General features: G+C 37.6%; 1 protein-coding gene across 1 annotated transcript; it reads right to left on the reverse strand.

Annotated features, from left to right (window-relative positions):
• Positions 1–24986: 24986 nt before the first annotated feature.
• Positions 24987–26730, reverse strand: LOC131650666 (peroxidase 57-like). The gene is made up of 2 exons (XM_058920368.1): positions 26198–26730; positions 24987–25935 (listed from the first exon to the last, which is right to left on the reverse strand). The coding sequence occupies exons 1-2, from the start codon at positions 26660–26662 to the stop codon at positions 25153–25155; spliced, it is 1248 nt and encodes a 415-aa protein (XP_058776351.1). The 5' UTR covers positions 26663–26730; the 3' UTR covers positions 24987–25152.
• Positions 26731–67470: the final 40740 nt, after the last annotated feature.

Raw genomic sequence — 67470 nt, forward strand, 5'->3', positions numbered from 1 at the left:
AAAATTCAAAGAGAGCTTGGAATTTTGAATGAAAAAGACATATAAATTGTCCACTCCATGTTATAATCAAAGGTGCACACATGTCTTTTATTCTTATATGTGTTTATTATGGTTAAAATGCATAAAAATATGTTTGAACTATGTTGTATTATATATCTTTTAATTTTTTATATGCTCCAATTGATTGCACTATAATGCAAATCGATTGCATGCTGAAGCAGTAGGTTCTGTCTTTTGTTTTTGGGAAATGTTGACTTGAAGCAATCGATTGCACCCTTATGCAAATCGATTGCTCACTATAACTTGTTTACTTTTTTGGCTTTGTGCAATTGATTTCTCCTTGTGCGTGGCGGAATATTTTTTTTTAACTTTTTAATGGTTGGTCCAATCATCTCTCACCCCAGGTTTAGTATTGTGCCATAGTTAGGTTTTCAAACCTTCGATTGGGGCTTTTACGATCGAGGCGAAATTAGGACATAACAAGGGCACCATCGTACTCAGGGGATCGAACCCAGTCGATCTGTGGCTTTACCTTTTATTTTTATGGCATATTTTGTTGTTTTCATGTTACAAGAGCTATGGCGACGCTTTGACATCCGTAGGTAAAAATACAGGCTAAAACGAAGGCTGGGGAAGGAGACGATGAGGTGTCAATCCGCCACTAGTCTGTTTGAATAACGCGCCTCTTTTTCTTTTTGTTATTCTTTTATTCCATATATTTTGTTTCATGTTGATCGTATATCAACCTTCGTTGGTTGATGGATTGGTTTGTGTGACACGCTGGTGACCTTTGGGGTGGGGGTTCGATCCCTCACGCCCACATTCTTTTTATTGAAATAACCTGCTTCTCAATCCCATGCGCGTTGTCCTCAAGTGGACTACCATGAACCGTCATTTAGCAATCGTAAGATCAAGCCAACTTCAGAGCCAATGCATAATGATCTGCTGGTCTACCATGGTCCTTCAGGACCTTACCACATTGAATCGCCAGCTAAGTTTTCTATATTATTTTTAGTTCTTTTTATCTATTTGTTTCAATTATTTGTTCTAAAACCCTTTTAAACAAATTTCTTTTACATAAAATTAATTTCTCTTTTTTACTAAAAAAGGCATAATAAATAATGAAAACATTTTTATTTGTTTTAATTGTATTTTAATTGTTTTTTTATTATTTAAATTGTTTAGATTATTTATTTAATTAAATTATAATTAACTTTTTATTCATTGATACTAGGTTTAGGATTTAATCAAAACCCCTTTTTTATTGATTTAATTAATTAGGTAGAATACTAATAATTAATTAAATTGATTTTATTTATTATATTAAACTTAGTCAATGTGTACCCTATGAGGGTTTACGATGATCATTCCCTGCACTGAAAATATTTTTTGTGCATTCCTTTTTCAGGGTAACTTTCAGATACATCCCGATTACGCGCCACGCCTTTTACGAAGCTAAGTCCTGATTTTATTTTCCTTTAAATATTATTTGCATTATAAAATTGTTATTAGGGTTAAAAACCTCGGAAATCAATGGACTCTTTTGCACTCACGCATCTTGCCTATTTTTGCCCATTTTTCAGGATTAACCTCGAGGCTACCTCTGACTACGAACCATATCCGATCAAACAAAAAGCTAAGTCCTATTTCTTATTTTATTTTTAATTTTCTTTTGCCATTTTTTATCAAATTAGGGTTAACCGTATCTGCCAATGAATTGATAATGCACTCACTTCTTCTGCTTGCTTTCTATTTTTCCCACCTTTTCAGGGTTTACCAACCGCCAAAGCTCAAATAGTCGGTAACCCTAAACTCTAATCTCTCTTATTTTTCTGCCTTAATTATTACTTATGTCAAACCCGCTGGTTTCATTGTCCCTTCCCCCTATTCTTATGTATCTGTTCCTGGTCTGTATTGCTTGGCCTTAAAGGCACTTAAAATTGTTTTTTTGTTTTATGCCATGGTTAGTAATTTAGGGAGTGCAACCTTGAACTGAATTAGAGCCATTTAATTACAAGATAATATATTCTGAATTGAATCACGTGATTGTTGCACCCACGCACACTTTTTTGGTAACCTCTCCTTGTTGCATGTTGCCTTGTTGCCTTGTGTTTTTGCAGACTAGCCATGTCCCTCGAATACGAGGATACCTCAGCCATGTTGTTTCGATTAATGCAAAGGTCATAAGTCCCTAATGATGCTGCCTTCGATACACTAATTATGATCTCGTCCATCGGAAGTTGCCTACGAAAGGCTGAGGTATCCTCTGGTTGCCTAAACGAAAGGCTATTCTGATCCTTCCCTTAGACTACCTGCCTCTCTATGGCATGGGACAGTCTTATGGCGAACGATATTGCGACGACCCTTCAACCTCCAAATGAAAGGCTTCCTGCCCTCTAATGGCATGGATAGACCCTTTCGCCCTGAAAGGCTAAAAGAACCTTTTTACAAATATCAAGGTAATTTGCCCTTAATTGCATGCTCTGGTTTAAATTCCTTTTTCTACCATTTTCTTAAGAACTTCAATATGGCTACGCTCATTTACGAGCTAAAGTTCGTATTCACTTCTTCTACATTTCTTTCAAAACGAGCAAAGCAATTAAGAGCCCATGGAAAACCATGGATGCAAAGGGTGCCTTACACCTTCCCTTTGCATAAATTACCCCCCGAACCCGTTTTCTTTTAAAAAGGTTTTTTTCTGTTCTTTTAGCCTTTCTGATATTTGGATAAAATAAAAGTCGGTGGCAACTCTTGCTTACCGCAACATTTTAAATAAAGTCTGTTCACCGTATGACACATGGCTTCTAAAACAAAGAGAAAGGCTTCAGCCGCTGAAAAAGCAAAGGGAAAAGCTTCCTCTTCCTTCATTGACACTCCTTCATTCCTCAAAGACCTCACCAATGAGCAATTGGAGATATTTCAAAAATACTACCAACGTAAGCATGTTCAAACTCCCAAATTTGGTGTTCACTCTACTTTTTCTGTAGAATGTTTCACTTTTTAGAATACATTAGTATCCTTAGGTTTGGAATATGTCATTTCTTTCTCTGGACCATACTATCCATAGTTGGTTAGGATGTCTTACAGTATTATGTGTGTAGAAGATGGAAGATTTGTTTCCTATGTTTGTGACAAAAGGATGGTTTGACTGCAAAAATTCTTGGATATTTTTAATATCCCCTATATCGGTAGTATATTTTATGATCCTGATGATGAAGAGTGGAATGGTTATAATATGCGAGATTTTTACTATAGCATTGGTAGGATGATCGAAGAGGAATTCCATGAGAAACGATTAAAGGCGCTCGGCAAGGTAGAATCGGCAATAGGATCATGGTCTGTTGGAATTTTCTTTATTGATGATAGGTTGCTTCACTATTTCTTGGTATATGTTATGTTTCCAAGGAATGGTAATCATTGAACCATTACGGACCTTGAAATGCAAAGCTTGTATGCAATTAAGAATGGTATCCATGTAAATTGGGCTCGTCTGATTATGATTCACATGATGTCTTACAAAACTAAGTCCAAATCCTTACCTTATGCTTGGTTTATAACGCGTATTTTGGAACACTTTAAGATTCACATATAAAGGGGGAGTTATACAACTTAGGAGGAGAAATTTTCCGGAAATTACAAAGCATCTAAGAGGAGTATTTGTCATCGTATAAAAGGGGGAGAATGTGAAGTCAAGCTTCTCTATGATGAACATTGTTTTGAAGAAGACAAATATCTTAGTGACAAGAAGGCAAAGATGAACATCAAAGATAAAGCTATCATGACTCAAGACTTTGGGTTCAAGCTTTTATATTCCAAGAAGGTATAATGACAATACTCATCTTTACTAAAAGCCTTAGATGCTCAAACAATCAAACACTCATTGCATAACCTTCTCTAAGTCATGACATTAAGTCTTATGCATTTTTTTTCAAGTTTCTTACTGTGCAAATCGATTTACAACTTGGTGCAGTCGATTTGCCTCTGTAGCTTGCCTAACTTCTAGCAGCAGAAAATCCTATTTTGAACTATGCAAATCGATTTACACATCATGCAAATCGATTGCATACTGAAGCCTGCATATCTTCTAGTTGTAAAAATTCCAGTTTTTAACTATACAAATCGATTTACACTTTATGCAAATCGATTACATACTGGGAGTTTTTGAAAAATTATGAACGTTGCCTCTGTGCAATCGATTTGCACCTGCACGTTTTTGAAAAATCAATAGCTTTTTTAACAACTCTTCATGCACTACTTCATTGAACTATTTCACTTTATCTTGGCATTTGTTCATGATATTTCTTCAGATCTTTACCATGTTTTAAAAGGGTGTTATGCTACTATAAATACATTAAATTTCAACTCACAAATTACCTTTTTCAATCAAACTTTTTCATTTTCATAAATTCACATTTCAAACACTTAACATTCATTCAAGGAATTCTCTGCATAATTTTCATATCATTGATAAAAGAAAATTCTTGACCATTCTATACTTTTGTAAGTGTCAATCATTGTTATTGGAAGAGAAGATCAAGTATATTGATACATCACTCAAAGTGATAATTGTTCCACAAACTTATATATTCAAAATCTCCATTTATATCAACATCTTATTTTTCCAGGATTGTTTGAAATAAGATTGTGTGAGTGTATTGCTTATTTTCAGGATTGTTGAGAAAAAGTATAGTGCTTGTTTTTCCAGGATTGTTTGGAACAAGTGTGTGCAAGGAAAGAGAGGATTGTTGTAACACCCCAATTCTACCCAGGCATATAGGTACAAATATCAGAGTATTTAAAATTTCATACAACGCAATTAGGATGTTACACTAAGTAACCAAACAAACACCTAGAAAATAAACGGACATCAACGATGCCAAAAGCATACACACCTGCCAATAAAATGATACATAACACACGGAAGATGTGAACATATATATATACATATAGCTCTCACTCTCAAAGAGGAGTTTTCCAAAATAAAGTGTTTACAATACACATCAACACATTATCACATATACATGTTCAAAGAGTCATATATAAATAAATAACAATAGACTCCCGACTCCCCGGTGTTACGTATCAGAGCAACTGACAAGACCGACTGGAGAACTACCTCTTCCAAAAGACTCCCAAAGCGGCTAATCTGCAGGATGCCACTCAAGCATCAAATCAGCAGAAGGGTGAGAATATAATTCATAATGAAAGCATGACAATTATAGTAATGCCAACAAGTATCATCAATAATCATACAACAAAGTAATCCACTCATTCAACCACAATCAATATATAAGTAATGTGACACATGAATGCTAACATAAATTATACAGACAGACAATGATGAATGAGACTCGACTATGCATATGCATGTGGTACCAAATCCGGAGTAAAACTCCCCTTGTCATTATGACAAATACACCTTTGCCGAGCATTATGCTGGGACTTCTTTCCCTCAGGAAAATACACCTTTGTCGAGCATCAAGCTACGACTAAACGTCATCGAGCATTTAGCCCCCACTGATGACCTCTTGCCACTAGGGCAAATACACCTTTTTACCGAGCATTAAGCCCCCACTGGTAATAATTGCCAATTCAGGCCACCTGCTAATAGCATTCCGCCATTAACGTAATGAAATGTTATGCTGTGCAAATATATGACTCTATTACACGACAACAACAACATCAATAATATAACACGGTCACATACCCACGTTACACCGTTTATATTCTATCCAAAAGGATACATCACCAATTAATAACATCGTTATCAATCACATCACACCATAATTACCACACAGGCATTAATAAGCACACAGCACACATTCACCGTTCAAACATACTGGCCACATCGGCATAGATGAACGTATAACACACTTATACACATCAAATTAATATTGGCCATCGGCCCACAACTTCATCAATACATCATCAACAAGTTGTAATAACAACAATTCAACAATGATAATACATCATTCTCATAACAACATTTACTTGCCATAAGGCCACACATCATGTTAATAACAAACAACCAAACATCGTCTCACATCAAGAACAAACATTCATTAATACATAACACATATGAACATGATCTCATGTTATCGACAACTAATCACATACCTCGTACCAATACGATAACATTCACACAACACATCATTATCAATTACAACCAAGCACTATGATTATTTACCAATCATATCGCGCATATAAACAATTATGTGTTTTCATCAACAACACCTCATAACCAATTAATAACAAGCTAACCAAGCCTATACTATCATATAGAACATCCAACTAGCTTCCTAACACTTCGAACAGCGTACGAAACGGAGCTACGGATCAAAAGTTACAAGGTTTCAAAGTTTGGATAATTGAACATACTACACAACTCATCACTTGATCCTAATAAAAATAATAGGATAACACATCCTATGAATCATTTAATTAGATAATAATATAGGTTATTGCGTTAGCTTTCCAACGCTTCGAACGGCGACAAAATCGGAGTTACGGTTCAAGAGTTACGAAGTTTCAAAGTTTTGGAAAAACAGAAAAAGCTGTCATCCGCTTCAGCTCCGCTCAGCGGACCTTCGCAGAGAATTTTCTGCAACAGGACCTCCGCTCAGCGGACCCACCTCCGCTCAGCGGACCTGCGTAAACCCAGAAAAAACCAGAACGCACCAGAACGGTTCCAGGCCCCTTATACCCACCAAAACCACTCCTAAACATCATTACAACACCAATACAACACATACAAACCATAGAAACAACCTATTATCACACTTTTCATGGTTAATTCATGAATCTATCTCAAAACCTAACTTTTTATACAAACTCAATCAAGCCATAGAAAAGGAAAACAAACATGATCAATCACCACAACATAACAAGGATATCATTTAATCATCATACAATCATTCTCAAACAAACTTAGATCAAACAAAGATCACACAAGAAAATTGTGGAAATTGGAACAAGAAGAACAAGAACAAGAACAAGACTATAAGAATCATACATCCAAGATAAATTAGATTCACCCCCTTACCTTGCTATAGCAACGATCGGAACTCGAATCGGTCGAGAATCCACCAATCTCCACTTTTTCCTCTTTTCTCTTCTTCTTCCTCTCTTCTCTTTCTTTCTCTTCTTTTTCTTTCCATTCTCTTTCCTTTCTCACAATATTTCTTTCTTATAAAGAAAATATCTATCCCGCGGAAATGACCAAAATGCCCCTACGCTCAAATATCGTTCAAACGCCCCAAAACGCGGAATATTACCTTAATAATATTTCCGGTACCAAAAATATGAAAACCTTCAATTAAATATTAGTCCGCCATCCCGAACTAATACCGACTGAAACAACTCCAAAAACGGTACAATTCCAATAAATGTCACAAACGTCCAAATCAACTATATACTTATTTTCCGGGCGTTACAACTCTCCCCCACTTAGAAGATTTCCGTCCTCGGAAATATCCCAAACACAAACAAACTTGGATACGCTCTTGCCTCCAACTAACCAACTATCAAGCCACGAAAGCAACGACACAATCAGCGCCAAACAACGAATCACTCTCGCTAAAAGAAAAACAACCAAAACACAACAACGACAACGAGATGCAATGCCCATACAATGCGCTCATCGACTAACACCAAAACACAAGAAATAATCAAGACACAGACAACAACCCGGTCGCACAACATCCAAATAACCATGCCAAGACATAGCAGCCAAACATGTAACCAAAGCATCTGGTGGTCTTATCATTCCTACCACATCCACTGTCCACAATTTGAACTCTAACAATTCATACCCATACGAACCGCGTCATTTCACGCTTCCGATGCGCACTCTGATTTCCCACAACAAACAGATTTACCAATTCCATAACCATCTTCCAGCTCCTTCTAGTATTCACCAGAAACTCATTGTTCTCTCTTAACATACTCAACCTCTTAATCTGTTGTGTCAGCTTGCACACCAGACAAAAGTCTTTGTATTATCCAATTCAAAGGTAAAAAGCTAATCCAAACACATCCTTGTTTCACAACACAAGCCCTCATAGATCCTTAAGTGACCAAACCGTCCTCTCAGCCTGACCATCCGTTTGAGGATGATACGCCGAACTCAAACGCAACTTCGTACCCAAATTACCTTGCCACTAAAAATGACGTTCTCAAATCTTGATACATCTTAGTAGCATCAGGATGAATACTCAAATCACCACGACGCACCTCATCCAAAGTCCTCTTTTCAAATCCGAACATTAGGAATACAAACTTGATCATGACATCCCATGACATTGCTCTTATCAATCCGAAGATCACCATCTTTACCTTTGACTAATAAATGTCATCTTATCAACCCATTCAAATCCGATTTCCGACCTTTTCTAATCTCATCAAGAATACCATAAGTAAGCTTTCACATATGAAGCTCAACACTTGAAGAAGTCGCTTTACACACCCAACTCAAATCTCACAACTGTTTCAACAATCACAATACTCGAATCATCGACATAGACGTATGCAATGGTTTCTCATATTCAACTCGTCCTGATCAAATGAATACTTCAAACTCTTGTAGTCACTTACACACACAAATCTCGATCCGAATAATTAGTGCCTTCAAATGTCCCAAACAGAAATAACAACTGCCAACTCTAAATCTGGTGACAGATAAATCCTTTCAAAAATCTTAACTTGCATAAAAGCATAAACCTCCACTCAACCAAAAACTCACACAAGGAAACTTAGCAAACAACTTCTTCTTCCCAACACGGACAAAACAGTTCTCAAATACTTAGCATGATCATCTTCACACTGATGATACCTACACCTCAAATCAAACTTGCAAAACAAACAAGCTCAAGCCAACTTGATCCATCAAAATATCAATCCTCGAAAGTGGATACTTTTCCTTAATTGTCACTTTTCTCAATTGTCTAAAATCGACACGAAGCCTGATAGAACCTTCCTTCTTAACCAACAAAACACATGCACCCTACGGCGACACACTTGAACGAACAAACCTCTTCTCAAGAAAATCCTTAAGTTGACTCCTCAACTCTTCCAACTCAGAAGTTGGCATCCGATACGGAACCCTCGACACCACAATAGTTCTAGGAACTAAATCCATCAAAATAGAACTCCAAGACAGAATTCCTCTTTTCAACGATGAATCAATTAAACCTTCAAGAAACACTTATACAAATGCGCAACTATCCGCAATCCCAACAACTTCTCTTTCTCAAGAACATCCAAAATCGTCGACAACATAAATAACGTCGTACCACCTTGCACCGACTCATTCACTTCCAATATTATCAAACTAGTCAGATAAGCCTATCACGTCCAATACGATCCCGTCTACTATCAACAAGAGATTAAGGGTGATCAAGTCCTCAATTTGTCAATAGGTAGCCAACAATCATAATAGAGTATAAACTATCAGTACTAACATTAATAATATTCTTTTCCAACTTTTTCTCATAGCACAGAAGCACTATGATTCCATAATTCATAAATCTCCCAAGATCATCTGAACCAGCTAACACCGACGTCCAGTAGCTACGTACCAAAACACTTCTAACAATATCTCAAAACAAAATACCTGAGATCCTACTCATCTCTTCATACTCCTAATTCTCACTCGAGTTCCAAAACGTTTCTAACAACGTCAACTCACACAAGGCTACTCAAACAACAACTTCATAGTCCATCAGTAGCGTTAGAGCATCACAACTTTCTAAATTCCATTCTTTAGAATTAACCAACATCTACTCCGTGACACTCCAACTCGATTAACAACCGAAGTCTTAAGTCCAAGTCTCCTTCACTTCAGAAAACAACAAAGTCCAACAACACTAGTACTGCTGCCCTCAATAGCATACTAACATCTTGCAACTGAAACATATCCGAGAAGCACATGTTCTCCCCCACTTAGCTTCAAACCACTCCTACATACAACCGACTAGAGGCACAACAAGTACTGACAGTGCTCCACACACTTATCACGTACTGAGGAATTAAACAACATTAGACAACACTGGCCGGACAGACCAACCTGCTCTGATACCACTAATGTAACACCCCAATTCTACCCAGGCATATAGGTACAAATATCAGAGTATTTAAAATTTCATACAACGCAATTAGGATGTTACACTAAGTAACCAAACAAACACCTAGAAAATAAACGGACATCAACGATGCCAAAAGCATACACACCTGCCAATAAAATGATACATAACACACGGAAGATGTGAACATATATATATACATATAGCTCTCACTCTCAAAGAGGAGTTTTCCAAAATAAAGTGTTTACAATACACATCAACACATTATCACATATACATGTTCAAAGAGTCATATATAAATAAATAACAATAGACTCCCGACTCCCCGGTGTTACGTATCAGAGCAACTGACAAGACCGACTGGAGAACTACCTCTTCCAAAAGACTCCCAAAGCGGCTAATCTGCAGGATGCCACTCAAGCATCAAATCAGCAGAAGGGTGAGAATATAATTCATAATGAAAGCATGACAATTATAGTAATGCCAACAAGTATCATCAATAATCATACAACAAAGTAATCCACTCATTCAACCACAATCAATATATAAGTAATGTGACACATGAATGCTAACATAAATTATACAGACAGACAATGATGAATGAGACTCGACTATGCATATGCATGTGGTACCAAATCCGGAGTAAAACTCCCCTTGTCATTATGACAAATACACCTTTGCCGAGCATTATGCTGGGACTTCTTTCCCTCAGGAAAATACACCTTTGTCGAGCATCAAGCTACGACTAAACGTCATCGAGCATTTAGCCCCCACTGATGACCTCTTGCCACTAGGGCAAATACACCTTTTTACCGAGCATTAAGCCCCCACTGGTAATAATTGCCAATTCAGGCCACCTGCTAATAGCATTCCGCCATTAACGTAATGAAATGTTATGCTGTGCAAATATATGACTCTATTACACGACAACAACAACATCAATAATATAACACGGTCACATACCCACGTTACACCGTTTATATTCTATCCAAAAGGATACATCACCAATTAATAACATCGTTATCAATCACATCACACCATAATTACCACACAGGCATTAATAAGCACACAACACACATTCACCGTTCAAACATACTGGCCACATCGGCATAGATGAACGTATAACACACTTATACACATCAAATTAATATTGGCCATCGGCCCACAACTTCATCAATACATCATCAACAAGTTGTAATAACAACAATTCAACAATGATAATACATCATTCTCATAACAACATTTACTTGCCATAAGGCCACACATCATGTTAATAACAAACAACCAAACATCGTCTCACATCAAGAACGAACATTCATTAATACATAACACATATGAACATGATCTCATGTTATCGACAACTAATCACATACCTCGTACCAATACGATAACATTCACACAACACATCATTATCAATTACAACCAAGCACTATGATTATTTACCAATCATATCGCGCATATAAACAATTATGTGTTTTCATCAACAACACCTCATAACCAATTAATAACAAGCTAACCAAGCCTATACTATCATATAGAACATCCAACTAGCTTCCTAACACTTCGAACGGCGTACGAAACGGAGCTACGGATCAAAAGTTACAAGGTTTCAAAGTTTGGATAATTGAACATACTACACAACTCATCACTTGATCCTAATAAAAATAATAGGATAACACATCCTATGAATCATTTAATTAGATAATAATATAGGTTATTGCGTTAGCTTTCCAACGCTTCGAACGGCGACAAAATCGGAGTTACGGTTCAAGAGTTACGAAGTTTCAAAGTTTTGGAAAAACAGAAAAAGCTGTCATCCGCTTCAGCTCCGCTCAGCGGACCTTCGCAGAGAATTTTCTGCAACAGGACCTCCGCTCAGCGGACCCACCTCCGCTCAGCGGACCTGCGTAAACCCAGAAAAAACCAGAACGCACCAGAACGGTTCCAGGCCCCTTATACCCACCAAAACCACTCCTAAACATCATTACAACACCAATACAACACATACAAACCATAGAAACAACCTATTATCACACTTTTCATGGTTAATTCATGAATCTATCTCAAAACCTAACTTTTTATACAAACTCAATCAAGCCATAGAAAAGGAAAACAAACATGATCAATCACCACAACATAACAAGGATATCATTTAATCATCATACAATCATTCTCAAACAAACTTAGATCAAACAAAGATCACACAAGAAAATTGTGGAAATTGGAACAAGAAGAACAAGAACAAGAACAAGAACAAGACTATAAGAATCATACATCCAAGATAAATTAGATTCACCCCCTTACCTTGCTATAGCAACGATCGGAACTCGAATCGGTCGAGAATCCACCAATCTCCACTTTTTCCTCTTTTCTCTTCTTCTTCCTCTCTTCTCTTTCTTTCTCTTCTTTTTCTTTCCATTCTCTTTCCTTTCTCACAATATTTCTTTCTTATAAAGAAAATATCTATCCCGCGGAAATGACCAAAATGCCCCTACGCTCAAATATCGTTCAAACGCCCCAAAACGCGGAATATTACCTTAATAATATTTCCGGTACCAAAAATATGAAAACCTTCAATTAAATATTAGTCCGCCATCCCGAACTAATACCGACTGAAACAACTCCAAAAACGGTACAATTCCAATAAATGTCACAAACGTCCAAATCAACTATATACTTATTTTCCGGGCGTTACAACTCTCCCCCACTTAGAAGATTTCCGTCCTCGGAAATATCCCAAACACAAACAAACTTGGATACGCTCTTGCCTCCAACTAACCAACTATCAAGCCACGAAAGCAACGACACAATCAGCGCCAAACAACGAATCACTCTCGCTAAAAGAAAAACAACCAAAACACAACAACGACAACGAGATGCAATGCCCATACAATGCGCTCATCGACTAACACCAAAACACAAGAAATAATCAAGACACAGACAACAACCCGGTCGCACAACATCCAAATAACCATGCCAAGACATAGCAGCCAAACATGTAACCAAAGCATCTGGTGGTCTTATCATTCCTACCACATCCACTGTCCACAATTTGAACTCTAACAATTCATACCCATACGAACCGCGTCATTTCACGCTTCCGATGCGCACTCTGATTTCCCACAACAAACAGATTTACCAATTCCATAACCATCTTCCAGCTCCTTCTAGTATTCACCAGAAACTCATTGTTCTCTCTTAACATACTCAACCTCTTAATCTGCTGTGTCAGCTTGCACACCAGACAAAAGTCTTTGTATTATCCAATTCAAAGGTAAAAAGCTAATCCAAACACATCCTTGTTTCACAACACAAGCCCTCATAGATCCTTAAGTGACCAAACCGTCCTCTCAGCCTGACCATCCGTTTGAGGATGATACGCCGAACTCAAACGCAACTTCGTACCCAAATTACCTTGCCACTAAAAATGACGTTCTCAAATCTTGATACATCTTAGTAGCATCAGGATGAATACTCAAATCACCACGACGCACCTCATCCAAAGTCCTCTTTTCAAATCCGAACATTAGGAATACAAACTTGATCATGACATCCCATGACATTGCTCTTATCAATCCGAAGATCACCATCTTTACCTTTGACTAATAAATGTCATCTTATCAACCCATTCAAATCCGATTTCCGACCTTTTCTAATCTCATCAAGAATACCATAAGTAAGCTTTCACATATGAAGCTCAACACTTGAAGAAGTCGCTTTACACACCCAACTCAAATCTCACAACTGTTTCAACAATCACAATACTCGAATCATCGACATAGACGTATGCAATGGTTTCTCATATTCAACTCGTCCTGATCAAATGAATACTTCAAACTCTTGTAGTCACTTACACACACAAATCTCGATCCGAATAATTAGTGCCTTCAAATGTCCCAAACAGAAATAACAACTGCCAACTCTAAATCTGGTGACAGATAAATCCTTTCAAAAATCTTAACTTGCATAAAAGCATAAACCTCCACTCAACCAAAAACTCACACAAGGAAACTTAGCAAACAACTTCTTCTTCCCAACACGGACAAAACAGTTCTCAAATACTTAGCATGATCATCTTCACACTGATGATACCTACACCTCAAATCAAACTTGCAAAACAAACAAGCTCAAGCCAACTTGATCCATCAAAATATCAATCCTCGAAAGTGGATACTTTTCCTTAATTGTCACTTTTCTCAATTGTCTAAAATCGACACGAAGCCTGATAGAACCTTCCTTCTTAACCAACAAAACACATGCACCCTACGGCGACACACTTGAACGAACAAACCTCTTCTCAAGAAAATCCTTAAGTTGACTCCTCAACTCTTCCAACTCAGAAGTTGGCATCCGATACGGAACCCTCGACACCACAATAGTTCTAGGAACTAAATCCATCAAAATAGAACTCCAAGACAGAATTCCTCTTTTCAACGATGAATCAATTAAACCTTCAAGAAACACTTATACAAATGCGCAACTATCCGCAATCCCAACAACTTCTCTTTCTCAAGAACATCCAAAATCGTCGACAACATAAATAACGTCGTACCACCTTGCACCGACTCATTCACTTCCAATATTATCAAACTAGTCAGATAAGCCTATCACGTCCAATACGATCCCGTCTACTATCAACAAGAGATTAAGGGTGATCAAGTCCTCAATTTGTCAATAGGTAGCCAACAATCATAATAGAGTATAAACTATCAGTACTAACATTAATAATATTCTTTTCCAACTTTTTCTCATAGCACAGAAGCACTATGATTCCATAATTCATAAATCTCCCAAGATCATCTGAACCAGCTAACACCGACGTCCAGTAGCTACGTACCAAAACACTTCTAACAATATCTCAAAACAAAATACCTGAGATCCTACTCATCTCTTCATACTCCTAATTCTCACTCGAGTTCCAAAACGTTTCTAACAACGTCAACTCACACAAGGCTACTCAAACAACAACTTCATAGTCCATCAGTAGCGTTAGAGCATCACAACTTTCTAAATTCCATTCTTTAGAATTAACCAACATCTACTCCGTGACACTCCAACTCGATTAACAACCGAAGTCTTAAGTCCAAGTCTCCTTCACTTCAGAAAACAACAAAGTCCAACAACACTAGTACTGCTGCCCTCAATAGCATACTAACATCTTGCAACTGAAACATATCCGAGAAGCACATGTTCTCCCCCACTTAGCTTCAAACCACTCCTACATACAACCGACTAGAGGCACAACAAGTACTGACAGTGCTCCACACACTTATCACGTACTGAGGAATTAAACAACATTAGACAACACTGGCCGGACAGACCAACCTGCTCTGATACCACTAATGTAACACCCCAATTCTACCCAGGCATATAGGTACAAATATCAGAGTATTTAAAATTTCATACAACGCAATTAGGATGTTACACTAAGTAACCAAACAAACACCTAGAAAATAAACGGACATCAACGATGCCAAAAGCATACACACCTGCCAATAAAATGATACATAACACACGGAAGATGTGAACATATATATATACATATAGCTCTCACTCTCAAAGAGGAGTTTTCCAAAATAAAGTGTTTACAATACACATCAACACATTATCACATATACATGTTCAAAGAGTCATATATAAATAAATAACAATAGACTCCCGACTCCCCGGTGTTACGTATCAGAGCAACTGACAAGACCGACTGGAGAACTACCTCTTCCAAAAGACTCCCAAAGCGGCTAATCTGCAGGATGCCACTCAAGCATCAAATCAGCAGAAGGGTGAGAATATAATTCATAATGAAAGCATGACAATTATAGTAATGCCAACAAGTATCATCAATAATCATACAACAAAGTAATCCACTCATTCAACCACAATCAATATATAAGTAATGTGACACATGAATGCTAACATAAATTATACAGACAGACAATGATGAATGAGACTCGACTATGCATATGCATGTGGTACCAAATCCGGAGTAAAACTCCCCTTGTCATTATGACAAATACACCTTTTCCGAGCATTATGCTGGGACTTCTTTCCCTCAGGAAAATACACCTTTGTCGAGCATCAAGCTACGACTAAACGTCATCGAGCATTTAGCCCCCACTGATGACCTCTTGCCACTAGGGCAAATACACCTTTTTACCGAGCATTAAGCCCCCACTGGTAATAATTGCCAATTCAGGCCACCTGCTAATAGCATTCCGCCATTAACGTAATGAAATGTTATGCTGTGCAAATATATGACTCTATTACACGACAACAACAACATCAATAATATAACACGGTCACATACCCACGTTACACCGTTTATATTCTATCCAAAAGGATACATCACCAATTAATAACATCGTTATCAATCACATCACACCATAATTACCACACAGGCATTAATAAGCACACAGCACACATTCACCGTTCAAACATACTGGCCACATCGGCATAGATGAACGTATAACACACTTATACACATCAAATTAATATTGGCCATCGGCCCACAACTTCATCAATACATCATCAACAAGTTGTAATAACAACAATTCAACAATGATAATACATCATTCTCATAACAACATTTACTTGCCATAAGGCCACACATCATGTTAATAACAAACAACCAAACATCGTCTCACATCAAGAACGAACATTCATTAATACATAACACATATGAACATGATCTCATGTTATCGACAACTAATCACATACCTCGTACCAATACGATAACATTCACACAACACATCATTATCAATTACAACCAAGCACTATGATTATTTACCAATCATATCGCGCATATAAACAATTATGTGTTTTCATCAACAACACCTCATAACCAATTAATAACAAGCTAACCAAGCCTATACTATCATATAGAACATCCAACTAGCTTCCTAACACTTCGAACAGCGTACGAAACGGAGCTACGGATCAAAAGTTACAAGGTTTCAAAGTTTGGATAATTGAACATACTACACAACTCATCACTTGATCCTAATAAAAATAATAGGATAACACATCCTATGAATCATTTAATTAGATAATAATATAGGTTATTGCGTTAGCTTTCCAACGCTTCGAACGGCGACAAAATCGGAGTTACGGTTCAAGAGTTACGAAGTTTCAAAGTTTTGGAAAAACAGAAAAAGCTGTCATCCGCTTCAGCTCCGCTCAGCGGACCTTCGCAGAGAATTTTCTGCAACAGGACCTCCGCTCAGCGGACCCACCTCCGCTCAGCGGACCTGCGTAAACCCAGAAAAAACCAGAACGCACCAGAACGGTTCCAGGCCCCTTATACCCACCAAAACCACTCCTAAACATCATTACAACACCAATACAACACATACAAACCATAGAAACAACCTATTATCACACTTTTCATGGTTAATTCATGAATCTATCTCAAAACCTAACTTTTTATACAAACTCAATCAAGCCATAGAAAAAGAAAACAAACATGATCAATCACCACAACATAACAAGGATTTCATTTAATCATCATACAATCATTCTCAAACAAACTTAGATCAAACAAAGATCACACAAGAAAATTGTGGAAATTGGAACAAGAAGAACAAGAACAAGACTATAAGAATCATACATCCAAGATAAATTAGATTCACCCCCTTACCTTGCTATAGCAACGATCGGAACTCGAATCGGTCGAGAATCCACCAATCTCCACTTTTTCCTCTTTTCTCTTCTTCTTCCTCTCTTCTCTTTCTTTCTCTTCTTTTTCTTTCCATTCTCTTTCCTTTCTCACAATATTTCTTTCTTATAAAGAAAATATCTATCCCGCGGAAATGACCAAAATGCCCCTACGCTCAAATATCGTTCAAACGCCCCAAAATGCGGAATATTACCTTAATAATATTTCCGGTACCAAAAATATGAAAACCTTCAATTAAATATTAGTCCGCCATCCCGAACTAATACCGACTGAAACAACTCCAAAAACGGTACAATTCCAATAAATGTCACAAACGTCCAAATCAACTATATACTTATTTTCCGGGCGTTACAACTCTCCCCCACTTAGAAGATTTCCGTCCTCGGAAATATCCCAAACACAAACAAACTTGGATACGCTCTTGCCTCCAACTAACCAACTATCAAGCCACGAAAGCAACGACACAATCAGCGCCAAACAACGAATCACTCTCGCTAAAAGAAAAACAACCAAAACACAACAACGACAACGAGATGCAATGCCCATACAATGCGCTCATCGACTAACACCAAAACACAAGAAATAATCAAGACACAGACAACAACCCGGTCGCACAACATCCAAATAACCATGCCAAGACATAGCAGCCAAACATGTAACCAAAGCATCTGGTGGTCTTATCATTCCTACCACATCCACTGTCCACAATTTGAACTCTAACAATTCATACCCATACGAACCGCGTCATTTCACGCTTCCGATGCGCACTCTGATTTCCCACAACAAACAGATTTACCAATTCCATAACCATCTTCCAGCTCCTTCTAGTATTCACCAGAAACTCATTGTTCTCTCTTAACATACTCAACCTCTTAATCTGTTGTGTCAGCTTGCACACCAGACAAAAGTCTTTGTATTATCCAATTCAAAGGTAAAAAGCTAATCCAAACACATCCTTGTTTCACAACACAAGCCCTCATAGATCCTTAAGTGACCAAACCGTCCTCTCAGCCTGACCATCCGTTTGAGGATGATACGCCGAACTCAAACGCAACTTCGTACCCAAATTACCTTGCCACTAAAAATGACGTTCTCAAATCTTGATACATCTTAGTAGCATCAGGATGAATACTCAAATCACCACGACGCACCTCATCCAAAGTCCTCTTTTCAAATCCGAACATTAGGAATACAAACTTGATCATGACATCCCATGACATTGCTCTTATCAATCCGAAGATCACCATCTTTACCTTTGACTAATAAATGTCATCTTATCAACCCATTCAAATCCGATTTCCGACCTTTTCTAATCTCATCAAGAATACCATAAGTAAGCTTTCACATATGAAGCTCAACACTTGAAGAAGTCGCTTTACACACCCAACTCAAATCTCACAACTGTTTCAACAATCACAATACTCGAATCATCGACATAGACGTATGCAATGGTTTCTCATATTCAACTCGTCCTGATCAAATGAATACTTCAAACTCTTGTAGTCACTTACACACACAAATCTCGATCCGAATAATTAGTGCCTTCAAATGTCCCAAACAGAAATAACAACTGCCAACTCTAAATCTGGTGACAGATAAATCCTTTCAAAAATCTTAACTTGCATAAAAGCATAAACCTCCACTCAACCAAAAACTCACACAAGGAAACTTAGCAAACAACTTCTTCTTCCCAACACGGACAAAACAGTTCTCAAATACTTAGCATGATCATCTTCACACTGATGATACCTACACCTCAAATCAAACTTGCAAAACAAACAAGCTCAAGCCAACTTGATCCATCAAAATATCAATCCTCGAAAGTGGATACTTTTCCTTAATTGTCACTTTTCTCAATTGTCTAAAATCGACACGAAGCCTGATAGAACCTTCCTTCTTAACCAACAAAACACATGCACCCTACGGCGACACACTTGAACGAACAAACCTCTTCTCAAGAAAATCCTTAAGTTGACTCCTCAACTCTTCCAACTCAGAAGTTGGCATCCGATACGGAACCCTCGACACCACAATAGTTCTAGGAACTAAATCCATCAAAATAGAACTCCAAGACAGAATTCCTCTTTTCAACGATGAATCAATTAAACCTTCAAGAAACACTTATACAAATGCGCAACTATCCGCAATCCCAACAACTTCTCTTTCTCAAGAACATCCAAAATCGTCGACAACATAAATAACGTCGTACCACCTTGCACCGACTCATTCACTTCCAATATTATCAAACTAGTCAGATAAGCCTATCACGTCCAATACGATCCCGTCTACTATCAACAAGAGATTAAGGGTGATCAAGTCCTCAATTTGTCAATAGGTAGCCAACAATCATAATAGAGTATAAACTATCAGTACTAACATTAATAATATTCTTTTCCAACTTTTTCTCATAGCACAGAAGCACTATGATTCCATAATTCATAAATCTCCCAAGATCATCTGAACCAGCTAACACCGACGTCCAGTAGCTACGTACCAAAACACTTCTAACAATATCTCAAAACAAAATACCTGAGATCCTACTCATCTCTTCATACTCCTAATTCTCACTCGAGTTCCAAAGCGTTTCTAACAACGTCAACTCACACAAGGCTACTCAAACAACAACTTCATAGTCCATCAGTAGCGTTAGAGCATCACAACTTTCTAAATTCCATTCTTTAGAATTAACCAACATCTACTCCGTGACACTCCAACTCGATTAACAACCGAAGTCTTAAGTCCAAGTCTCCTTCACTTCAGAAAACAACAAAGTCCAACAACACTAGTACTGCTGCCCTCAATAGCATACTAACATCTTGCAACTGAAACATATCCGAGAAGCACATGTTCTCCCCCACTTAGCTTCAAACCACTCCTACATACAACCGACTAGAGGCACAACAAGTACTGACAGTGCTCCACACACTTATCACGTACTGAGGAATTAAACAACATTAGACAACACTGGCCGGACAGACCAACCTGCTCTGATACCACTAATGTAACACCCCAATTCTACCCAGGCATATAGGTACAAATATCAGAGTATTTAAAATTTCATACAACGCAATTAGGATGTTACACTAAGTAACCAAACAAACACCTAGAAAATAAACGGACATCAACGATGCCAAAAGCATACACACCTGCCAATAAAATGATACATAACACACGGAAGATGTGAACATATATATATACATATAGCTCTCACTCTCAAAGAGGAGTTTTCCAAAATAAAGTGTTTACAATACACATCAACACATTATCACATATACATGTTCAAAGAGTCATATATAAATAAATAACAATAGACTCCCGACTCCCCGGTGTTACGTATCAGAGCAACTGACAAGACCGACTGGAGAACTACCTCTTCCAAAAGACTCCCAAAGCGGCTAATCTGCAGGATGCCACTCAAGCATCAAATCAGCAGAAGGGTGAGAATATAATTCATAATGAAAGCATGACAATTATAGTAATGCCAACAAGTATCATCAATAATCATACAACAAAGTAATCCACTCATTCAACCACAATCAATATATAAGTAATGTGACACATGAATGCTAACATAAATTATACAGACAGACAATGATGAATGAGACTCGACTATGCATATGCATGTGGTACCAAATCCGGAGTAAAACTCCCCTTGTCATTATGACAAATACACCTTTGCCGAGCATTATGCTGGGACTTCTTTCCCTCAGGAAAATACACCTTTGTCGAGCATCAAGCTACGACTAAACGTCATCGAGCATTTAGCCCCCACTGATGACCTCTTGCCACTAGGGCAAATACACCTTTTTACCGAGCATTAAGCCCCCACTGGTAATAATTGCCAATTCAGGCCACCTGCTAATAGCATTCCGCCATTAACGTAATGAAATGTTATGCTGTGCAAATATATGACTCTATTACACGACAACAACAACATCAATAATATAACACGGTCACATACCCACGTTACACCGTTTATATTCTATCCAAAAGGATACATCACCAATTAATAACATCGTTATCAATCACATCACACCATAATTACCACACAGGCATTAATAAGCACACAGCACACATTCACCGTTCAAACATACTGGCCACATCGGCATAGATGAACGTATAACACACTTATACACATCAAATTAATATTGGCCATCGGCCCACAACTTCATCAATACATCATCAACAAGTTGTAATAACAACAATTCAACAATGATAATACATCATTCTCATAACAACATTTACTTGCCATAAGGCCACACATCATGTTAATAACAAACAACCAAACATCGTCTCACATCAAGAACGAACATTCATTAATACATAACACATATGAACATGATCTCATGTTATCGACAACTAATCACATACCTCGTACCAATACAATAACATTCACACAACACATCATTATCAATTACAACCAAGCACTATGATTATTTACCAATCATATCGCGCATATAAACAATTATGTGTTTTCATCAACAACACCTCATAACCAATTAATAACAAGCTAACCAAGCCTATACTATCATATAGAACATCCAACTAGCTTCCTAACACTTCGAACGGCGTACGAAACGGAGCTACGGATCAAAAGTTACAAGGTTTCAAAGTTTGGATAATTGAACATACTACACAACTCATCACTTGATCCTAATAAAAATAATAGGATAACACATCCTATGAATCATTTAATTAGATAATAATATAGGTTATTGCGTTAGCTTTCCAACGCTTCGAACAGCGACAAAATCGGAGTTACGGTTCAAGAGTTACGAAGTTTCAAAGTTTTGGAAAAACAGAAAAAGCTGTCATCCGCTTCAGCTCCGCTCAGCGGACCTTCACAGAGAATTTTCTGCAACAGGACCTCCGCTCAGCGGACCCACCTCCGCTCAGCGGACCTGCGTAAACCCAGAAAAAACCAGAACGCACCAGAACGGTTCCAGGCCCCTTATACCCACCAAAACCACTCCTAAACATCATTACAACACCAATACAACACATACAAACCATAGAAACAACCTATTATCACACTTTTCATGGTTAATTCATGAATCTATCTCAAAACCTAACTTTTTATACAAACTCAATCAAGCCATAGAAAAGGAAAACAAACATGATCAATCACCACAACATAACAAGGATATCATTTAATCATCATACAATCATTCTCAAACAAACTTAGATCAAACAAAGATCACACAAGAAAATTGTGGAAATTGGAACAAGAAGAACAAGAACAAGAACAAGAACAAGACTATAAGAATCATACATCCAAGATAAATTAGATTCACCCCCTTACCTTGCTATAGCAACGATCGGAACTCGAATCGGTCGAGAATCCACCAATCTCCACTTTTTCCTCTTTTCTCTTCTTCTTCCTCTCTTCTCTTTCTTTCTCTTCTTTTTCTTTCCATTCTCTTTCCTTTCTCACAATATTTCTTTCTTATAAAGAAAATATCTATCCCGCGGAAATGACCAAAATGCCCCTACGCTCAAATATCGTTCAAACGCCCCAAAACGCGGAATATTACCTTAATAATATTTCCGGTACCAAAAATATGAAAACCTTCAATTAAATATTAGTCCGCCATCCCGAACTAATACCGACTGAAACAACTCCAAAAACGGTACAATTCCAATAAATGTCACAAACGTCCAAATCAACTATATACTTATTTTCCGGGCGTTACAATTGTTCATACCTCAATTTGATTCCTGGTGGAAACAATGTTTGGCCAATGTTCATACCTCATTTCATAACTCTGGATTAATAGGGCCTATTTCCCCTAGAAACCAGAGGTTATAAAGCCAAAAAAAAGAGGATTATTCTCTTGTCTTGTGGAGTAAGTCATCACGAGGATTGCTCTTGATAACTTAGTTAGATTTTTGTTTAGGACGTTATAACAATAGTAAAATCTCTTTCGTGTTGAAAAGGGACTGGAGTACTCTCGGATTGTGAGGGGAACCAGATATATCCTTGCATTCTTTATTTTTATGCACTTTATTACTTTCTAATTCATACACCAAACCAGAAAAATAAGAACCACTTGAGTCTAAAAAACCAGCATTTTGAAAGTACCTAATTCATCCTCTCTTAGGCGCAATTTGAACTTACAACGTTGAGGTTCTGGGAGAGTTTGCAGAAGGCTTTGGGTATGAAGTTGTGTTTGAGTTATGCTTATCATCGGTAGAATGATGGTCAGACAGAGAATACAATCCAATCCTTATAATATTTGTTGAGAGCTTGTATGCTAGAACAAGGATGTGCTTGTGATAGCTTTTTGCCGTTGATTGAGTTTACCTACGACAATAATTTTCACTTGAATATTGGAATGACACAGTTTGAGGCATTGTATGGTAAAAGGTATAAGACACCTTTATGTTGGTATGAGTCGAGAGAAGGTGTTATGATTGGAACTGAGATTGTCCAACAGACCACAGAGAAGATCAAAGTGATCTAAGAGAATACGAGAGCTTCACTGGGTCGCCAGAAGAGTTACCATGATAAAAGTCAGAATGAACTTGAATTCAAGAAGGGAGATCACATGTTTTTGTGAGTTATCTTGATAACTGGTGTTGGTCGAGCTTTGAAGTCTTGAAATCTCACGCCGCGTTTCATCGTTCCGTACAAATTTTGTAGAGTATATGAGAAGTGGACTATCAGATTTCTTTGCCGCTGTTGCTTGCTAATCTTCTTGATGTGTTTTATGTATCTTAGTTGAGGAGATACATTCCAGATCTGTCTCATGTGATCCAAGTAGATGATGTGCAAGTAAGAGATAACTTAACTGTTGAGGCATCACCCATGCAGATAAAGGATCGGGAAGTGAAGCAACTACGTGGTAAAGAGATTATCTTGGTAAAGGTAGCTTAGGGAGGACCAGCTGATGGAAATGTGGCATGGGAGCTTGAGAGCCAAATGAGGGAGTCGTATCGAATCTATTTACTTAAGATACTTTTTGAGGGCGAAAATTCTTTAAGTGGGGAGAGTTGTAACAACCAATGTTTAAAATATTCAAATTAATATACTCAACTTGTTTCTCTTAATAATAATTTTATAATAATAATATTTATTTTTAATAATATTTATGTTGTCTATAAACATTACGAAAATTAAAAATATTTGTAAATTTGAAGTAGATTTATCTATAAAATTATTATTAATTATTATAATTTTATAGTAACAATATTTGTTTTTAAGATACATCTGCGCATCGCACGGTTCAATCGACTAATTAAAATAATTTATAATAATTTTTTTCAATACTTAAAAACAAATTCCAAAGAAAAATTACATGTATCATTAATGTATCACACTATCATAACAAAATAAAAAAGAAAAAAAAAATCAAACATGATGACAATTTTAACATACATAGGTTAATGAAAAAGACACATTTAGTTATTAGTGGCCCTACAAGTCGTCCTCACTTCACCCTCATTTCCAGTAAGAACATTCATAGCACCCATCTTATCCATAGCCTCAGCAAATCTCTTTTGCCACAAACCATTCTCAGCCGCCATCTTGTTAACAATAGGAATTGTTCTAGGATCATTGATCAAATTAGAATCCGTAACCAAGACCGTCTTGTTCTTTGTCACCATATTCTTGTAAAACAAGTTATCAAGCTCTGTTGGAGTCTCATCGAAATTCACAGTTGGGTTTCTAAATAGCTGTGTCCCAGCATTCTTACAGATACCTTGAAACTCTTTAACAACTTGATCTGCCAGTGTAGGGTCAGGCTTCCTCGTGTTTTCGTAATTAAAAATTCTTTCCATAAAAACATCACAATGAGCCGAACCAATTGAATGTGCACCCAGTAAGATAACCATTTCTTCAACTGTGAAACCTTTCTTTATGAAAAGTGCAACCATTCTTTCGATTGACCAATTAGGCTGTGGGAGATTGTTGTCTTCCGCGATGGATGCGAGAGAAACGAGCGAATCTCTACGGCCGCCAAGAGGCGCTCTACGAGGTAAACCGGCAAGGTGCATTCCTTCACTGATTGAGAATGCTAACGTGTCTGAGCATGACACTATTCCTGGACATTCTTCTTCTAGCTTTTCTTTAATGTCATCAACTGTGTCAGCTCCTTTGAGAAGTTGACCATTGAACATTGACCCTTTCTCTACTTTGTCTCCTGTTGGTGAGTAGTCTAGCAAGATCGATGCATCACATCCCTTTATTTCCATCATAACCAAGCATATTTTAGAACATACATCATATTAGCTCTCGTTCTATTTATAAAAAATTTTACTTTTCAGATACATTGAATAACTAATTAATTTATCTGTACAATATATTATCCACGTATATTAGTTATTCAATATATTTGAAAAAATAAATTTTTTCTTATAAATAGAATCAGAGGTAGTAGCATGGGTTAACATTTTTTCTAATAGTTACAAAACATTGGTTGGAGTATGGAAAAGCAAAACTTACAACGACGAAACAGTCATGAAATTGAAGACGAAGGAGTTGAGCAATTGCCTCTGGATTAATCTTAACACTTTCAGCGAGTGCTGCAGCAACGATTTTCTCAGCATTGGGACAAGTTTGGCTATAGAATCCTACCTTAAGTTTAGGTCTACCATCAACCACAACCTTTCCAATTAGCTTATCGTCTCCATTTAACTTTCCAGTTCCCAATCCATCGTCTCCAATTAACTTTCCAGTTCCCAGTCCATCGTCTCCATTTAACTTTCCAGTTCCCAATCCATCGTCAACCTTTGCATTTCCGATTCCATCGTCAAATACTGGTAGTGCTTCTTGTTGATTATCATGTCGTGCATCATCATTATTTCCAATACCAAATCCAAGGCCCTCAAGAAATGGCAAAGCTATAGAAGGAACAATAACCAAGTTAAACAAGAAAAGTGTCACAAGTATGATCCGTGCCATTTTCATTTCAAATGTTGAAATGGATGTTCAAGGTTTACCCCGAAGAAGAACAAAGGTAATAGAACCTTTATATAATCAAATGTGTTTGTTTATAGACAGGTTTCTAATAGTTTGATTGAGGTGTAGCCATAGCCATGTTGGTTATATATAGTGATTCTTAAATTTTATTGGTTGTTTTCTTATCCGTTGGAATAGGAAACCAAGTTTAGCAACTTATGCAGCTTTCTAAACCTATGTTTCTTTAGATATCTTCACGAAAATATAGTTTAAAAATATGTACATTCTATTGTAACGATGGATCTAAATATTTGTTTCTAAATATTTGTTGCAGTGGAGGCAATAAATAGTTATGATATTTTTGTAAAAGAAAAATATTGGATTAAAGGCGCATATTAATTTTGAGAAAAAAATTAAAGACATTTGATTTATTTTTTTTTTAAATGTAAACTATATTCTTAATGAGCCTAGCGCGACGATTTTTAATGAGGCACCTCTAATTTTTTACACATGTGCTTTTAGTTATCGCAGGTAAAAGGTAAAAGACGTCAGAGTGATGAAGCTTCAGGCCAAACACTTTATCGGATCTGAGTTAAGTCTCAGCCGACTGTACTTTTCGGTCTCTGAATTGAGTTGACACTCTTTCTCTAGGAATCGAGTATTTTACTGGATCTGAGTTAAGTCTTAGTCGGCTGCACTCTCTGGCCTCAGGATTGAGTTGGCAGTCTTCCTCCGAAAATTGAGTACTTTACCGAATCTAAGTTAAGTCTCAGTCGGCTGCACTCCTCGGCCTCCAGATTGAGTTGACACTCTTCCTCTGGGAATCAAGTACTTTATCAGATCTAAGTTAAGTCTCACTGGGCTGCACTCTCAGGCCTCTGGTTTGAGTTGACACTCTTCATCCGGGAATCGATTACTTTACCTGATCTAAGTTAAGTCTCAGCCGACTGCACTCTCTGACCTCTGGATTGAGTTGACACTCTTCCTTCAAGAATAGATTATTTTACCGGATCTGAGTTAAGTCTCAGCCGACTGCACTCTCCGGCCTCCGGATTGAGTTGGCACTCCTTGGCTTCCAAGTTGAGTAAACTTATTGGCCGAGTTAAGTAATTTTTTGTTCAAATGGAAGCGAACTCATTCACCAGAACACTCAAAATAAAATTCTCGAAGTGGTTCAACCGAGATGACTCTTAGTCAAAGCGTTTTGCCTCATTACTCTGGCCTCTCATTTGGGGGGTATCATATAATCATGGTTAAGGATATAATACCTTAAAAATTTAATGCAACGAAGCGAAACGTATACAAAAGCATAATATATATATATAAAAACCGCAAGGAGCTCAAAACATTGTGCATTGCCGCATAGGGCTTAAAGGAAGTATAAAAGACATTACAAAAAATGCATCCCCATGGATGACTAACAAACAAGAAAAAATTATACGTCGGGCTAGTCCTCTTCTTGGACAACTCTAGACTGTTCATTCTCGGTTCCACCTTTTTCAGCAACTTCAGTCTCCGAGATCTCAACATCTATCTCCACCAACTGTCCGTCCACCACGACCTTGAAGTAGTCCATCTCGGCTACATTGAGATCTGGTTGAAGACACAAAGTCTGGACTTTGACTCTGTCAAAAGCTTTGTCGCCGGCTGCTAGGAGATCCACTTGGGCGTCCTCCAAGGAACACTTTAGTTGTTCATTAGATTCGCAAAATTGATCGACATCTCAGATTAAGCCAGCTACAGTGGCCTTAACATCCTCATTCTTTTTTGTCATTTAGGCCAGTTGCTTGGTCACCTCCTCCGTGTGGCGGATCTGCTCTTTGAGATCATCCTTAAGCCTGGTCACCTCCTTGATCAAGCGAGCCTCAGCATTCTCAGACCCATCCCCGACCTCAAACAGATCCCGAGTGATCACAACACACTGCATCAGATAAGAGCTCGGGTTTGCGGTTAACTGCTGAGCCCCAATGGATTTTTCCTTCTTAACATCCTCGGTGGAGTTCAAATGGTCATAAAGAAACTTCATGCCATCAAAGTTGTTATACTAGAACTTAAAATCACCGAAGGGCCACGACTGTTGGCTGTTATCGCCAGTCTCTCTCATCAAGGCGGAAATAGCCATGTCAGCTTTGCTCATAATGTTTCCCATTAGAGTTTTTGCCATTTTTACAGGTCTTTGTTAAGGCTGGTCAGACGGGGCCGGAGCGGAGTCACGAGACACTGAGATCATGGTAGTTTCTTTTTCCACCCTCGGTTTCCTCTTCTTCAGAGCCCAGGTCTGTATACCAGGTCGAACTTCAAGGTGGATTGACCTGCTCTCCTGGCTCTAGCTTCGACCATTAATTTTTTCTGTTCTCTGATGTCAACGGCTGACATTTTCTCTCCAACAAAAATGAAATAAGGTTTAGTAAGCAAAAGAGATATAAATACATGCGAGCTAGGGCTTATAAAGCCTTACCTATAAATTTCAATAATTTCTCTTGCTCATCAACCATAGTCATCATGTGTTTAAACTTTAACATTTTGAAGTGTGAGTGCACTTTTCCATTAGATGTTTTGCATGGTGTCAAAATTTAGGAAAATTGTAGCATTTCTGTCTATTGAACGATATTTCTGAGTCGTTATGTGTACTTTTGCATTAGGGATCTTAGAATACACCTAGAACATGTTTGGAAAAGGTATCATACATAAAAAATGAATTACATAACATTAAAAATCATATTCAAGCTTGAAAACCATTTTCTACTCAAAACACAAGTGCATGTGTCGACAAATACGTGCTTCAAGTCGACACATGTACCTCAATAACGAAGTCTCTGGCTTCTACTTGTATGTATCGACACATACTACTTTTTAGGTCGACACGTGCACTCAAAATTACTATTATGTGTAGACACATATGTATTTCAGGTCGACACATATGCTGCAGTTTTGAAGCATGTAGCTTCTATTTAAATGTGTCGACACATAACCTGATACAGGTTGACATATACATTTACATCAGTCGATACATGACTTATATGTGTCCAAACATGCAACTTTTTTCTAAAAAATTGTATTCTTTTTCACATTCTTAGGTTTCCCTTTTGCCTCGAACTTGCACTACTATAAATACATCATACAAGCATCTTTTGCAACTTGATGAAACTATAAACACATACTAAGATTGTTCATCATCTTCAACCTTGCATCTATGCATACACATAAACAAAGTATACATAATCATTCATTGGTTGGGTGCCATCTAAACTTGGTTGATAACATTCAATTAAGTTTGGTTGTAACCTAAGGTTGGGTTGAGAATCATAGGGGGTTTCATCGGAAAAACTGTGAGGGTTTTTACTCCAAGAGCAAGGTGTTGGTTTGGGGATTTTCGACACGATTTACGCAACCAGATTTGATCGAGTGGAGAGCTTTGAAGAACGAGAGGTTCTTGCAAAGGAGTAGTGTGAGGTGGTGAATCAATTGGTAATCTTTGGTGACAAAAACTCGCAATTTGGATTCGATCAAGTGAAAATTGGGAAGAAAGGTAGTTTCTTTCAAAGGAGTATTGCTAGATGGTGAATCAATTGCTGTTTGTTGGGTGAATTGTTCAAACTCAGGTCAAGGAAAGAAAAGTGCAATGATCAACATCAAACATAGAGTTTGTAGGGTTGGATTGCTTCACATATCTTGTAAACAATTTTTTGCATAGTAAGATTGATATCTCAATTCTAAATTGGAATTGGGTGAAGACATAGCCATAGCAAGGACAATCGGTGAACTGTCTAAACAAATCCTCGTGTCCTCTTTCTCTATCTCTTTATCTCTTGCAATTTAGATTTCCATTATCAAATTGTTAAGCACATTGATTGAGCGATTGATTCGTAATGATTTTCTGTTAATTGTTTAAAGCAATGTTGAGTTGTTGATTTCCTTAAAATCAATTAGATTGTATAGGGTTTTTGTTATCAACAAACTTAAAGGAAAATCTAAAAAGTCAATCGCACGCTAAGTGTTCGAAAATTTGACACTTTGAATTTTTGTGTTAAATTTCATTGAGAATTGGAGGCTTACTGATCACATTAAAACTGTTAATTGAGAAGGGGGCTTATGCCCTGTTGATACCACATGCATTTGCATAGTGTCGGTTGCATTGCATTCTCATAATGATGGAATAATTGGTGAATGAATTTAGTGAATCACGATGCATTGTTGGATGAATAAAGCGATGTTAATGTTGTATGAAGTGGTAAAATTATGTATGATCTATATCTCCTATATTATTTATCATGCATTCCTTTATATTGTATGATATCCCATCCCTTCTGTTTGAATGTTACCCCTATGTTGGTAACGTGCAGGTAATCAGGAATGAAGGCTAAATACCTTCAGTTGTCAAGTTGGTGTCGTCGCTCTAATACGTAACACTCGGGGGGATGAATGCTAATTGTTTTGCTATTGGATTTTAAATTATTTGTTGAAATATTTTGTTACAGTTTGATGCTGATTATGTTGGATTAAGATGTCATGACGTTTCTAAGCTAAACTATGTTGGATTCTGCTGCTTAATTGAAAGTTATTTTTGAAGACTAATTTTTTTATGTTTGGTTCATCCGAGTTAATGGTGTTATGTATCTGTTTTAATTGTAATTGATTGTTGATGTTTATGATGAAAATGTGACAACCTATATTTACCATCAATAGTATCGTACTTTGATTTTTTATTATTATTTGACAGGGTAAATTGGGGTGTTACAACTAACACACAATGACATGTTCAGTGATATGATTTAACAGATATAACATTCATGGACCTCTATCAGGAATCTGACTACCAAGTCATCCAAGAAGATTTTCTCCACAGTGATCTCACAAGAGTCTGACCTTCACTCGGTCCCTTTTGAGATATGATTATCACTGACCCAATAAGATCTGACCAACTTGGTCTCTTATAAGGATTTCCACAATGACCATAACCATTGTCTTCATGAGCTTCTGACCTTCACTCGGTCTCTCAAGGTATCCTCAACAATACTTATTATTTTTAACCATTAGATTGAGAAGAATCAACGGTCCAGATTTGAAGTGTTAATAACTTACTCTTGGAGTAAGAATATTCCTCCTCATATATATATATATATATATATATATATATATATATATATATATATAGAGAGAGAGAGAGAGAGAGAGAGAGAGAGAGAGAGAGAGAGAGAGAGAGAGAGAGAGAGAGAGAGAGAGAAAGAGAAAGAGAGAGAACGTATACTATGAGAATGTCATTTTTATGTGAGAACATGAGAATAAATTTGAACCATTAGATTTTAAAATAATGGTGGAGAATATGTGTCATTCTTTTTTTCTCACCTCCATCATTTATTTTAATAATGAGGGAGAGAGAAAAAATGAATGACACATAATCTCCACCATTTATTTTAAAATCTAATGGTTCCTATTCATTCTCATATTCTCACATAAAAATGACATTCTCATAGGATACGACAAGAAAATTCTTTTTAAATTTTTTTCTCTCTCCTCCATTATTTATTTCACCCCTATACTTTCCTTTCAGAGTGTGATTTGACAAGAAAATTCTTGTTATTTTTGTGTGGTTTTTTGTTTTTGAAGAAGAGCTAGATGGTTTAACCATAATACGTGTTTAGATATAAAAACTGAAAAATGTTTAAATAACCTGCATTATTTGATTTTTCTATTGCTACTGCATTATGTCAAAATAACCAGCATTATGTGATTTTACAGTCCTCACTTTCTTCTCACTTGTTATTTCAATTATTGATAATCATTTTTATTTATGTTATTTAATTATACCTACCTACTTATCTACATGCCGATAATTTTTGTCCAGTAAGTATGACTTTCAAACTCATGCAAACATTAAACTGTATTACTTTCATAAGTGGTCAAAAGAGGAAAATTAATTCAACATCATCACTGTGGGCTTGAAAACAAAGCCCACATTCTAATAGTAAAAGTTATCTATTTTACCAAGATTATGCATGATTCAGATATATGTAATTATGCATGATTTTTTTCATTGAGGATAATTTCTATTTTTTTTCATTGATAAAGTTGACAGAATGGCTATAACATGTATAAGTTGTGACAAAGCATAAAAAACTATGTTGTTTTTTATTTGTTATTATCCTCCAAAATCCCTTCTTGATGATCATTACGAGTGGCATAGACATCATCAACTTCATTTTCATCATTAAAAGAAGACCGTCGTGTTGAAAAAGAAGTATTGTGATCAATCTCTAGAGTTAAATCATCATTTTCATCACTATAGTTCGTGTTTCTTTGGAGGACAACATACCACCTATTGTTTGGGGGATCCTTTACATAAAACACATGTATTGCTTGAGCTGCCATGATGAAAGGTTCTTCATTATATCCTACCTTATCCAAGTCCACCAATGTAAATCCTAATTCATCAGTTTGTACACCATTGTTACTATTAACCCACTTACATTTAAAAATAGGAACTTTAAACTTCATATAATTGAGCTCCCATATCTCTTATATAACACCCAAATAAGCTATGGATGCCAAAATGGAATTTTTATCCTTTGAACTAGAGAAGTGCATTGAAGAAGCCATTATCATAACCCACTATTTTGCATAGTACTCTTACCATCTTACAATTTTGTACAAATGGAAACTTATTGATATCGTACCCACCCAAACATAAGACATTAAAGCTAGGCTCATAAGCTAAAAACTTTAATGTATTCGAAGCATTATTATAATTCATAATCTTGGTTTAAAACCATTTTGAGAATGTTCTGTTATGCTCTTTCAACACCCATTTTTCGGACATTCGAGGGTTTTTGCCTTTGACAATGGTTTTATGTGTACTCAAGTATGGCTGAACCTTGTTAGTGTTATTTAATATATACAAATGTGCTTTAGAAATTTCCCCTTCACCCATATGCTTAACCTTTAGATGTGTATCCTTACCGCCACATCTTCCGTCATGACGAGACTTCGGCAATCCTACAGGTTTTGCATGTGACAAATACTCTGTACAAAGCTTAACGGCTTCTTTTGTGATGTACCTTTCAATAATAGATGCCTCCGGACGATAATGATTCTTCACATAGCCTTTCAATATCTTCATGTATTGATCCAAAGGATACATCCATCTTAAATAAACAGGGCCACACACTTTAATCTCTCTAACTAGATGGGCTATTACGTGAACCATGATGTCAAAAAATGAAGGAGGAAAAAACATCTCCAACTGACACAAAATAATAATAGATTTGGTTTCCATCTCATCCAATTTATTAGGGTCTATCACTTTGTTACATATATCATTAAAGAAAATGCACAATCTAGTTATGGCATGTCGGACATTTTTTGTAACACCCTTCTAAAACCTCGCGGAATATCAAATAAAATTCAGAGTAAAACATAAAAAGGGTATTACAGCTTCATAATATTAAAAACAATAAACTTTGTCATGCATTAGGGGAAACATCAACACATATTATTCAGTAAATATGTTAACACAGCGAAAAATACTTCAACAACCGAATAATATAAATAACAGAATTCACACCAAAATTCATCGATTCAAACCAACAAAACATTATTCTAACATAAGAAATAATCCATCAAACAATACTAAAATAAACGCCCCCCAGTGTTACAAGACCAGAGCATGACACCGACACAACTGAACTAAATGAAGTAACTCTACGAGTTATCCTTACCAAGCACAAGCCGCTACTCCTTAATCTGAAAAATGTCAACAGTCATTCACAATTAACCAATTTTATAAATCCATAAATAACACGACATCATGCATATTATTCACCCAATCGAACATATTCAGTTATTCAACAATGATACATCAAACACACCAATTAAGTCAATTACAACACATTATAACATTGGACATCTTCCATTCATGTTATAATCACACATACAACCTAATGCAATACAACTACATGCATGTGGTACCAATCCATGGGATTAACCCATCTCACTGATCCACCATCATCAAGGATACGGCTACCTCCACCCACCAATTCCACACAATGGGAATTAGCTATCGCTGATCCAGCACCACCAGGGTACAGCCACAATTATGATTATGTATGCATGCATCACCTATTGCATGCTAATCATCAACACCAACAACAATTATGGATAATGTATTCACACCTCAACATAATCCAGACGATCACAGTATATAGTTCACACCAGGCATAATATTTCGTCACAGATATTGTCATAGCACATTCACATTGTCACATTAATCAGTTATGCACACAATGTACGATACAATACCAAGAATTTAAATCGAGGCATTTAAAATAAAGCCAACTACTATTCCCACACATCATTCAGTAACATAGAATATTTTATTAGCTTCACGATGCTCAAAACGGTACTTAAAACGGATAGGTGGTTTAAAAGATATGAATTTTATAAAATACTTTATTTTTTTAAAACAAACAGCGGTAACCGATTACCTCACTTCAAGTAACCGGCTACTGCCTGACGGAGTAACCCAGAATCCTAATCGTAACAGCGATAATCGGTTACCTCAATCCAAGTAACCGGTTACTGCCTCCCAGACAGCAACAATAACACATTTTCAAACAGCGGTAACCGGTTACCTTAACTCACTAACCGGTTACTTCACAACGAATAACACTTCTTCGTTGACGTAACGTCAAGTAATCGGTTACCACACCACGGTAACCGGTTACCTCGTACCTGCAGCCCCAAAAACACAGTTTTGACAGCATCTAACCATTTCTATTTCCATTCAATTCGTACCCAAACGGTTCAAACACAAAAACAGCACCAGAATTCATGTTATAACACAACATTAACATGTTTGGGGAACTAATTAACACCATATACAGTCACTATCATTCCAATTCATCAAATATTCCCAAAACCCCAAAATTCCCCAAAACCTAACATATCTCAATCGAATCAAACAACATACAATCAATCCTATTTCTCATGAATCGATAAAAGAGATTAATCGGAAGAGTCCCCCCTTACCTTAGAGTTTGGTTTGGTTCTTCCCCTTCCTATGCTCTTCAGCTCTTTCACGTTCGTCTCTTTTCTCCAAAATGCTCTTTCTCTTCTATTTTTCCAATTCCCTCTATTTTCCTTCTTTTATGAAAAATAGACCAGCTTTAATAAAAGGCTCAACAATTGACACCTCCTCTTTACTAACTACAAATCTAGCCCAATAATCTTATTCCCATAATTCTTCCAAATTTTAATTTAATCCCCGAATAATTAAATAAATTCAAATAATTAAATTAAAAATTCAATTAAATTAATTTACGAAATTACGGGTGTTACATTTTTGGGCAAGATACCACGAATAGACACATGTAGTAGTTGTTGCATCAAAATGTGACAATCATGAGATTTCAAGCCAACTAGTTTGATAACTTGTATTGACACGATACTTTTTGTAACACCCGTAATTTCGTAAATTAATTTAATTGAATTTTTAATTTAATTATTGAATTTATTTAATTATTCGGTGATTAAATTAAAATTTGGAAGAATTATGGAATAATGAGTTAATGGGCTAGTGTTGTGGTTAGTAAGAGGGAGGGTGTTAAAACTAAGGTCTTACTAAAGTTATGTTAGGTTTTCATAAAACAAGAATTTTGGGAAAAATAGAAACACAAGAGCATTTCGGAGAAGCTGAACACGTAAAGAGAAGAGGAGGAGAAGAGTCAACGAGGAAGAGAGATCTCAAGAATTGGCTAAAGTAAGGGGGACTCTTCCGATTAACCTCTATTATCGGGTTGTAGATGTTAGGACTGAGATTGTATGCTATTGATTCGGTAGAGAATTGTATTCTAGGTTGGGGTTTTGAAATTTAGGTTCAATTTTGTAGATTATGTGTAATTACATGTTTGTGATGATTGATGATGTTGGATGTGTTGTTTGATTGATGATATAGCATGTATTACATGTAAATTGGTTCTGTGTTTTGTGTACATTCGTAATGATTCGATTGGGTTGTGTTTGGGGAAAATAAGTTGCTGTCAAAAGTGCTTTTTTTTCTGTTGCAGGCTGATGTAACCGGTTACGGTTGTGAAAATTGGGGTTTTTGGGCTGGTTACGATTTCGTAACCGGTTACGGTGTCGTTCGTAACTGGTTATGGTCACGTAAAAATAATAACGAATAGAGTTACGTCAAGCGTAACCGGTTACGGTTTCCTTGAAACCGGTTACACTGAAGCTGTTTTTGATTTTTTTTTTCATAACCCGTTACGCTTTTTCTGTAACCCGTTACGCTGTAGATATTTGTGAAAAATAATTAATTTCACAATTTCATATCTTTTGAACCGTAAGTCTGTTTTGAATGCCGTTTTGGGCGTTGAGTCAATAATTTTATTTCCTATATATCTAAATAACTCAAAGAGCAGTAGCTCATTTTTATTTTATACAACCGGTATTTCTGAAATGGTGAATTATGATGGATGTGTTATATGTGGTATTGTGATGATGTAAATCCCATGTTGTTGTGTTGGTTTGATGTACTTGGTACATGATTGTGAAAGTCGTTATTGTCGTATGTACTGTGTGATGAGTTGAATTATGATAATGTTGTTCATAAGATTAAAGTGGTGATTAGCATGTGATAGATGATGCATGCATTTCTTAATCATATGGTGGCTAAATTCTGATGTCGATGGATCAGTGGTCACTAATTCCCATTGTGTGGAATTAGTGAGTGGAAGTAGCCGTATCCTTGGTGATGGTTGATCGGTGAGATAGGTGAAACTCATGATTGGTACCACATGCATATAGTTGCATTGCATTAGGTGTATGAATTATTATAACATGAATGGAAGGTTGTCCAATGTTATAATGTTGTGTGTTTGAATTACTGTTGTTTCGTGGATGTGTATATAATCTGAATGTATTTGCTATTGGGTGAATATTATACTGTTGATGTTTTATCGTTTATAAACTGATAACATTGTTTAATTGCGAATGAGACTCACCCTTATTGTTAACCATTTTTCAGATTGAAGTGTAGCGGTGCTTACTTTGGTGAGGATAGCTTGTAGGCTGTCTCGATAGTTTAGAGTCGTGTCATGCTCTGGTCTTGTAACACTGGGGAACATTTGCGTTTTAGAGTTGGATAATAACTCTCGTTTTGGTTTTATTGTTGAATAATGTTGTTTATGCCTTGAATGTGGTAAACGATGGTTTTAAGTATTCAACTGATGAAGTATTCTGCTGTGTTTTAAAAATGTTTTTAATTGTTTATGTTCCTTGGAATAGCATGACAGACGTTTTATTTTATATGAAGTAATTGTAACGCTCTTAATTGCATATTCACTCTGAAAATATTATTTAATTTATCGGGGGTTTAGACGGGTGTTATAATAGTGCTATTAGAGCATAGTCAATCGTTGTGACCAGAATCTTGTTTTCATTATTTCCCTTGTATACGACTGGTGTAAGAGCTGACATTGTCGATACTTTTATTCTAATGGAAATTGTTTTGTGAATTAGCATAACAATGGTTGGAAGAGGTGGAAGAAACGCTGACGCGATTGCTGAGGCTTTGGGCATGATTGCTGGTATGCTGGGAGGGAACGCCAATGGAGCTGGGATTAGTGCTGATAGACAGTTGGGCAACTTTCAGAGGAGCAATCCTCCGTTGTTCAAGGTAACTCACGATCCCGAAGGCGCTCAGAAGTGGCTGAAGGAGATTGAAAGAATCTTCCAAGTGATTGATTGCGCTGAAAATCTGAAGGTTAGGTATGGTACTCACATGTTGTCTGAGGAAGCTGATGACTGGTGGATTGCTAGTAGAGATGATCTTGAGGCTGCTGGTGTAGCAATTACTTGGGTTGTGTTCATAAGAGAAATTATCAGAAGGTACTTTCCTGAAGATGTTCGAGGAAGAAAAGAGATAGAATATTTGGAATTGAAGCAAGGTAACATGACGGTACCAAAGTATGCTGCGAAGTTTGTCGAGCTGGCAAAGTATTATGTACACTACAACAATGATGGGGCTAGTGAATTCTCGAAATGTGTTAAGTTTGAGAATGGTCTTCGTGACGAAATCAAGCAGGGTATCAGGTACCAGAGGATATGTTGGTTTACTGACTTGGTGGATTGTAGCAAAATCTTCGAGGAAGATAATCTCAAGCTAAAGTCATCTCACTCTCGCGAGTTGGTTGACAAGAAGGGAAAGAAGCCTATGGATAAGGGTAAGCCATATGGAAAAGATAATCCAAGAGCTGGAGGTTGGAAGAAACCTAGTGGGGGAGACTCTTGTGCTCTTGTTAGGTGCTATAAGTGCGGTGAACCTGGACATTGTATCCATGAATGCAAGAGTGAAGAGAAGACATGTTATAGGTGTGGTAAGGCAAGTCATCTTGTTGCTAATTGCAAAGGGAAGGCTGTGACTTGTTATAACTGGGGCGAATAAGTTCATATTAGTCCATAGTGTCCTAAACCGAAGAAGAATCAGACTGGTGGTAAAGTGTTCGCCTTATCTGGTTCCGAGACTACCCCTGAGGATCGATTGATTAAAGGTACGTGTTTTATCCATGGCACACCTTTAATTGTAATTATAAATACTGGAGCAACTCATTCTTTTATTTATATGGATTGTGCTAAAAGATTGAATTTAGAAATATCTGAGATTAATGGAAGTATGGTTATTCACACTTCTGCGTCGGGGTCAGTGGCTACTTCGGTTGCTTGTTTGAACTGTCCAATCGATGTTTTTGGTAGAGAACTCGGAATGGACTTAGTGTGCCTTCTGTTGGAACAACTCGATGTTATTCTGGGAATGAACTGGTTGCAATTCAATTGGATTCATATCAATTGTTTCACAAAGACAGTTATTTTTCCTGAAGACGTCAGTGTTGAGGACTTGGAGCTGACTGCTAGACAGGTGAAGCAGGCGGTTGAAGACGGGGCTGCTGTATTTATGTTGATTGCATCCTTGGAAGCGAAAGGAAAAGCTGTGAGTAGTGAATTACCGGTAGTATATGACTTTCCAGAAGTCTTTCCAGAAGATGTGAGAGAGTTACCACCTGAGAGAGATTTACCTCCTGAGAGAGAGGTCGAGTTTGCTATTGAACTAATTCCTGGAACGAGCCCTGTGTCGATGGAACCTTGTTGTATGTCGGCATCTGATTTGGATGAATTGAAAAGTCAATTAGAAGAATTACTTGAAAAGGAATTTATTCGTCCAAGTATTTCGCCGTGGGGTGCGTCAGTGTTGTTGGTAAAGAAGAAAGAAGGTTCGACGAGACTGTGTGTGGATTACAGACAGCTGAATAAAGTTACTATCAAGAATCGGTATCCATTGTCGAGGATTGATGATTTGATGGATCAACTGGTTGGGGCGTGCGTATTCAGCAAGATTGATTTGAGGTCTGGATGTCATCAAATTCGTGTGAAGGCGTACGATATTCAGAAGACGGCATTCAGAACAAGGTATGGTCATTACAAATATACCGTGATGCCATTTGGAGTTACTAATGCACCTGGTGTTTTTATGGAATATATGAATATGATTTTTCATCCTTATCTTGATAAGTTTGTTGTGGTGTTTATTAATGACATTCTGATATATTCTAAGAGTGAAGAAGAGCATGTGGATCATCTTAGAGTTGTATTAGAATTGCTGAAAGAGAATAAGCTTTATGCGAAGTTGTTGAAGTGTGAGTTCTGGTTAAGTGAAGTAATTTTTCTTGGTCATGTGATTTCCAAGAATGGAATTGCCGTAGATCCTGCAAAAGTAGAAGCGGTATCTCAGTGGGAAGCTCCAAAGTCTGTTTCTGAGATTCGTAGTTTTCTGGGTCTTGCGGGCTACTATAGAAAGTTCATTGAAGGATTTTCAAAGTTAGCATTGCTGTTAACTAAGTTGACAAGGAAGGGTCAAGCATTTATTTGGGATTCGAAATATGAAGAAGGATTTCAAGAGTTGAAGAAGAGGTTGACTAGTGCACCTATTCTAATTTTGTTGAACTCGGCGGAATCTTTTGTTGTGTATTGTGATGCTTCATTGATGGGATTAGGAGGTGTAATAATGCAGAATCAACAGGTAGTGTCTTATGCATCGAGACAACTCAAAGTTCATGAAAGAAATTATCCAACTCACGATTTAGAGTTGGCAGCGATTGTATTTGTGTTGAAATTGTGGAGGCATTATCTGTATGGTTCAAGGTTTGAAGTATTCAGTGGTCACAAGAGTATGAAGTATCTCTTTGATCAGAAAGAGCTTAATATGAGGCAAAGAAGATGGTTAGAGTTCCTTAAGGATTATTTTGGATTGAATTATCATCCGGGTAAAGCAAATGTTGTTGTTGATGCGTTGAGTAGGAAGTCTTTACATATGTCTATGCTAATGGTGCAAGAATTGGATTTAATTGAGCAATTCCAAGATTTAAGTTTGGTATGTGAATGTACTTCTAATAGTATTAAATTGGGTATGATAAAGTTAACAAGTGGTATCCTGGATGAAATTAGAGAAGGTCAGAAAGCTGATGTTGAGTTGGTTGATAAGTTGACTTTAATTAATCAAGGTAAAGGAGGTGAATTTAGAATTGACGAGAATGGTATAATGAGGTTGGGTGATCGGGTTTGCGTCCCTAATGTTGCCGAACTGAGAAAGAGTATTCTTGAAGAGGACATCGTAGTGGATTGAGTATTCATCCCGGTGCTACCAAGATGTATCATGATCTGAAAAAATTGTTTTGGTGGCCGAGAATGAAAAAGGAAATAGCTGAGTTTGTTTATTCTTGTTTTACTTGCTAGAAGTCAAAGATTGAACACCATAAGCCATATGGAGCTATGCAAACATTGTTTACTTACAACAATAGTTACCATTTGAGTATAGGTATGGCTCCTTTTGAGGTTTTGTATGGTCGAAGGAGTAGGACACCGCTATGTTGGTATGAATATGGTGAGAGTGCTGTAATTGGGCCAGAGATTGTTCAAGAAACTACGGAGAAGATTAAGAAGATTCAAGAGAAGATGAAGGCTTCTTAAAATCGTCAGAAGAGCTACCACGATAAGAGGTGGAGAACACTTGAATTTCAATAGGGAGATCATGTGTTTATGAGAGTTACTCCTACGTCTGGTGTTGGTTGATGTAATACGCTGGGAGAACTGACTTTTTTAAATGTTGCGGATAGCAAGAGTCGCCACCGAATTTTATTTTATCCAATTTATAGAAAGGCTAAAAGAACAGAAAAAACCTTTTTTGAAAGAGATTGAGTTCGGGGGGTAAGTTATACGAAGGGAAGGTGTAAGCACCCTTTGTATCCATGGTTATCCATGGACTCTTAATTGCTTAGCTCACTTTGTTTTCAAAATGTTTGAAATGTGGTGTGTGAATAGTAAAAACTTTGTTAAGGACTTTAGCTTGTAAATAAGCGTAGCCTTTTTGTATTGATTTGAGATTAGTGGGAAAAAGATAGTTTTGAATTTGAAAAGAGCAAGCATTTAAGAGTACCTACCCTAAGTTTATAAAAAATGTTCTTTCAGCTTTTCAGGGTGAAAGGGCTATCCATACCATAAGAGGGTAGGAAGTCCTTTCATTGGATATTGAAGGGTCATAGAAGATTATCGTTCGCCATAAAACTGTCCCTACCATGTAGAGGCTGAAAGATAGAAAAATACTTAGAAAGGGGGGGGGGGTTTGAATAAGTGTAGTCTAAAAACTTGAACGATAAAAACAATTTGCACAGTTATTTTTATCCTGGTTCGTTGTTAACTAAACTACTCCAGTCCACCCCCACGGAGTGATTTACCTCACCTGAGGATTTAATCCACTAATCGCAACAGATTACAATGGTTTTCCACTTAGCCCACGACTAAGTCTTCTAGAGTATCCTGATCACAACCTGATCACTCCAGGAACAAATGCTTAGACACAAGCTAAGACTTTCTTAGAGTATCCTGACCACCACGTGATCACTCTAATTACAACTGCTTAGACACAAGCTAAGACTTTCTTAGAGTATCCTGACCACCACGTGATCACTCTAATTACAACTGCTTAGACACAAGCTAAGACTTCCTAGAGTATCCTGATCAACACTTGATCACTCTAGTTACTTACAAATTAATGTAATCAAATAAGAGTTTTACAATGCTTCTGAAAAGCTATAATCACAACAGTGATATTTCTCTTAAAGTTTAAGCTTAATCTCACTAATATATTACAACAGCAATGTAGTGAGCTTTGATGAAGATGAAGTTTCTGAGCTTTGAGTTGAACAGCGTTTCAGCAAGTTTTTCAGAATAAGTTCGTTCAGAATTGGTAACCTTGCTTCTCATCAGAACTTCATATTTATAGGCACTTGAGAAGACGACCGTTGGGAGCATTTAATGCTTTGCGTATTCCGTACAGCATTGCATTTAATGTTTCACTCTTTTGTCAACTACCTCGAGCCTTGTTCACGCTGTGTCTACTGACGTTGCCTTTAATAGCTTCTAACGTTCCTTTTGTCAGTCAGCGTAGCATGCCACTTGTACTTGCTTCTGATCTGATGTTTGTGTATACAACGTTTGAATATCATCAGAGTCAAACAGCTTGGTGCATAGCATCTTCTTGTCTTCTGACCTTGAAGTGCTTCGGAGCGTGATACCATGAGAACTTCAGTGCTTCTACTTCTGAACTCAAGTTCTTCTGATGCTTCCATAGACCTATGTTCTGATTCTGCCTTGACCATCTTCTGATGTCTTGCCAGACCATGTTCTGATGTTGCATGCTGAACCTTCTGAGTCAAAGCTTCTGAGCGCTGATTTGTGCATACTCTTTATATATTTCCTGAAAGGGAAATTGCAATGTATTAGAGTACCACATTATCTCACACAAAATTCATATCCTTGTTATCATCAAAACTAAGAATATTGATCAGAACAAATCTTGTTCTAACAATCTCCCCCTTTTTGATGATGACAAAAACATATATAAATGATATGAATTTGCGATCAGAAAGAGCAGACGGCTAAAGACAATTTACACAGCTATAACATAAGCATGTGAATATGTCTCCCCCTGAGATTAACAATCTCCCCCTGAGATGAATAATCTCCCCCTGAAATTAATACTAGAAGAATTTTATAAATAAAAGACTTCCCTGAGTATTTCAGTAGAGACGTTCACATATGCTTGATCTTCAGAATATTCATGACTTCCGATTTCTGCTTCCATAGGACAGCTTCAGAACTTGAATTTCTTCAAATCTTCAGAACATCCACAGCTTCTGATTCTTGCTTCCATCGGACAGCTTGAGAACTTGAATTTCTTTGATCTTCAGAACATTCACAGCTTCTGATTTCTGCTTCCATCGGACAGCTTCAGAACTTGAATTTCTTTGATCTTCGGAACATTCACAGCTTCTGATTCTTGCTTGCATCGGACAGCTTCAGAGCTTGAATTTCTTTGATATTCGGAACATTCACATCTTCTGATTCTTGCTTCCATCGGACAGCTTCAGAGCTTGAATTTCTTCTCACATCACTTCATGCTAGATTGTATCAGAACATTGTTGAATGTACCAGAGCATCATCAGAGCATCTCTACATCCTGAAATGTTACAGAACAAAACTAAACGACAAAAGTCAGCATGAATGAGTCAGAACATAGAGTATGTTTCATAACACATAATATGTATCAGAGCCATATGATATGTATCAGAACACATAGACATAATGTTTCAGAGCATATTCTATCATTAGAATATATGAACATTCTTCCTTCTTGCTTCTTGCTTCTGATTCTGAAGCTTCATAGCACTCAGCTTGCTTCAAGAATCCAAGAGCTTGATTCATCTTTTTGCTTCTTATGTTGATCTTTAAAGAGAATCTTCAATTCCTGTAACAACACAACTTAAAGCATAGAACTTTGCAAGTTCTGTTAGTAATGTGAGGCCTTTTTACCCGGTAACTGATAATATTAATCAGATCATTTATCATATTTTCTCCCCCTTTTTGTCATAACATCAAAAATAATATAAACGATTCAGATGTAGAACACGACAAAGGAAAGAAACAGAATAAAAATTTTCATTGATTAAACAAACAGGATTACAAAAGATGTATGCAGAATAAGCAGATGCAGCAAGGAAAGAAAACTACAAAGACCAAAGACTAAGACCCTAGCGTAGACAAAATCTGCGCCAGAATGTAATGAACCCCGTCAGTGCTTGCAGTTTGCCTTGCCATGAAGGAGCGAAACTCAGCATTGGCTACTTCTTGCGCGTCCAAACGAGAAGCCAGCATAGCTTGATTCTGATGCAGAGCTTCCAAGGTCTCCATCAGAGCTGAGGGTTCACCAGAAGAAGAAGCACCAGAACTTCTGCCAACAGGGACAGCAATCTCAGCAGGACGATCTTCTGGAAGGTCTTCAGCTTCTGTACCTTCCATCTCAACATCTGAGTCTGACTCAGGAGCAGCCTCAGCATATTCTGGTTCAGGAAACTCAGAAGCTCCAACTTCCAACGCCTGAAGAATAGCTGCTAGGTTTGTTGGAGGAGTAGGACCAGCAACTTCAGCAGGATAAACCACTTCTGGAAAGACCATGTGAGGAGCACTTTCAGAAGGGTTCATTCTGAACCAATCAAACAACCATTGAAAATCTCCAGTCAGCACAAGATACCTTGGTCTCCATACCACGATGTCTCTGCAGGGATTTTCTTCTACCATCTCATCTGCAGGTATCCTCTCTTCAAGAACTCTTCTGTTCCTGATGAGATGGTGATAGCTGCTTTCACCAACTTCCAAGAGAAGACCACGAGCCCCAGGTGCTTCAGTCATGATCATTCTCTGGACATCCGTAGCCCTAACCAGAAAATCCTGGCGAAAGGCTTCCCAGAGGTTGCAGGTAGCATACTCATCCAGATGATTAAGGTGAGCAGCACCCAGAATCTCCAACCAGCTATTTACATCTGAGTGTAAAAGCTCTAGAAAAGAATGAGTGGTAGGTGTTGGAGGGTTGACAGTGAATCTGGAGTCAGGGAACACATAGCTGTAGGGGTTAGGTGTTCTGGTGGGAAAAGGGTGTGAGAGAGATGAGGAGATATCTATGGAATGGGTTGAAGGAGAAAGGATATCAAATGGTGAAGATGGTGGTTCCAGAGAGGTGAAAGAAGAGGAAGAGGTGGTGGAAGTCTGTGAAGAGGGAGGTGATTGAGGGATACCATCAAGGGGTTGATACACACGTCTAGAGTAGTTTCCAGACATCATAGCTTCAAAGGGATTCACCTTGAGAGGGTCATAGGTGATCCTTACTCTTTTTGGTTTGTTTTATGGTTCATCAGTTGCCTTTCTCTTTTGTTTACGATCAGTTTCTTGATTTGCAGAACTTGACGAAGGATTCATGATGAAGTTGCAGATAGTGAAAACTGCTAGGGTTTATGATATGAATGCAAAGAGAGAGAGAGAGAGCGAAAAAGAAACTGAATGCAAGAGAGAGAAATATAAGAGGGAAAAGAAACGTTTGAAGAGTATTAAAAGAAAAAGAAATAAAAGGAAATGATGGATAGCATTTAATGTTACGTGACGTGAGGAGAGATAATAATGACAAAAGAAGTGATTAGCATAGTTACCTAAGTAGGCGTCCCCTCAACTGCACGCACGCTTGTCCAGAAATAGTGAACACGTGTTTACCATCTGGATAGCTAGTTACAGCTGTTTTACTTTTAAAGAGATTCTGAATCAACTTAGACAATGAAACGTTAGTAATAACAGAATCACTACTTCTAATTGATTAAAATCAGAACTTCTTATAAAAGACAAATCCAATCACATTTCAGAATTTAACCATACATAAGATCTTCTCATCTTCTCATTCTGGACATAAATCCATACTGATATTTTTCAGAATGAACTTAAACCTATCTTCAGCAAGGGGTTTTGTAAAGATATCAGCCCATTGATGGTCTGTATCCACAAAGTTTAAAGATATAACACCCTTATGAACATAGTCCCTTATGAAATGATGTTTAATCTCAATATGTTTAGCTTTTGAATGTAAGATAGGATTCTTTGATAAACATATAGCAGAAGTATTATCACAGAAGATAGGAATGTTACTCTCATATATCTGATAATCTTCTAGCTGACTTCTCATCCAGAGCATTTGTGTGTTACAACCAGCAGCAGCAACATATTCTGCTTCTATTGTTGAGAGGGCAATTGTAGCTTGCTTCTTGCTGTACCATGAGATCAGATGACTTCCAAGAAATTGACAAATTCTAGAAGTGCTCTTTCTTTCTATTCTATCTCCAGCATAGTCAGCATCACAGAATCCTACTAAGTTGTAATCTTTGGATCTTCTGTAAACTAAACCAACATTAGTAGTACCTTTCAGATACCTCAGAATTCTCTTAACCGCAGTTAAATGAGATTCTCTTGGATTTGATTGGAATCTAGCACACAAACAAACACTGAAGAGAATGTCAGCTCTAGAAGCAGTTAGGTATAGAAGAGATCCAATCATACCTCTGTACAACTTCTGATCTACCTTCTTACTTACCTCATCCTTACCTAGGACACATGTTGGATGCATAGGAGTTTTGGCTTCTTTGCTTTCAGAAAGATTAAACTTCTTCAGAAGTTCTTTCACATACTTCGTTTGATGAACATAGGTTCCATCAGAAGTTTGGTTGATTTGAATCCCAAGGAAATACTTGAGTTCTCCCATCATGCTCATTTCAAATTCAGCCTGCATAGACTCAGCAAACTCCGTTCCAAATGTAGCATTAGATGTTCCAAAAATGATATCATCAACATATATTTGACATATTAAAATTTCCTCTAGTGAAACCATTTTCCAGAAGGAAAGAACTTAAACGTTCATACCAAGCTCTAGGAGCTTGCTTCAATCCGTATAATGTTTTCTTTAATTTAAAAACATGATTTGGAGACTTGGAGTCTTCAAAACCAGGAGGTTGATGGTGTGGTGTCGTTTTTTTTACCTCCCCGTTTCACTTGGGAGGACGGCACGTAGACCCTTCACGCGAAATTTGGAAGGAGAATGCGCCCGTGGTGGGATGAATTTTATTTCAGTTCTTCCTACGATATCACACGAACTTTCTTATTGTCCTACGAGTAGGAAAGGGAAAAAAGATCTCAACTAAACCCTAGGAGTTTGCTAAGTGTGGGGATTTCACCTAGACTAGAAATTCTGGAGTCCGGGAGGTCGGTTATACATAGGGAAGTGTTTAAACACCCTACATATCTGTAGTACTCTACAGGAACCTTCTCTGTGTCTAAATGTGTTTGTGCTGCTAATGATTATTGGGAAAGTTTCTCCTTTGTATTAGGAGAAGGAATTGAATTGAATAAAAGAAAGACAGACAGACAGACTGACTATTTTTGGTATTTTATTAGCTCGCTGAGATTCCTTGTGAACCTCATGCCTACATATCCCTAATGGAAGTCAGAGCTTAATGTAGTTCGGGGAACTAATTAATTATTAATTATTTTTGGGTGCCTTGCTTGAAGCTCAAGGTTGAAGCTTTGAATTAAATCTCTATTTACAGTAAAGAGACATGAAATCATCTTTACAGAGAGGTATTTGTACTATTCTACCACAAACATTTTGAAAGAGTGACAGAATAACTGGATTCATTTCATTAAGAGAGTGACCTTACTTGTGTGTTTGCAAGTATGCTAGTATCTCTTGAATGAAAGAAAGATGCTCGTCCAAATTAGGGAAAGTTACCACATGTCTGGGTTTTACTGCCAGCTCATGCCTTTCAAAATCCTAAATGGGAGACTTGATTGAAATTGAAATTGAAATTGAAATGTTGAAATGTTTGTTTGTTTGAATGTGGTAGAGTAGTAAAAATATCTCTCTATAGAGATAAGCTATGTCTATCTATTGTATAAAAGATTTGACTTTAGCTGGCTTGCATGAGGCCCAAGCTTGAGGCTTTTTAATTGATTGATTACTATTATGACTCTGGGAGAAAAACTCCACTGGGGATTAATTTACAAGGGATTTTTTATGTTCTGTACAAAGCCCAGAATTGAGGCTAACTCTACTTAGGGAAAATATTATTTTCTGCCTTGTATGAAGCCCAAGGTTGTGGCGGACTCTTAAATAAACTGAGTATGGATGACTCTATGGAAAAAGATCCTAGATGTTAGGAATCTTTGACACACGACATATGGTTTATCTGCCTTGTACAAAGCCCAAGGTTGTGGCTACTGAAAAATGAAGGACTCACTAGGGGAGACTCTATTATCTGCCTTGTACAATGCCCAAGGTTGAGGCTGACTATTAACAGGGGAGTTTTATTGTTTTGGTGCCTTGTATGAAGCCCAAGGTTGAGGCTAACTGTTTTTGTTGGGTTTTGACTCTACTGAAGGATTTATTTATTAAAAGACTGATTTTTTTTTGGAAGCTAACCCTTTCCAGGGATTTTGACTCAGCTGAAGAAATTGTCTGTTAAAAGACTGATTTTTGTCATGTTTTTGGAGGCTGACCCTTTCCAGGGGTTTTGACTCTTTTGGGGAAATTATCTCCTAAGAGAAATGAATCTTTTTTGAAGAAGTGATTTTGGAGGCTAACCCTTTCCAGGGGTTTTGATTAAGATGAAAGAATGAATGGAGGCTAACCCTTTCCAGGGGTTTTTATTAAAATGAAAGAATGATTTTGGAGGCTAACCCTTTCCAGGGGTTTTGGTGAAATGATTGGCAGAAAGATTATCTAGCGGAGACTTCTTATTTAAAGCCCAAGATGAAGGCTGACACATGCTGAGGATGAGCAAACATGGATCCTAGACTCTGCTAAGGAAGATTGATGAAGATAAGGGTGACAGAGACTGTCCATGTCTCTCATTCCAAAAGGTGTACTCAATGTAAAATTGAGACAAACTTAGCTTGTTTAAAGTCTGGTTTAAATTGGAAGAAACTCACCAGGGTATGTTAAAAGGTGACTAAAGACCTGTTCCTATGTTTATAAGAAACCTGATGGGTCCTTGTATACAAGCTCAAGAGGAAGCTGGAAATGCTTTTAAGAAGCCTGTGGGTCCTTGTACAAAGCCCAAGAGGAGGCTAATCGAGGGTCATCGAGGGTCCTTGTTATAGCACAAGAGAAAGCTATGTAGTTTTGAACTTATTTTGGCTTTAAGCAAATGGGTAAGAGGTTTCACCGGGAATAATTCCTCTTGGGTGGATGTGTCCTATTTTTTTTTGGATTCTAAGGTTTTTGCCAAGATGTTTCACCGGGAATAATTCATCTTGGGGGTTTGAACTACAGATCTCTAATTAGGAAAGAGCCTTCACCGGGAAGACATTCTCAATCCTAGGTCATATTCCTATAATATATATATATATATATATATATATATATATATAGTTTAACTGTCCTAAGGTTTATACTCAAACGTAGTTCTAAACTAATATATATGCACAGTTTATATTTGACAGTAATTTAAGTAAAGACTGTAAATGGAAAGCTTGTAAAGCCTAACCTGGATGGAGTGGAGGCCATTGAAGAAGTATGTACAGAGCCTCAACAGTAATTGATGGATAACAGTTGAATATATATATGATAAACAGTTAATGGTTTTTGAAAACAGAAGAAGTGAAGATGGACAAAGGTCACATAGGTATCTGAAGAGTTTCACCGGGAATAATGCCCTTCAAATACCAGAAGAATGTTTTGAAAACAGAAAGGAGATTTTGTAAATACAGTTTTGAAAACAAGCTAAGAAGAGAAGAAAGTGTTGGGACTTATACTCTATTAGAGGCCCACTTAAAAAAATGATTTACTGTTTATGAGAAACAGTTGAAAATGATTGAAATGATATAAGGTTTTGTTGTTTGAAAACCTTAATCATCTGTTTAATCAGAGATTGAAAACAGTTTTGAATATTGACAAAAGTCAACTTAATTAAGGCAAAGATGAAATCTATACCTAATTAAGACCTAAATAATTAGAGTTTTATCATACAATTATTCACAAAGTAATTAGGTTAAAACAAAATGAAAATATATATATTAAAGTATTTAAGAAAACATTTAAAACATACTATTTAAAACCTAATTAAAATACATGAAATAAATAATATTTTTATGATTTTTTTGATTATTCATAAAATAGCTATATTAAATAACAAGTGTGTGAAAAATGAAGTGAAAATGAATTAATTTGATAGGTTAAATAATTGTGTAAAGTTGATAAAAAAATGGAAGAAAAATAGTAGTAAAAAAAATATGGTTTGGTCTCACCAAGGGTTGAACTCACGCCCTCTTGGTTATCCAACAAAACATTTACCAACTGAGCCACGCGCGTGGACTGATTAGCAGAGGTGCCCATGTGATTATATGTGAAAGCAAAGCATGAAAAAGATTTGAAAAAAAAATAAAATGGACAAAAGGTCTGAGGGGGGGATCGAACCCCAGACCTAAGGCATGGCAAGAGTTTGGACGCGCGCTGTAACCATTGGGACACTACGATGACTTCGTAAGTGTCACACCTATCATTCAAAATAAAATAAACTCGTTTCTGGGAAATTCAAAAAATGGCGCCACCATCTTCATCTTCAACCTCAAGCTTTTGAATTTCTGGAAATCGTATCTCTCTCAATTCTCAACCAAATCCAAAGATGTAAAGATGGATTTTGCTCGTTTTTGGACGAGGATCATGATGGTGTCCTTTAATTTTATTTATTTTCAGTATAACATAAAATTCGCAAGCATGAACACTAAGAACCCTAAAACTGGAATTAAACATGAAATACTATATATGCATGATTTGATGCAATTGATTGAGGGCTAATGATCTATGAAGGTGCAGAAACCAACTGGTAACTTCATTTTAAATTTATCATGCGTGAATTATAGAGTTTGAAGCTTTTGAAACTTACCTGAAAAATGAAGATTTGCCCCTGATCAAAAGGTGTTACAGAACTGTTGTAACGATCCAGATAGCTTCAATGACTCCTTTGGAAGGTGTTGAGATGCCTGGCTTGGACTGAAAGTGCCCAGAACTTCTTGTTCGACCCCAACTGCAACAGCTCCAAGTGAGAGGTGAAGATGATGATTCTTCACGCCCATAAGTGTTTCAGAGGTTTGGATCACCTCTAAATGACTCCCCTAAGGTGTTTGAATACTTAATACCAAAGGAAGAGCTCTAGTTTGAAGAATCCAAGTCTTCTTGCCAAAGAACCTTTGAAAACCTTAAGTATGAAGAAAGAAGAGAGAAAGCAAGAATTATGTTGCTTTGGTGTGTTTTTTGAATGAGAAAGAGCCCTCTATTTATAGGCAAATGGCTCAGAGCAATTGATCATAGCAAGCTTGCTTAGTGTAGTGAGTTTGGTTTCTTAGCCAAGAAGAAAATTTGAAAAGATCCTAAATGCAATGATGCATTTTCGGGCTAGCTTCCCCAACCATTGATCTTGTATGATCTAAGGGAACATTTCTGATTCAGAGGAGAGTTCTAATTGGCTTAGAACAAGATTCCTTGATGATTCATCATTCGCCATAAATTCAAAAATGCAATCATTACATAATCACATGCCTTTGTTTTTGGGAATCTTCTCTAATCCTTATGCAATGATGAATTTGGATGCATGGCATGTTTTCAGATGCATTAGAGGTCGTGTAGCATCACTTAGTGAATCAAAATGCACAAAATTGCAAAGTTTCAAATTGTTCATGACCTATAATTTTACTTCATGAGGCCAACTTTGAACAAGCATAACTCTTAGCTCAAAATTAATTTGGAGAAGGTTGAACACAATTTGGAAAGCCCTAAACATCTACTTCAAATCATTAGTTTATGATTCCTTCAGAATCCTTTGGCAAATTTGTGAAAAATGAGGCCAAAGTTGGAAGAAAACTAGGTTAAAAACACTTAGAAAATTTTCTAAGTGTTTATGACCTAAAACTTCAAAATTCCCAAATCTCTTAAATGATTGATCTTTTGAAAAAAGTTCCATTGTAAGATGTTGTTTTATTTTTCAAGATCTACAACTTTCATGTTGGAAGTTTTTTGAGTTGTGTAGGTGAAATTTTGAGTTCCCACAATGCCCTCAAAAACCCTAATTCCCGACTTTTTGCTCCTTGAAGATTCTTCTTGAATTTCTTTGGTAAAATGACTTTAATATCCATATATTGATGATATTGATCTTTGAAAGTCATGGTTTGACCAAAAATCTTAAAAGTCAAAGGTGATCCCATACAGTTGACTTTTTCCAGATAAGGTGAGATTTTGGACTTTTGTGTGGAATTAAGATCTTCTCCTCAAATGAGTGATGTAAATGGGTTATATTGAGGTAGTAGAGGTTCTTGAATCATGTCTTGAGTTTTGGATCCATGCCCTGATTAAAAGTCAACTATCCAGATGAATTAGGTTAAAAACCCTAATTGTCGACCAGATGAAATTGGTGGCTATGGATCTTGAATTGAGGTGTGATGTCCAGTGGATCTTATTGTATGGATCATTTGAAGATGATTGAAGTCTTTAATAGATGTCCTGGAGCTTTTTAGGGTTTCCCAAAGGTGATCCCTGATTTCAGTCCTTGATAGGCTCAAAAACCCTAGTCTGGTGACCTGAGTAAACCGGTACTCAGAGGACTGGGTGTCTGATCAATCATAGGTGAAAAAATGAAGCTCTTGAGTCCTATGATTATGTTAGAGACTAATCCTTCTACTGATTGATCGTTTGCCTGAGTTTTCTTGCCTTTGAACATCCTTGATTAAATGCCAAATGAAGAAGTGGCTACTCTGGGTACTTGCTTTGACCTGATGAAAATCCTGAAGATATGTCATCTCAGGGGGGTCAAAAATTAGGGTATGACAGATGCCCCTATTTAAGTTTCTTTTATCTGGAGGGAGAGAGATTGATATCTCGATCTCTCCTGCGTGAAAGAGACTTAAATATCAAAGAATGCCCGAATTTTGGGCGCTCCTGAGATGTTGTAATCGATAAAATCCTTGCATGACTTGATCCCGTTGTCGCACTTGGCGGGGGATGAGGAGACAAACTCCTGTAGAAATACTTGATGTGGACTCTGGTGAATGGATGGCAGTGTAGAATGCTCAATCCATCTTCTTTAACTAAGTGTTGATACTTAGAAAAAGGTAAACAACCTCCCCCTTGTTTCGGATGTCCATATCTCGAAACTGGTCTCGGTCGAGTTTGGACAATATCTCAGATAAAGAGAAAATTTCCAAAGGTTTGTTTCCTCATCAAACTTCTCATCAGCACTCGGAGATGAGATGCCATTTGATGGTAATAAAGAAACTTCAAAGGTTTGTTTCCTCATCAAACTTCTCATCAGCACTCGGAGACGAGACGCCATTTGATGGTAGTAGAGAAACTTCAAAGGTTTGTTTCCTCATCAAACTTCTCATCAGCACTTGGAGACGAGACGCCATTTGATGGTAGTAGAGAAACTTCAAAGGTTTGTTTCCTCATCAAACTTCTCATCAGCACTTGGAGATGAGACACCATTTGATGGTAGTAGAGAAACTTCACCATCTTTCCTTTTGACTTGACGTCTTTGAAAGAATGTCATATGGCCTCATGATCTTTTGAGGGGCTAATGACTTTGCTTGAAAGCGGACGAACTGTTTTCGGGGTGAAAACCAACATTCACCGACTTATGCCAGGGAATCAACAAACTGTTTTCCTAAGAGGAAAAACTGCCATTTGTCGACTCATGCCGGGGAATCAACAAACTGTTTTCCTAAGAGGAAAACTGCCATTTGTCAACTCTGAGGGGATTTAACAAACTGTTTTCCTAGGAGGAAAACTGCCATTTGTCAACTCTGAAGGGGATGAAACATCCCAGAAACAGACAAACTGTTTAAAGAAACTGCCATTTATCGATCTCTTGAATTTTTAACAGACAAACTGTCTTTCCTTGGGGAAAGACTGCCATTTGCCAATTGCTAGGGGAACAAACTGTCTTCTACTGGGAGAGACTGCCATTTGTTGATCCTGTCGTGAAAGAAAGTGAGCAAACTGTCTTCTGCTGAAAGAGACTGTCATTTGCTGACTTTGTTGAAGAATCTTTAAGTGAAACGAACTGTCTTCATGAAGAAGGCTGCTATTCGTTATTTTTGCCCGAAAAAGTGAGCGAACTGTCTTTTGCCGAAAGAGACTGCCATTCACTGACTCCGCTGGGGATCGTTTGTCGATCTGCTGGGAGATTCTGAAATATTTTCTTTGACGAAAAGTGGCATCTCTTGACCCTGCTGGGGAAATACCAAACTGTTTTCCAGGAGGAAAAACTAACACTTGTCAATTATGTCAGGGAATCCACACTACTTGGAGAAGAGAACCGCTCATCGACCCTGTAGGGAATTCCAAAATGCGAAATAAACTATCTTATTTGAAGAAGATTGTCGAGCGTCGCTCTGCGGGAGAATCTCGGCTGAGGAACTCCAAAAGTGAACAAACTATCTCTTTAGAGGAGATTGCCATTTGTTGACTTGCTTGGGGAGATCCTTGCGTATGAACTGTCGTTTGGAAGGAAAAAGTTCCTCCATAACTTGCAGGGGAAACTTGAGTTCATGCCTTAATGACTCGGGCATTCACATGATCAAAGCCTGACTCGACTATGCATGCATGAATATTATGACAAATATAAAATGTAAAGTGAATGTGAATAGAATTGTCGCGGATGTAAAATCCTATGATACGACTTGAATCTTGTTGATCAGAAGATGTCCTCTTCTTGTAGTTCGAACTCTGTTGGGGATATCTGGTTATCAGTTGTCCGCTGTCCGAAGTGAGTAATATGAATTGAAGTGATGATCCGTCATCGGGAGATATTCGCAAAGCGACCTCATGGGGAAATCTTGGTTCCCGGAGTCTCAACCGTTCTCGGAGCAACTGTTTGCATTCTTCCTATTGTTTGTAAACCTCAGAAAGAAATTTCACCTTTATTATTTTTTTTTACAAGTAAATTCATTTTAATTTTATGAAAACATTTGTTTCAAGAAAATGAGTGTTTAAACTTAAAATGCATTTCAAGAAACTGAAAAAGACTAGATTTGCAAGGAAAAAGCACAAGGCTCAAATTATTATATATGGAATGGTAACCAGCCAAATGCTTGATTCCATTGAGTATTTACAAAGTTGGAAATTGGTAATTTTTGGGAAAAGGGCTACGATGAAACGTGACGACCGTTATCTTTCCCTTCCACTCCGAGTTGCGCTGTATTCGTGCTTCGTAGAAGATGACCTACTGCTGATGAATACTCCGCTATGGATTTTTGAATGATCAAGTTTGTCCTGAACACAGTTACTTGCCATATATCCCTAACTTTTGCGTAAACTACCCCTTTCAGGTTTTAAGTTTACCGGGATTGATTATTTATTTTTTTATGTCTCTAACTTTTGCCTGAATCGCCCTTTCGGGTTTTCGATTCACCGAGACGCTCTTTTTTGCCTAAGCTGCTCTTTGCGAGTTTTCAACTTAGCGAGCTGTTCTTTTGTTTATTTAGGCGAAGTATTTCTTGACTGCATCGACGTTCACAGGACGGGTGAATTCTTCTCCATCCATAGTCGTGAGTATTAAGGCTCCTCCTGAGAAAGCTCTCTTGACCACGTAGGGGCCGTCATAATTGGGAGTCCATTTCCCTCTTGAATCTGTGAGAAAAGATTGAATCTTTTTGAGTACAAGGTCGCCTTCTTTGATTGTGCGAGGTCGAACCTTTTTGTCGAAAGCTTTCTTCATTCTTTGTTGATATAGCTGACCGTGGCATAAAGCTGTCATGCGCTTTTCTTCGATTAAGTTCAATTCATCGAATCTGCTCTGACACCACTCGGCTTCTGTTAATTTTGCTTCCATCAAGACTCTCATTGATGGAATCTCAACCTCTATAGGTAGGACTGCCTCCATGCCATATACAAGGGAGAAAGGAGTTGCTCCAGTCGAAGTACGTACTGATGTACGGTAACCATGAAGAGTGTGGTGTCGTTTTCTTTACCTCCCCGTTTCACTTGGGAGGACGGCACGCTAGACCCTTCACGCGAAATTTGGAAGGAGAATGCGCCCGTGGTGGGATGAATTTTATTTCAGTTCTTCCTACGATATCACACGAACTTTCTTATTTGTCCTACGAGTAGGAAAGGGAAAAAAAGATCTCAACTAAACCCTAGGAGTTTGCTAAGTGTGGGGATTTACACCTAGACTAGAAATTCTGGAGTCCGGGAGGTCGGTTATACATAGGGAAGTGTTTAAACACCCTACATATCTGTAGTACTCTACAGGAACCTTCTCTGTGTCATTGTGATTGTGTTTATTGCTAATGATTGGGAAAGTTTCTCCTTTGTGTTAGGAGAAGGAATTGATTTGATTTGAAAAGACAGACAGACAGACAGACTGACTATTTTTGGTATTTTATTAGCTCGCTGAGATTCCTTGTGAACCTCATGCCTACATATCCCTAGTGGAAGTCAGAGCTTAATGTAGTTCGGGGAACTAACTAGGGAAATTAATTGTTTTTGGTGCCTTGCTTGAAGCTCAAGGTTGAAGCTTGGAATTAAATCTCTGTTTACAGTAAAGAGACATGAAATTATCTCTACAGAGAGGTATTTGTACTATTCTACCACAAACATTTTGAAAGAGTGACAGAATAACTGGATTCATTTCATTCAAGAGGGGGACCTTACTTGTGTGTGTGCAAGTATGCCAGTCAGATGCCTCTTAAATGAAAGAAAGATGCTCGTCCAAATTAGGGAAAGTGTACAAGTCTGGGGATGTGCCAGAGCATGTCTTTCAGAGTCCTAAATGGGAGACTTTGATTGAAATTGAAATTGAAATTGAAATTGAAATGTTTGTTTGTTTGAATGTGGTAGAGTAGTAAAAATATCTCTCTATAGAGATAAGCTATGTCTATCTACTGTATAAAAGATTTGACTTTAGCTGGCTTGTATGAGGCCCAAGCTTGAGGCTTTTTGATTGATTAATTGATATTATTGACTCTGGGAGATGACTCCATTGGGGATTAATTACAGGGTATTTTTGTGTTCTGTACAAAGCCCAGAATTGAGGCTGACTCTACTTAGGGAGACTCTATTTGTGTGCCTTGTACAAAGCCCAAGGTTGTGGCTAACTATTGAGGATAATTGGGGTTTTTTAGACTATGACTCTAGTTAGGGAAAATATTATTTTCTGCCTTGTACAAAGCCCAAGGTTGTGGCGGACTCTTAAATGAATTAAGTATGTATGACTATATGGGGAAAGATCCTAAGTGTTAGGAATCTCTGACACATGAAAGATATGGTTTATCTGCCTTGTACAAAGCCCAAGGTTGTGGCTACTGAGTGATGAAGAACTCACTGGGGAGACTCTATTATCTGCCTTGTACAATGCCCAAGGTTGAGGCTGACTCTTGACAGGGGAGTTTTATTGTTTGGGTGCCTTGTATGAAGCCCAAGGTTGAGGCTAACTGTTTTTGTTGGTTTTAACTCTACTGGAGATTAAAAAGACTGTTTTTCTTTTGGAAGCTAACCCTTTCCAGGGATTTTGACTCTTTTGGGGAAATTGTTACCTAAGAGAATGAAGTCTATTATTTATTTATTAATTTTGGAGGCTAACCCTTTCCAGGGATTTTTATTGAAATGAAGGAATGGATTGATTTTAAATGACTTTGGAGGCTAACCCTTTCCAGGGATTTTTATTGAAATGATGGATGGCAGAAAGATTATCTAGTGAGACTTCTTGTTTAAAGCCCAAGATGAAGGCTGACTCAATGCTGAGGATGACCAAAACATAGATCCTAGACTCTACTAAGGAGGATTGATGAAGATAAGGGTGACAGAGACTGTCCATGTCTCTCATTCCAAAAATGTACTCAATGTGAAATTGAGACAAACTTAGCTTGTTTTAAGTCTGGTTTAAATTGGAAGAAACTCACCAGGGTAGGCTAAAAGGTGACTAAAGACCTGTTCCTATGTTTGTAAGAAACCTGATGGGTCCTTGTATACAAGCTCAAGAGGAAGCTGGAAATGCTTTTAAGAAGCCTGTGGGTCCTTGTACAAAGCCCAAGAGGAGGCTAATCGAGGGTCCTTGTTATAGCACAAGAGAAAGCTTATGTGGTTTTGAACTTATTTTGGCTCTAGGCAAATGGGTAAGAGGTTTCACCGGGAATAATTCCTCTTTGGGTGGATGTGTCCTATTATTTTTGGATTCTAAGGTTTTTGCCAAGATGTTTCACCGGGAATAATTCATCTTGGGGGTTTGAACTACAGATCTCTAATTAGGAAAGAGCCTTCACCGGGAAGACATTCTCAATCCTAGGTCATATTCCTATAATATATATAGTTTAACTGTCCTAAGGTTTATACTCAAACGCAGTTCTAAACTAATATATGCACAGTTTATATTTGACAGTAATTTAAATAAAGACTGTAAATTGAAAGCTTGTAAAGCCTAACCTGGATGGAGTGGAGGCCATTGAAGAAGTATGTACAGAGCCTCAACAATATTTTTGTTGTTTTGTTGATAACAGTTGAATATATATGATAAACAGTTAATGGTTTTTGAAAACAGAAGAAGTGAAGATGGACAAAGGTCACATAGGTATCTGAAGAGTTTCACCGGGAATAATGCCCTTCAAATACCAGAAGAATGTTTTGAAAACAGAAAGAAGATTTTGAAAATACAGTTTTGAAAACAAGCTAAGAAGAGAAGGTTTTTTGGGACTTACACTCTATTAGAGGCCCAGTTTAAAAAAATGGTTTACTGTTTATGAAAACAGTTGAAAAGATACGGGGTTCTGTTGTTTGAAGACCTCGATTGTCTGTTTACTTTGAAGTTTGAACATAATTTGAATTTTGACAAAAGTCAACTTAATTGAAGTACAGACAAAATCTATACCTAATTAAGACCTAAATGATTAGGGTTTTTATCATATAATTACTCACACAATTAATTAGATTAATACAAAGTGAAAATGTATATTAAGTATTTAAGAAAATAACTTAAAACATATGATTTTAAACCTAATTAAAATATAGGAAATAAATAATATTTTTATGATTTTTTTGATTAAACACAAAATATATGTATTAAGTGACATGTGTGTGAAAAATGAAGTAAAAATGACTTAATTTGATAGATTAAATAATTAAGTGAAGTTTGTATAAAAAAAAGAAAGAAAATAAGGGGTAAAAAATTGGTTTGGCCCTAGTATGGTTCGAACCCACGCCCCTTTGGTCACACCACAAAACAATAACCAGCTGAGCTGCGCGCGCAGCTTGTTATTCAGATGCAACGAATTGTTTATATTTTAAAAAGACCCATGAGATTCAAATTTCGCGCGCCACCATCTTCGTCTTCAACCTTGAGCTCAGAAATTTTGAATTTCTAACTCCCTTGTTTCTCAACCAAATGGTGTGATGTAAACATCAATTTTGCTTGATTTTGGACGAGGAACATGGCCATGGATTCAGAATTTATTTATCTTAAGTGTAACTAACTAATTTTAGCATGAACACGAAGAACACGTAAACCCTAATTTTAAAATTAAATGATGCACAAGATGAATAAATGAATGATGATAGAGGGTTTTTAATCCTCTGATGATGCTGAACAAGATAGAATCGAGCTATTTCATAAAGAGTACTTGAATTAAGGAGCTGGAGCTTGAAAACTTACCTCTGAAAATGGAGGTCGTGAGGATGATTGAGAGCACCTGGGCTTGTATGGATGATCTGGATAGCTTCCTTGTAACCCAGTGATGCTAACTGAATGCTTATTGTGACTTGAATCCTTCTGAATTGTTCTATGGACCTCCCTCGATTTCAGCTTCAAGTGAACATGGAGGTTGTTGAATTTGGAGTTACAGATGAGCTGCAGCCATCTGGTTAGCTTCACTATGACCAGAGGAACGTGCCTGGATGCTTGGCTTTGTTTGAAACTCTTTAAATTGCTCGATGGTCCTCCAACTGCAAGTGCTCCAAAATGAACTCGATAATGGTGTTCTTCTACTTACAGAAGTGATCCAGGTGCTTGGATCACCTCAAATGAACCCCCTGAGGATGATAGAAGGCTTACTTTTCAAAGATGAGCCTTGGTTTGAAGAAATCGATTCTTCTTGCCAAAGAACTTTGAAAAACAATAAGCAAAAGGAGAGAATGAGAAAGCAAGTATTATGGTTGCTTTGGTGTGATTTTGAATGAGGAATGCCTCTATATTTATAGGCAAATGGTTCAGTACTGAAGTAGAGGAGTGAGCTTCCTTAGTGAAGTTGATTTGCTTCCTTAGCCATGAAGAAAGTTTGGAAAATATCCAAGTGCAATGATGCATTTTCGGGCTAGCTTCCCCAACCATTGATCTTGCAGGATCTTGGGGGACATTTCTGATTCAGAGGAGGGTTCCAATTGGCTAGTGAGAAGATTCCTTGATGATTCATCATTTGCCATAAATTCAAGAATGTAATCATTACTTAATCACATGGCTTGGTTTTGGAATATTCTCTTCAATCTTTATGCAATGATGGAAATTGATGCATGGTATGTTTTCAGATGCATTAGAGGTCGTGTAGCACCACTTAATGAAGCAAGATGCACAAAATTGCAAAGTTCCAAATTGTACATGACCTATAATTTTAGTTTATGAGGCCAACTTTGGACAAGCATAACTCTTAGCTCAAATTGAATTTGGAGAAGGTTGAACACAATTTGGAAAGCCCTAAACATCTACTTTAAATCATTAGTTTATGTCTTCTTCAGAATCCTTTGGGAAATTTGTGAAAAATGAGGCCAAAGTTGGAAGAAAACTAGGTTAAAACACTTAGAAAAATTTCTAAGTGTTTATGACCTAAACTTCAAAATTTCCAAAACTTCATAAATGGTTGATCTTTTGAAAAAAGTTCCTTTGTAAGATGTTGTTTTATTTTGCAAGATCTACAACTTTCATGTTGGAAGTTTTTTGAGTTGTGTAGGTGAAATTTTGAGTTCTCACCATGCCTTCAAAAACCCTAATTCCCGACTTTTCGCTCCTTGATGAATTTCTTTGAATTTCTTTGGCCAAATGACTTTGACATCCATATATTGATGATATTGATCTTTGAAAGTCATTTTTTGACCAAAAACCTTAAAAGTCAATGATGATCCTTCACAGTTGACTTTTTCCTGACAAAGTGAATTTTTGGGTTTTTGTGTAGAAACAAGATCTTTTCCTCAAATGAATGATGTAAATGGATTATATTGAGGTAGTAGAGATCCTTGAATCATGTCTTGAGTTTTGGATTCATTCCCTGATCAAAAGTCAACCATCTTGGTGAATTAGGTCAAAACCCTAATTTGTCGACCAGGTGAAAATAATGACTGTAGACTTTGAATTGAAGTGTGATGTCCAGTAGATCTTGTAATATGAGTTATTTGAAGAAGATGATGTCTTTGAATGACCCTCTGGGGCTTTTTAGGGTTTCCCAAATGTGATCCCTGATTTTAGTCCTTGATAGGCTCAAAACCCTAGTCTGGTGACCTGAGTAAACCTGTACTCAGATGACTGGATGTCTAATCAATCATAGATGAGAAAAATGAAGTCTTTGAGCCCCATGATTGTATTAGAGATTAGTCTTTGTTATTGATTGATCCTTTGCCTGAGCTTTCTTGTCTTTGAGCATCCTCGATTAGGTACCAGATGGAGAAATGACTGCTCTGGGTACTTGTCTTGACCTGATGAAAAATCCTGAAGATATGTCATCTCAGGGGGGTCAAAAATTAGGGTATGACAGATGCCCCTATTTAAGTTTCTTTTATCTGGAGGGAGAGAGATTGAGATCTCGATCTCTCCTGCGTAAAAGAGACTTAAATATCAAAGAAATGCCCGAATTTTGGGCGCTCCTGAGATGTTTGTAATTGATAAAATCTTTGCATGATTTGATCCCATTGTCGCACTTGGCGGGGGATGAGGAGACGAACTCCTGCAGAAATACTTGATGTGGATTCTGGCGAATGGATGGCAATGTAGGATGCGCAATCCATCTTCTTTAACTAAGTGTTGATACTTAGAAAAGGTAAACAACTTCCCCCTTTGTTTCGGATGTCCAAATCTCGAAACTGGTCTTAGTTGTGTTTGGACGATATCTCAGATAAAGAGAAAATCTCCAAAGGTTTGTTTCCTCATCAAACTTCTCATCAGCACTTGGAGACGAGACGCCATTTGATGGTAGTAAAGAAACTTCAAGGGTTTGTTTCCTCATCAAACTTCTCATCAGCACTTGGAGATGAGATGCCATTTGACGGCTGTAAAGAAACTTTACCATCTTCCCTTTTGACTTGACGTCTTTGAAAGAATGTCATATGGCCTCATGATCTTTTGAGGGGCTAATGACTTTGTTTTGAAGGCGGACGAACTGTTTTCGGGGTGAAAACTGCCATTCGTCAACTGATGCCTGGGGAATCAACGAACTGTTTTCCTAAGAGGGAAACTGCCATTCATCGACTCTGTGGGGAGTTAAGCATCCCAGAAACAGACAAACTGTTTGAAGAAACTGCCATTTGTCGATCTCTTGAGTATTTAGCAGACAAACTGTCTTTTCTTGGGAAAAGACTGCCATTTGCCAATTGCTAGGGGAGCAAACTGTCTTCTACTGGGAGAGACTGCCATTTGTCGACCTTTGTTATGATAAAGTGAGCAAACTGTCTTCTGCTGAAAGAGACTGCCATTTGCTGACTCCTGGGGAAACAAACTGTCTTCTACTGGGAGAGACTGCCATTTGTAGACCCTGCTGTGAGAAAGTGAGCAAACTGTCTTCTGCTGAAAAAGACTGCCATTTGCTGACTCTTGGGGAAACAAACTGTCTTCTACTGAAAGAGACTGCCATTTGTTGACCCTGTCATGAAAGAAAGTGAGCAAACTGTCTTCTGCTGAAAGAGACTGCCATTTGCTGACTCTGTTGGAGAATCTGAACTATCTTCTGGACGAAGACTATCATTCACTGACTCCGCTGGGGAATCATTTGTCGATCTGCTGGGAGATTCTGAATTTTCCTTTGACAAGAAGTGGCACCTCTTGACCCTGCTGGGGAAATACCAAACCTGTAGGGAGTTCTGGAATGTGAAGCAGACTATCTTATCTGAAGAAGACTGTCGAATGTCGCTCTGCAGGAGATTTTCGGCTGAGGAATTCCAAAAGTGAACAAACTATCTCTTTGAGGGAGACTACCATTTATTGACTTGTTAGGGGAAATCTCTCTACATGGATCATTGTCTTGAAGGAAAAAGTTTCTCCGGAACTTGCAGGGGAAACTTGAGTTCATGCCCTCATGACTCGGGCATTCTCATGATTAAAAGCCTTAATTTGACTATGCAGTTGTGATGTAATGTATGCATGAATATTATGACAATTATAAAATGTAAAGTGAATGTGAATAGAATTGTCGCGGATGTGAAATCCTATGATACGACTGAAATTCTTGTGGATCAGAAGATGTCCTCTTCTTGGAGTTCGAACTCTGTTGGGAATACCTGGCTATCAGTTGTCCGCTGTCCGAAGTGAGTAATATGAATTGAAGTAAAGATCCGTCATCGGGAGATGTTCGCAAAGCGACCTCATGGGGAAATATCGGTTCCCGGAGTCTCAACCGTTCTCGGAGCAACTATTTGCATTCTTCCTATTGTTTGTAAACCTTAGGAAGAAATTTCACCTTTATTTTTGCAAGTAAATTCATTTTTATTTTATGAAAACATTTGTTTCAAGAAAATGACTGTTTAAACCTAAAATGCATTTCAAGAAACTGAATAAGACTAGATTGCAAAGGAAAAGCACAAGGCTCAAATTATTATATATGGAATGGTAATCAGCCAAATGCTTGATTCCATGGAGTATTTACAAAGTTGGAAATTGGTAATTTTCGGGAAAAGGGCTACGATGAAACGTGACGACCGTTATCTTTCCCTTCCACTCCGAGTTGTGCTGTATTCGTGCTTCGTAGAAGATGACCTACTGCTGATGAATACTCCGCTATGGATTTTGAATGATCAAGTTTGTCCTGAACACAGTTACTTGCCATATATCCCTAACTTTTGCGTAAACTACCCCTTTCGGGTTTTAAGTTTACCGGGATTGATTATTTATTTTTTTTATGTCTCTAACTTTTGCCTGAATCGCCCTTTCGGGTTTTCGATTCACCGAGACGCTCTTTTTTGCCTAAGCCGCTCTTTGCGAGTTTTCAACTTAGCGAGCTGTTCTTTTTGTTTATTTAGGCGAAGTATTTCTTGACTGCGTCGACGTTCACAGGACGGGTGAATTCTTCTCCATCCATAGTCGTGAGTATTAAGGCTCCTCCTGAGAAAGCTCTCTTGACCACGTAGGGGCCGTCATAATTGGGAGTCCATTTCCCTCTCGAATCTGTGAGAAAAGATTGAATCTTTTTGAGTACAAGGTCGCCTTCTTTGATTGTGCGAGGTCGAACCTTTTTGTCGAAAGCTTTCTTCATTCTTTGTTGATATAGCTGTCCGTGGCATAAAGCTGTCATGCGCTTTTCTTCGATTAAGTTCAATTCATCGAATCTGCTTTGACACCACTCGGCTTCTGTTAATTTTGCTTCCATCAAGACTCTCATTGATGGAATCTCAACCTCTATAGGTAGGACTGCCTCCATGCCATATACAAGGGAGAAAGGAGTTGCTCCAGTCGAAGTACGTACTGATGTACGGTAACCATGAAGAGCATACGGGAGCATTTCATGCCAATTTTTGTAAGTGATGACCATCTTCTGAATGATTTTCTTGATGTTTTTGTTAGCTGCTTCTACAGCTCCATTCATCTTTGGTCTGTAAGGAGATGAGTTGTGATGTTCAATCTTGAATTCTTCACAAAGCTCCTTCATCATTTTGTTATTCAAATTTGACCCATTGTCAGTGATTATCTTGCTAGGAATGCCGTAGCGACAGATGATGTGATTCTTGATAAACCTGACGACAACTTGTCTTGTAACGTTTGCATATGAAGCTGCTTCAACCCATTTGGTAAAATAGTCTATGGCTACCAAGATGAAGCGATGTCCGTTGGACGCTTTTGGTTCGATCATTCCAATCATGTCGATTCCCCACATAGAGAAAGGCCAAGGGGAAGAGAGTATGTTGAGAAGAGATGGTGGCACATGAATTCTATCGGCGTAGATCTGGCATTTGTGACACTTCTTTGCGTACTGGTAGCAATCTGACTCCATTGTCAGCCAATAATACCCTGCTCTCAGTATTTTCCTTGTCATGGTATGTCCATTGGTGTGAGTACCAAAGGAACCTTCATGTATTTCTCTCATGAGTATTTCTGCTTCTTTTCTGTCAACGCATCTGAGCAGAACCATGTCGAAGTTTCTCTTGTACAGAACATCTTCATTCAGGAAGAATCTACAAGCTAACTTTCTCAAAGTCTTTCTATCTTTCTTTGACGCCCCAAGAGGGTACTCTTGCTTTTGAAGAAAGTTCTTGATGTCGTAGTACCACGGTTTGTCGTCGATGATTGCTTCTACTGTGAATACATGAGCGGGCCTATCCAGGCGCATAACATCGATCCGAGGAATGTCATTCCAATGATTTATCCTAATCATGGAAGAGAGTGTGGCTAATGCATCAGCCAAATTGTTTTCTTCACGAGGAATGTGATGAAAATCTACCCTGTCGAAGAATGGTAACAATCTTCTCGCGTAGTCTTTGTAAGGAATTAGCCCTGGTTGGCGTGTTTCCCATTCTCCTTTGATTTGATTGATGACCAAAGCAGAATCTCCATATACATCCAAGTGTTTGATTCTTAGATCCATGGCTTCTTCGAGACCCATGATGCAAGCTTCATATTCGGCCTCATTGTTTGTGCATTTGAAAGTTAATCTGGCAGTAAATGGAATATGGGTACCCTGAGGTGTAACAATGATTGCCCCAATTCCTCGTCCATAAGCATTGACAGCTCCGTCAAAGATTAAGCCCCACTGGGATCCTATCTCAGGTCCTTCGTCTGGTAGTGGCTCGTCGTGATCTTTCATCTTGAGGTACATGACGTCCTCGTCCGGAAAGTCGAAACTGGTTGATTCATGACCATTGAGTGGGTGGTGAGCCAGGTGCTCAGCTAGAATGCTTCCTTTCACGGCTTTCTGTGCGTGATACTCAATGTCGTATTCTGATAACAGCATCTGCCAACGGGCAATTCTCCCGGTTAAAGCAGGCTTCTCAAAGATGTACTTGATTGGATCCATATGAGAGATCAAACAAGTAGTATGTCGAATCATGTACTGGCGGAGACGCTTGGCAGCCCAGGCCAAAGCACAACACGTCTTCTCGAGCATGGAGTAGCGGGATTCACAGTCAGTGAATTTTTTGCTCAGGTAGTAGATGGCATGCTCTTTTCTTTTTGTCTCGTCTTGCTGTCCAAGGACACAACCCATGGAATCTTCTAAGACGGTTAAGTACATTATCAAAGGTCTTCCTTCCACTGGAGGAGATAAGATGGGTGGTTCGAGCAGATATTCCTTAATGCTGTCGAACGCTTTCTGACAATCGTCTGTCCAGACGCAACTTTGATTTTTCCGTAGAAGTTTGAAAATAGGAGCGCAAGTTGCAGTCATGAGATATATGAATCTCGAGATGTAATTCAGACGTCCAAGAAATCCTCTAACTTGTTTCTCGGTTCTGGGCGAAGGCATTTCTTGAATTGCCTTGACTTTGTCTGGATCTACTTCAATTCCTCGTTTGCTGACAATGAAACCAAGGAGTTTTCCTGAGTAGACACCAAAGGTACACTTGTTGGGGTTCAGGCGAAGCTGAAACTTCCGTAAGCGTTGAAATAACTTTGTCAGATTCTGTATGTGATCTTCTTCATTTTCTGATTTGGCAATCATGTCGTCCACATAGACTT

The sequence above is a fragment of the Vicia villosa genome, linkage group LG2, assembly GCF_029867415.1.
Source record: "Vicia villosa cultivar HV-30 ecotype Madison, WI linkage group LG2, Vvil1.0, whole genome shotgun sequence".
NCBI classification, from domain to species: Eukaryota; Viridiplantae; Streptophyta; class Magnoliopsida; order Fabales; family Fabaceae; genus Vicia; species Vicia villosa.

Excerpts from the sequence above, each read along its gene's own strand:
- LOC131650666 (XM_058920368.1), bottom strand. The coding sequence starts at position 26,662 with ATGAAAATGGCACGGATCATACTTGTGACACTTTTCTTGTTTAACTTG. Across the intron at positions 25,936-26,197 it reads TTCATGACTGTTTCGTCGTT|GGATGTGATGCATCGATCTT; the intron begins GTAAGTTTTGCT and ends ATGGAAATAAAG.